This window comes from Camellia sinensis, chromosome 3, assembly GCF_055761805.1.
Source record: "Camellia sinensis isolate YWXY chromosome 3, ASM5576180v1, whole genome shotgun sequence".
Classification (NCBI taxonomy): Eukaryota; Viridiplantae; Streptophyta; class Magnoliopsida; order Ericales; family Theaceae; genus Camellia; species Camellia sinensis.
Window position 1 is genome coordinate 188,953,238 of NC_138963.1, and position 72,089 is coordinate 189,025,326.

The following is a 72,089-nucleotide window of genomic DNA, read 5'->3' on the forward strand; positions in this document are numbered from 1 at the left end:
ATCCACGTTCTAGGTAAAATAAGTGTGGACACCTGGGGAGGATATTTGGTTGGTCTCTGGAGAGGATATTTTGGTTTTCTGCGTGTTGAATCTGTTGATTGGTTCCAAGTTTAGTACTGGGCTTTGTGGACCCTCCAAACTGTCGAATCCTTATCCCCTGCAAGTTTCTATGCTTTTGTGCTTGTCTCGAGGACTTTTGATTGGTTTGAATTCTTAAACAAACTGACTAAATGCTCAAAGCTGTGCCTGGAAAAACAGTTTGATTAGTTTGCATGTTAAATTGTAAAATTGCAAGTTCTGCTTTTTTTTTTTTTTTCCTTCTTTCTTTCTTTTCTTTCCAAAATGTTCTGCTGCATATTACATGAAAATTGAAACTATATACTTTTAGGTAGTTGTGACATTTTACTGGTTTTTCAAAGAAATAGTTTCTTATTTTTTTGGATTATCACAAGTACTTGCATATTTTCATCACTTGGCCATTGCTACTTTGACCATTGCATCTAGCTGCCTTTAACTGTTAATTAGAACCTTCCTCGTCGAACCTACATTTCATTGATTTTATCGTTGACCGTCAAATCTGATTCTGATAAAATATAAAAAAAATTGTGGATTTCATTAGATTAAATTGAACAGATGGGACTGATCTAGGACCCAATGTTAGAATTTATGCATTGAATGTTTTCTGGCCGTAAATGCATGTGTTATAGAACAAGCAAATCATGCTCGCGTTTTCTTTCTCATTGTTTCTATAATTCATAATCCATTGTTTCTCTGTTTTTCTTTACCCGTGCAGAGAACAAGTACACGGAACAATGGCTCTCCTCTCTCAGGAGCAGCTGACATTCCATGAATGGCTCTCCTATCTTCGTCATGCCATTCCGGCTTCTTCTTCGCCTTCTGTATGAACTTCCTACTATTATAACCAACCCGGGAAAAAAATTCAAAAAAGAAAGAAGAGAAGAAACCAAAACTATAGCTCAAGGAAAAGAGGCAAAAAAAAAATAAACTAAAAAAACCCGGCTTTATTGGAATCTTGCTAGCTAGTAGAATAGGATTGGCTTATGTTGGGGTTTGAACTGATACCAGTTTATGAGGCAGAGAGGTTAGTAGCGGATCATATGATTCTCTATTTCTTTGGTACAGAGTTGACCCGGAAAGAACGAAAGAGTGGTTTGTCGTCTGCTTGCTGAGCAAGGATGGACGGTCTTGATGTGAATTTTGTGGAACAAAAATGGAACCAAAAACAAAATAAAATGAAAGAAGAAGGAAAGTGTGTTGTGTTCTGTGAATGGATATTCTTTGATGTAAATATGACTAACTGTGAATGGATTTGACTCCCTGAGTAAAAAGGATACCAAAAAAAATTAAAATTAAAAGATTGTATTGATGTAAATATTTGGAATATAGTATGTATTGCTGTAAATAGTTGGAATTTTTTTTTGTTTGTTTTGATATACAGTTGGAATAAAAATATGTTTTGATTATCTAGTAAAGTTAAAATCACAAACTTCTCTCTCTCTCATACACAAAATAAAAACTATGCATAGAGGTTATAAAGTAATGTTTTGAAAATTGGACCGGTGAGCGTATCGAAAAAGTAGCTAGGTGAATGGGTCACTGGTTCAACCGCGGGTGAACTGGAATTAAATCGTGATGTCATAATTATGTCATAAATATATTAAAATTTATTAGTATAAAAAAATATAGGTATTAAAATTACAAAAATTAATAAATAATAAATATTTACAAAAAAAAAATATTTCTTAAAATTTATTTTACGTTTTTTATACATTGATTTTTAGTAAAAATAATTAAGATAATATTGAATATATCATATATATATTTATTACATTGTCAATAATTGAATTGATGGCTTAATGGTTTGAGTGCTTGCTTTTTATGCACTTGGTTCCATGTTCAAGCTCTCTCCACAGTATATTTTTGGAAGAAATTTCACGGTTGAACCGATAGTTCTTTCAATTTTATTCTAAAAGTCAATTTTGAGGATAGTTCAAGTTTGGAGAGTCATTCAGACCAAAACTCGATCTGGTCATCGATTTGACCGGTCCGATCTAAGTTTGAAAACATTGTTATAAACAATATCATCATTGTCTTACTCCTTCTTCAAAGATGGAAAAAATCTAAGAAGTTGACAGACCGGTCCGATATGAGTTTGAAAACATTGTTATAAACAATATCATTATTGTCTTACCCCTTCTTCAAAGATGGAAAAAATCTAGGAAGTTGTTATATGGCAGGAGTTTAGGTTGCCTTTGAATCTTAAATTTCTGAACGAACTTAAGGGGAAAAAAAAGAAGAGAAAAATTAAGTTTTTACTTCATCTCTCTTCTTTGTTTTTGTTTTATATTTTGTTCTCTCCATTCATAATCTAAAAACAGTTTTAAGAGATGTTGAAAGAGAAGGCAAAAGATAAAAAGATAAGGGGGTGTTTGGGAAGAATGTTGGGTTAATATAATTTACAAAAAGATAAGATAGGCTAAAATAACTAATAAAATAAAATATCACATTTAATCCATAATCATTTCACTTTTTCTTTCATAACCATTAAATTAATTACAAAAAAAAAAGTCAACCAACTTTTCAAACATAACTATTTTAATCAGATTAAAATAATTAAGGAATTAAGCAACCAATTAAAATAGCAAAATTTCTAAATAAAGCCAAAATCGATTAGGGGTGATTCTACTTACACCACTACTTCACCTCTTTACAGACTCTATATGAACTTTTTTTTTTCTTCTTCCAGTTTTATCCATGTGTGAAATTACTTTTAAAAACAAAATACTCAAATTAAATATATTTTATTATCTCCTTACACCCCTTAGTCTTCAATTCTTACTCTTCTTTTTACTTTCTCAATTTTTCTTTTCTCTTACACATCTCTTTTCAAAAAGTGAGAATCATAGTGTTTTGATCATCAAAGAAAGCAACGGATGAAGAAATGGTGGTGAAGAACCATCAAAAAAGTGAAATTGTGAGTTTTTTTATTTGTTTGGTAAGTTTTTGTTTCGTTGTTCTAGACTGTTCTTCGACTTTTATTCAGTGTTTCGAAATTGAACAAAATAAAATAATCCGACATCACATTGCCGAACAAAAAATATAAGTCTGATAGCCTAATGTCGAATAAAAGATACATTTCCAGTAACATAAGACCGAATTTTTTAAATTTATTCGGCTACTCATTATCATGTATTTTCAATTTTATTTTTTTTTATATTTTATATTTCTTTACTTTGAAGGATTATACTTAAACTCATTGCAACAACGCAAGTATTACATTATTAGTGGACTCCAGTCACAAATTCATTACGATGAGATTTGTTAAGTGTTTTTATGAATACAATTTTTTCTTATTTTTAATTTGTATTAAGTTTTATTAATAATTTGACGTATAAATGTATTGATCAAGATTTTCAAAATTTTGATGAAAACGATGAGGAATGAATTTCTCTGGTTTTGAAAATTTTGATTAATCGAGAGGATGAGAGGTTTTTCATATTTGTTTGCGAAAAGGGTTTGATTTTGCCACTTCAAGTGGGCTTAAAGTTTGCAAATTTGCTACTAAACATAATGGGCTTAAAATTGATTTGCCACTCAACAAAGTGGGCTTAAAACATACATTCGTTGAATCGTTCTAATTCAAACAACAAGCCTTCATCCACAGGCATTCAAGCAGTTATAGCAAGTAAGCATTTAGCCTTATGGCAAGCATGCTAGACATGACAACATTCACACTCTTGCAAAGATGCTAAAACACTAAAAACTCACCTAGTACTCCAAGCTAAGAAGATATGAGTTAGAAAAATATGCATGATTCCTAACTATGCAAGATGAGTAATGCAACACACACAAAGAATGCAATTAATAGGCTCGGCTATTAATATGGCATATGAATTGATTTGATAACATGCGATCTAAGCACGCATTCAAAGAAGTAATGAAATGACAATGCAGTTTGAATGATGCGCTGAGTCTCGTGCATGCAATACAAATGAATGGACGCAAGCATAAAGCATAAGATATGCTAATTGAAATATGTCCCTGATCTAACCATCAAAAGCGGGTAAATAAAAGGGAGAAAGATGTGGGGTTGGAAAACATATACATTATTACATTACGCTCTCACGAAGAAGAGCCTGAATGAATAAAGTTAACTAACTAATTAAGCTAAGCTAAACTAAGCTAATTAGGCTAATTATTACAACATTTGAAATGAATAATTAACTAACTATTACAACACTTGAAATGAATAATTAACTAACCATCTAAGCTAATTAATTAAGAATTTAACTAGGCTAAGCTAATTAAATACTACAAAACCGAATAATTAGCTACAACTAATTAAACTAATTAAATATTATAATTCAATTCATTATGCTAATGAAACAATTAAACGATCAAACGCATTCGGTATGAGCACCAAGGAAGATGGATAGAGGTTGTATGCGCATCGCTTGAAAGCTACTCTGTTTGCCTGAGCCATCTCTGTTTCACCTTTAGCCACTGCCTTTGTTTCTGCAAAATTGCATTGATGGCCACACACCAAGGGCCGACCGTGCATTATTGATGGCCGGTTGAGCCCACAGAGGGTCGGTCGTGCATTGATTTGGTTTGTGGTCTGAGGTGAAATCAGTGTAGATAGAGCATTTTCAAGCTCTGTTTGTCCTTCCTTCCTTCTCTGTTATACGAAAGCCTCAAAAGAAAGTTAGGATTGACTCCAAAACCATCAACGAGCGATATGATCACTTGATGATCTCGGATATCATTTTGGACCGAAAATCAATGAATGTAATACAAATGGACTACCCCTCCCTTTTTGTCATGGAATGAACTCAAAAAAGGAAGTTGAGATGCTTCAAGGACATCAAAAACACCATAAATTGATGCTTGATGACCCTTGACACAAGAAACTTGGCATAACGTCAGGCCAAGTTCAAGCTATTAAGCCGTTTTCTTTAAGTGTGTTAAACCAAGTTTTAAGCCAATTGTTTTAGTCATTGCCATTCATTAGCCCATTTGTCTATGGTGATATTAAAGTCCTCTAAACAAGAAGTGATGTTAAACAAGAGGTCCTTCTAAAATATGAGAAGGAGACTGCACCATTGACAATGAATCTCCAAAGAGATTAAGCCATTAAGTGTAGGTCTCCTTTACATGCATTGAACAACCTCAATTGGTTGAAACCAGTCTCAAGAATGAAAGATATGAAATGATTGACTGATTAATAAACTTAGGCTTCAAACATGGAAAATGAACAAAGAAAGCATATCAAACAAGATGTATGTCAACTTATGAGACCACAAGTTTATTAAACAAGGCATGAACCAATTGAAAAGACCTAGAGAACCTCAAAACAGCCCTAAATGCATGAAAATCAGAGGTAAAACATGTATGAAAAAAGGTTGAAAAGCTAGACAATAAAGATGAGAATTAAGGCTAGTAAACAAGAATAAGGAGGGGTGGCTAACCCCTCTACTTTTGAAGCTTCAAAACATGGTTTTTAACCTTTCAAAACCTCTGAAAATCAGTGTAGATACCAAAGGAAATGAGTGAAAATGAGAAGGTTTGAGTTATAAGTAAAGGTATAGAAAGAGCAAGCTCTCTCTACCCTTTTGGTAACTCTTTAAACTCAACTCCAATCACTTTAAACAAGCTCAAAAAAATCCAAAACAGCAAGAAGTATGAAGTAAATGATAGAAATGAAGGCAAGAGAAAAAAAGACAAGCTTATACCTTTCAAGAAGTAAGCTTGTTATGGATGCTTTGAACTTAGTTTCAATGCATTCTTAAGCTTGAATTACATTTCTCCAAGATTAACCAAGGCTTTAGGATGGTAAGACAAGGTTGTATATGGTGTATATAGGTGGTGTAAGCAAGCTAGGTTAGCTCAAAGATGCCTTGCAATGGAAGAAGAAGGAGTCAAGGGCTCTCAAGGTGTATATATCACTTCTAGAATTTTGTTGAACCCTCAAAACAATCCCAGAGCTTCGGTTTTATAGAATTCGTGCTCAAAAGGTGATAAATATCTTCAAAAATAGACAGCTGGCGGCCTCCTGCCTAGAACAGTGTTTATCGCCATTGAAGGCCAACCAACCATTCATAGCCACAGCCGGCCATCACTGATACAAGGCCAGACCTTGATGGCCTCCCCTATTTTTTCGGTTCAAACTCAGCTCAGGGCAAGAAATGGTCCAAAAATGAAACCCGTGAGTTCAAACAAGGTAAATATTGAAGATGTGAGGCTATTTTGGAAGCCTGTTTGATTCCGAATGGCTGCGAATTCATAATTCAACTTTCATCATTGAGTGCATTGAACTAAGCGTTTGAGTCTTGCGGGTGGTCAAAAATTGGGTATCTACAGTTACCGCTCTTTGACAGAGCTCGAAGTCATAAAATGATGTGAGTGAATGTCAAAGCCCAGAGACGACCCATTTTGACAAGGCCGTAAGACTTGGACAAGAAAGGAAGACATAAATTGAAATGGTTGCACCTGCAGACTGCCTACGTATCCCTTTGTAAGGAATCAAACTAGCGTAGTTCTGAGACAGGATGCAAATGATACGTATGATGCAAGAATATAACTTATGATCATGCAATGAGGCTGCGTAATAAAACATTTGAATGCAAATACAATGCAAAGAAAATTTCACAGTTAAACAAACTAAAATAAGGCACAACAATTCCAAACATGAAAAGAAGTAAGTAAATGAACACGCCGTGCGTGAGAATCACGAGCCAAACCATATTTCATGCAGAAATGATGTAAGAAAATTAAAGCTCAACTACGCGACGCGCAGGAAAGGCGAAGAGTGACATAACCGTCAAGCGCGCACGAGGTCTCAATTGAGATCCTAACACGTTGCACGCGGAAGGAGAAAGAGGACTGTGTGAGCACCGGGCGCACCCAAATGTTTTTAATCGAAGTGAACAATCCTAACGCGTCTCTCGTGAGAGGAGAAGAGGTGGTGTGAACACCGGGACGCACCCGAATGTTTTTAACTGAAGCAATCAATCCTAACGCATCTCACGCGAGAGGAGAAGAGGTGGTGTGAACACCGGGACGCACCCGAATGTTTTTAACCAAAGCAATCAATCCTAACGCGTCTCACGCGAGAAGAGAAGAGGTGGTGTGAACACTAGGACGCACCCGAATGTTTTTAACCAAAGCGAACAATCCTAACGCGTCTTACGCGAGAGGAAATGAGGTGGTGTGAACACCGGGATGCACCCGAATGTTTTTAACCGAAGCAATCAATCCTAATGCGTCTCATGTGAGGGGAGAAGAGGTGGTGTGAACACCAGGATGCACCTGGATGTTTTTAACCGAAGCAATCAATCCTAATACGTCTCATATGAGGGGAGAAGAGGTAAAAGGATACAATTCGAAAAGCACAAATGATTTTACCTGGAACCCCTCTGAATGAATCGTACATACAATATTGTCTGGTAAGAAACGATGAAATGAATTACGAATTGATCATGACAAGTCATCAATGACCAGTATAGCTTAAACAAGATAAATCATAAAGTTAAACAAATGAAATAAAATCAAATTATGCACTCACACAACAAAACAAAACAAAATGGATATCGCATTCCTTCTTTTCTCCTTTCGCTTTACTTTCTTTTTGTTGTTATTATTTTGTTGTTTTCAACACTCATTTTCTTTGTGGTTAACACATAACTCCTTATGCCCTGTAAATCAAAACCCACAATCAAAAAACTCAAAAAAAAAAAAGAAAGAAAAAGAACCGAAACTTAAAACTCAAAATTAAAACCCGAGACTAAAACTCAGAAATTAAAATAATGATGAAACAAAATAAAATAAATCAACAACACACAAATCAACACAAAACAGAAAAGAAAATAAAAATAATAAATAATAAATAATAATAAAAAAATGAAATCACAGAAGGCCGGCCAAGCCTCGGTGATGCATGGCCGGGCTTCGATAGCGCCAGCCAGCCTTCGACAGCAACGAAGGACAGTTCGGAAAAAAAGCCACACCCGTGACTCTTTAAAACACAAAAGACTCCCATTTTGATCACCATCTAGGTCGAAAATCCCCTCTCTTTCTCTTTAAACCTCCCTCCTCTATAGATTTCCTCTTTTCTTGAATTTACCAAACAATCCTCACAAAAATTTTCTAAAACAACTTGTTTTCCTCTTCCTTTTGAACCGATTGAAAATTGTTTTGGTTGAGGTTTGGGTTTTCTCTTTGTTTTTTCCTCATTTTCTCACATTTTTGCCCAAACTTTTCTTATTCTCTTTTGATTTTTCATCCCTCTTCACTTTCTCTCTCTTAGGGTTTGAAACTTAGGATTCTACCTATTTTCACTCACCCCCTTCACTTTTTCCATGGCTAATGACGAGGTTCCCATTCCAAAGCCTGTCATAGGTATTGGTGCTACCCTTGGTGCAGACATGGAGACGGAGGAAGCCGCTGCATTGCTTTCCTTCGCCAAGAGGCCTTTTGATACGGCCACATACCAGCCGTGTACACATGTGCCACCTCCTGGTGGCGTCTTGAGATTCGAGGGCTTCATTCCCAGATTGGATGAGAATACTCTACTGCGAGAGCCCATGGAGCATATCTCTGTCGACACTTCCACGGTACACAACTCTTTCCCCATTTTACTTTGCAATTTACTTTGGACACATGTTGAAATGTTGAACTTAATGAACAAATCACGTATTCCTGCTGCACATATACTGATAAAACTCCTAACTGATAGGTGATCGCCAGGAGGATAGGTGGCTATGGCTCTATTTTCGATCCCCGGCGTTGGTATGAGCGATTTCCCATAGAGGTTCGCACTTTGGTAGATGCTGCTGGCTTTGGGCCCTTTTGCACTGGGCTTATACAGATGAGGGCCGAGTCTTGGCTTTACAGGGCCCTAGTGGAGAGATAGTGGGACACCACCAACTCATTTCACTTCTCTTCTACCAGGGAGATAACATTAACCCCGTATGACTTCTCGATGTTGACCAGCTTGCGGGTTGGGGTCGGCGGCCCAGTCCTTTTCAATCCAGATATGACTCAGTGGAGAGATGCACAACTCTAGCTTCTCGGGGCGATCCCGGACATTACCAGCCATGGGATGGTGTGCTACAGCTGGTTCTTGGAGCACTTCTCCAGCACACAGCTAGCTATTACAGACAAGGTTGCCTAGTACACTCGTGGCTTCCTTATATATCTTCTTGGTATCACTCTGTTTGCAAATAGGAAAAATACTATGGGATTATACATTCTCGGGGCACTGGTACATCTTCCCCGGGTAGCGGATTACGACTGGGGTGGTGCAGGTTTGGCCACTCTATACTGCTATATGAGCTCTGTCTCCCACCGCAAGGCGGATTTACTTGGCGGCTTCTGGAGGGTCTGGGAGGTACATCCTACACTCACCTTTCTGATACGCTTTACATTCTGTTCACTGTTGAATTTCTTGCTTATTTAACCCGTTTTCTCATGTCATCTATCTGCCTTTGGTTTGTAGCTTTGGGTCTACACATATTTCACTTTGTTGGCCCCGGGTCCAGTGAGGCCGATCGAGTTGTCTGTACCACACTCTTGGTACTACAACTCGCCATTCGAGCGCCGTCGGCATGTAGATTGCACCTTTCCATATTTCTGCCTTTTTTTGACACTATCACGACAGATCAAGTATTGCACTGTTTCTCACATTATATGATCACTCTTATACCGTTGTACTGTACCATATTGCCATTCTCATATTGCACTAACTTCTAACATTGCACTAATTCTGACATCGCACTGCCATTCTAACATCGCACTAATTTTCTAACACTGCACTGATTTTCTCAGGTTGACTAGCACCCTTAGGCAGACATTCCCCAAGTATCGAGGGCGACCTACACCGCTGCCCGGCATGCTTCCACAATGAGGATCCTGTTCAAGGGCCCTTTTGGTCGACGCATACTACCTGGAAGAGAGATTCATCCCGCTAGACTCGGGGCGTTGCTAACCCTGATATTCCACATCCTCCTCCCATTGGCATGAGGGTAGTTGATGATTTACAAGATGGTCCTGAGCTGGACCTCTTGATGATAGGTGAGGATGGCAATCGTCACCATGAGCCTGGCGACTTCATGACTTTCTTGCGCACTTGGGTGGTGGCACATCTTACTCCAGACGTGGCTTGAGTTGTACTAGAGGTTGCTGCTGTTCCTGCTATTGGGGCTGGCGATGCGCCCATTGGAGGTGCCCCTGCTGTTGCTCCCATTCCTGGATTGCCCATGCTTCTCACCGAGATTATGTACATGCGTCCAAATGAAGTGATTGAGCAAATCCCCACTTGAGCCTATGGCGTTGAGTAGGTACACTTTCTTTTTATGCTAGTCTATGCTGCACTTTAGCGTATTCTCAGCCATTACTGTTCATAGTTCAATTACTTCTATCTTCTTTTCTCAGTTTCTATTCTTTTACAGGTCCCCCGAGCATATAGTGACGAGCTCCTTGGGACGATCGACCGTCTACTCATCATGGTACGGAGGAGGCAAACTGTCTTAGTCACCCATGGGATTAAGGTACATTTTGTGTGTAACCTACTACCATTGCCATACTGTACACTTCTGATCACTCTATCTGATATCTGATATCTTTTTTAGCTTGAGCTAGCGCCAACAATGCCTGCAGAACCTTCCGCAGCCAGTAGACGGAGACGGGGCCCAGTGAGAGGCCGAGGAGGTGCTGATCAGGGGAGAGGTCGAGTGAGGCAGTGCTCGCCTTTTGAGGAGTCTTTTGATGGGTCCACGACCCCTGAGGATGAGGGAGAGGAAATGGACCTGCAGTTGAGCAGCCCTAGTGATGACAGCGATGCACCTTCTTCACAGCCGCGGAGGAATAGAGCGAGGATGGGCTACTGATGGCGATGATGATTTTGCTTTACTTTGCTTTTGTTTTTGTTTTGTTATGTAGTTATAAAACTAGCTTCGGATTGTCCTTTTGTTTTTCAAAACTTTCTTTTATTTTGGTTGTATAAAACGATGATCGAGGTTGGGTCTGCCAATTATAAAAAACAAGTTTTGTTGAATGATCTCTTTGTTGGATGATCTTTTTGCGCAATATGATAAACTGCATTACCTTTGTTTTTGTAATCTTCGGAACGGTAAATGCCTTGTTCTTGAATTGATTGATAAACCAGATAATGGCTTATAACCAATCAAAACATAAAATACAACTCGAAAATGAAAAAACGAAATAAAAACAGCTCGAAAAAGCTAACAAACACTTGGTACAAACAAAACAAAACTCAAGGGTGTAATTGAAATTCATTCAAACAAAGGTCAGTTTTCTCTGTAACAAATCTGCACTGGGCCAGCATCAAGACCCGGCCGGACTTCACTGATGCACAGCCGACTATCACTGATGCACGGCCGACCATTAGTGTGATGTCGGTCAGTGCTGTCCAGGTGTCATCCTCAGCTTTTTCTCAAGCTTTATAAATAATGCTCCCATGCTGTTTTTCTGGCAAACTCACAAATCCTTGATATTTTGCTCTCAAAATGGAGATGTTATTTGTCAACAGGCTTCGGGATTGGATAGTCTCTTTGGATGGCTCGGAAAAGATGAATTTTCATGGCTTCGGTCTAAATGCCCGATCATGCATGTCTTTAGCTTCGGGGGACAAGAGATATGCTCAACAATTGAGGAATTTCAGGTGCTAATGGAATCCCGGCTCGATGAGGAAATCATATCTCAGCCCCGTTTTGGCCATGTCCAAGCCTTGGGACGAATGTGCAAACTTACTCTACACGAGGCTTGATCTTTGGTTCACAATAAAGAGCTGGATATTCCTAGCCTGATTCATCGATTTTCTTCGGCTGGCGACTGAGGTAATCTTCTTTGGCGGTGTTTTCGACAACACGCCCTTTGCTTGTGTATACTAGCACACTTCCTTGTTGCCCCTAGTTTTGGTGGGTCTAGCATTCGGCTAATTGAGGTGGTACAAGGCCTGAAAGAGGGCAAGAGTTGCATTGGCTTGGTATTGGCCGAGACTTTGATGGGCTTAGATACCTTCCATCGGCGAGAGACAAACAAATTCGCAGGGAGTCCACTACTTCTTCAGGTAATGTTTCCCACCCTTTCTTATATGTGTTTCTCACATTACTCGACATTCATGCTCTGTTTTTCTCTCAAAGCCCTTTTCTCACTTTTCTCTCAACATACATCTCTCTATTCTTTAATCTCTCTTTTCTTTCATCCCTCCCCAGGTGTGGCTAATGGACAAGCTGAGGGTAGTGGACTCTTACCTCACATACTCAGCCCGAGCATACTTTTTCTGCTAACAGCTAGTGGATTTCCCGAATGAAGGATGGTGGTGCCATTGGATGTGCAATAGGTCTACTGCTAACATTGTTTGGCGTTGCCTTTGGCTTAATTTGACCAAAATGAGCTACAGCATGACTCGGCAACCTGGCATTAAGTTGATTGGCCTTACATACTGTGTATTCTATTTTCCGTTCTGGTTCAGACGTTAATTTGGACATGATCAGATTTGCCCAGAGGAGGGGGTAGAGTACCTGGTTTCATTTTCCATCCGAGGTTCATATTTGGCTAGATACCTCACTGCTTGGAGGACGAGAGAGCTTCTAGCCCCTGCCCCTAGTTTCAACTGCACACTTTCTGGTGAGTGCCTGACTTGGCTCGAAGATGAGGAACAAATCGGGCCTACTTTGGCATCAGAAGCTTCCACAAACACGAGTGGGGGACGTAGGAACACCTGACTCATCTATGTCCCTAATTTGTTGTTTGATCCTACTTTTCAAGTTTTATGAATGTAATAAAAGCAACTTTGATTTGTATCGAGAGTTGGAGAACTTTGTATTGAAATCAATGAAATTAAAGTTGTGAGCACTGAAAATTTTCCTTTTAGTCCAAAAATGATCTAAGTTGTAAAAGGCAAAATTTGAACAAAGTCAACTTTTATCAAAACTTTTCAAAACCATTTTCGATAAGGATCACCACTTGACATGCACGGAATCAATCCTCGAGATATACAACCCCGAATCCAAAGATCACAAATTGCCCCTTGACTGAATAACACTGCTCAACACTGCAACCAACTTTTAGAAAAAAGATCACAACCGAACTCTCAGATGAAGAATAGGCAAAGAATGGACAAAGATGACCTAATCAACACATGGACAGGACAGTTGATCTAGAGACGTTTACGGCCGAACTTTAGGGTGAAGTTGCTACGTATCTCGAAGATGGGAATCAGGCCTTACGTAGTTCGATTTGGGTTCACTCGAGTATTAACGCTCTCCTTTTGCGCTCTAACTTTTGCCAAGGCCACCCTTTAGGGTTTTCGACCTTGCGAGCTTAGTTTTTCTTTGTTTCCATTCTTTGCGCTCTAACTTTTGCCTAGGTCGCCCTTCTGGGTTTTCGGCCTAGTGAGCCTCTTAGGGATAGTATTTCTTCAACTTGTCCATGTTGATCGGTTGGGAAAATTCTAGGCTATCCAGGTCCATGAGAATAATAGTGCCACCTGACCAGATAGTTTTGATGATGTAAGTCCAATTAGGTCTGAACTTGCCCCTAGGATCATGGATGGGAGCTCGGTTGTCTTTCAGCACCAAATCCCCTTCTTTGAGATTCCTAGACTTAACTTTCTTGTTAAAAGCCCTGGCAATCCTGCGTTGATAACCCTGAACATGGTATAATGCTTTTAGCCTTCTCTCATCAAACAACATGAGTTCTTCAAACCTGTTCTGCTGCCAATCTGCTTTTGCTATTTGACACTCGGCCATAACCCGCAGCGACAACACTTTTATTTCGATTGGCAGAATAACTTCCATATCATAAACAAAAGAGTAAGGAGCTGCCCTAGTAGATGTCCGGATTGAAGTTTTATAGCCCCAGAGTGCGATGGCAATTTGTCTGGCCAATTACTATAGGTCTCAACCATTTTCTGCAAAATATGCTTGATGTTCTTGTTGGCGGCCTCAATTGGTTTGCGGCCAGTATGTGAATGACTTACGAAAAGCCATGTTGTATTTCTCCAACAAGTCGATCACTTCTTTTTTTAAATGGAAGCCATTATCTGAAATGATCTCGTTTGGGACTCCATATTGGCAAATGATGTTGTTTCGGATGAACTTAGCCACATGCACTGCTTTCAACACTACGTAGGACTGAGCTTCCACCTATTTCGTGAAGTAATCAATTGCCACCAGAATGTATTCATGCCCATTTGACCCTTTCGGTGTGACTGCGCCGATGACGTCGATTCCCCAGACTGAGAAAAGCCATGGTGAAGTCATGTTGTACAGCTTCGACGGCAGGATATTCATGCGATTTGCATGAATTTGGCATTTGTGGCATCACCAAACAAAATCGATACAATCCTCCTCCATGGTAGACCAGTAGTAATCTTACCTGAGAATCTTTTGGGCTAACATTACTTCATTCATGTGCACTCCACACTCCCCTCTATGGATGGCCTCCATTAGGCCCTTTGATTCCTTTGCGTTGACACACAACTTGTGCATTCCCAGATGACCCCTCTTGTACAGTTTACCTCCGCAGATGATAAATTGAACGGACATTTACCGTATTGCCCTTTTGTCTTTGGCATTTGCCCCTGGCGGATAAACCTCATTTTCCAAGAAGTTCCAGATATCATAGAACCAAGGGTTTTGATCTTGCGCTTCATCTATTGCGGCGATATCTTCGTAAGCTGGCATATACCTCTGCTCAATGATGATTGAACGCATCCAGACTTCAAGCGAGATATCTATCATGGATGATAGAGTTGATAAAGCATCAGTGAACCTGTTGTTCTCTCTTAGTAGATGTGTAAAAGTCAGCTTTTCAAACCTAGGAATCAAAACGTTCAAGGTCTGGTGATAGATCTTCATCTTTTCTTCTTTAACCTTCCAGTCTCCTTTTGCTTGAGACATAACTAGGTTCGAGTCCCCGATGATGTCCAACCTTTTTGTCCCTAGTTCTAGGGCGGCTTCCAAACTAGCGATACACACCTCGTATTCTACCTCGTTATTAGATACCTTGAACAGGAGTTTGAAGGCTAAAGGTATGTGGGAATTGTCGGGCGCTATGAGCAACACCCTTATCCCATAACCATACTAGTTAGATGCTCCGTCAAAGTACATTGTCCAAATCTCTTCCTCGACTTGCAGAATTGCTTTATTTGAGAACAAGTATTCTACCGCTTCATCCCTTTCTGTTGGGTGATCTGCCAGGAACCCGCTACAGCTCTTCCCTTGACTGACTTGCGAGTAACATACTTTAGATCAAATTCGGAAAGGAGAAGCAGCCAACGGGCTAGCCTACCCGTAAGTGCTGGTTTCTCGAAGAGATATTTGATGGGATCTAATCTCGATACTAGAATTACGGAGTGAGCTAACAAGTAGTGCCTCAACTTCCTGGTAGCCCATACCGAGGCTAAGCAAGCTTTCTCCAGTGGGGTGTAACGGGTCTCATAATCCATCATTTTCTTGCTCAAGTAGTAGATGGCTTTCTCTACCTTATCCTTAGATTCCTGAGCAAGCATACATCCCATAGTCGTGTCCGTTACTGATAGATAAAGATTCAAGGCTTCCCTGGCTCTGGTAGTGACAACACGGGTGGGTTCTGAAGGTACTGTTTGATCTGCTTAAAAGCAAACTGACATCGATTATCCCATCAGAACTTCTTTCCTTTCTTTAGGAGACCAAATAGTGGTTCACAAGTCAAGGTTAATTTAGAAATAAACCGTCTTATGAATTTCACTTTACCCAGAAAGCCTCGCACCTCATTTTTAGTCCTCCGTGGTGGTATTTCTAGGATGGCCTTGATTTTGGAAGGATTTACTTCGATGCCCCTCTGTGTAATCAAGAAACCTAGCATTTTCTCTACTGTTACGCCGAAAGTACATTTCTGTGGATTCAACCTCAGTTTGTATTCTCTGATCCATTGAAAGAATTTCTTTAAGGCAGTGTAGTGGCTCTCTCTTTCTTTGGACTGGACAATCATGTCGTCTATGTACATCTCGACCTCTTTATGGATCATATCATGCAGAATTGTGGTTGTAGCCCTTTGATTGGTAGCCCCGGCATTCTTCAGTCCAAACAGCATCACTCTGTAGCAGTAGGTTCCCCATGGCATAGTGAAAGCAGTTTTCTCTCTGTCCTCGGGTGCCATCAGAATCTGGTTATACTCAAAAAATTCATCCATGAAGGAGAGCAATACATGACCTGCGGTGAAGTCCACTAAGTCATCGATGTGCGATAGAGGAAAGTCGTCCTTCGGACTGGCTCTGTTCAGATCCCTGAAGTCCATACACACCCGAATTCTGTCATCTTTCTTTGGCACTGGGACAATGTTGGTCAACCAAGTCGAATACTCAGATACTAGCAAGAACCCTGCATCTATCTGCTTAGTGACCTCCTCCTTGATTTTCAGTGCCCAATCCAGACGTATTCTTCGCAATTTTTGTTTGATGGGTCGGGCCTCGGGGTCAAGAGGGATCCAATGTTGTACAATCTCAGGATCGATTCTAGGCATGTCTTCGTAAGACCACGCGAAAATATCTTTGAAATCTTTTAATAAAGCGACTAAGCGCTCGCACTCTTTCGAAGACAACGTAGACCCGATCTGGACCAGACGCAGATCTTTCTCAATACCCACATTAATAGCAATGATTTCATCAGCTTCCAATTCAAGCAAACTAGTCTATACTTACTTGTGCGCATCACATAGTAAAGCTAGCCTAATAACTAGAACAACAACACATAATGTTGATAAAAGTCCTATCATGATTAGTAGAGGCCGATCTTTGATCGGGCGAGAGGGGGTGCTCAATTCATGACCTTCTCTTTTCATACCTAAGTTCCCGAGCTGAGGCAACTTTGGTGATGACAGACACGTGGCCTTTGGCACGAGTCATGGGTTCTTAGATTTTCTCAAAAATAAAATATTTAGGTGACGGCTCTGTATCTGGTAAACCAGTCCAATTTTAACGTTTTTTATTCAAAATCAATTTTCCAAAACAATTTGTTAGATTTGGACTCTTTGGTGTTTATCAATTTCACATTGCACTTGTGAGATTAGATTCAAAACTGCGGGAGTCTGAACTGTAGGGCTTCTTTTCGAGTTTCTGAAAAGGGGCGCGAAAAAGCCGAGCTACAGTTTCTGGCGACTCTGCTGGAGATTTAGAGAACTTGACTCGAACTTATGATATGACATTTTATCTACACTTATGTGTTTCTTTGCATTTGTATTTGCATTGATGTGTCTAAGTCACAGTGTTTACCATCTGCTATTCCTGAACGGTTTGCTGGAGGCTTGCTTGGAAAAGCTCGCCAAAAGGCTAACCGATTACGGGCTCTACCATGATGGGAACACAACCCTTGGATCTGGACTACTGTTGTACGGTTTGATCCTTCTTTCACTTCTCGGTGTTAGGTGTGACAGGTATATTAGGTAGTCTTACTGAGGTACCCTTTTTGACCAATTGACCTAATTGCATGTCAAAAACCATAGAGACTGCTCCAAACTAGGACATGTTGCTTACCCGAATGCAGGATTGCGTGAAACCGCATTGCTTGAATAGTTAACCCTAGTTCTTGACGAAACTAGGACAGGGTAACCCTACCCCATCATAGGGGTGTTTTGGCTTTAACTTAGCTGGTTTGTGCTTTTAGAGTGAAACTCTACAGGAATGTATGTATTAGTTGCCAATTCGGGCATCATTTTTTGGGGGCAGAAATCAGTGTTGAGTACAGTTCTACAGCGTCTGTTTGCAACTGTGTCTTGTTCATATCTGAGCTGAGGTGCTGTGCGGTTTCTAATTTTTGTTTTCTTTTGCTTTATTTCTTTTTGCAAGGTAGTTAATCACAATTGCTTCAGATAGTCCTGTTACCCCCCAAACACTCTGGACCCGTGTGAGAAGACTTCACAGATCCGGGGATCTTGTCAAGGAACAGCCAGTGTTTGCTTCACTCCCGCCAATTATGAGACGAATGAGGGTTAGGCATAACTCACTAGTCCAACAGTCACCTTTTACTTCACCGATGCCCAATCAAGCTCAGTCTCTTACTTCCACTCTAGGCAGAGATTATTCGCCAGTTCTGATGGCTCAACATCCCCCAGTTGCCATGGAGGACATGCTTCGTCATCTCCAACAGACCATAAAAACCATGCAGCTAGATACTGCCCGCCAAGCTGAGGTCACAGCCCGCCAAGCGGAAGTGGTAAATAGGCTCCAACAACAGCAACCACCGCAGGCAGTGGCTTCTGTTTCCTATGCACCTCCAGCGGGTATTCCAACACCCGGAGTCACTATCAATGTCCAAGAGAATCTGGGCATTCAGGTAGATCCGATCCCACCGCAAACCTCCAAGGCACCAGTATACCAAATGGAGGCGCCATTTGAATTCAAGGTTAACCCCACTGCACTGAAGGTCAACAAGCTAGAAAATCTCTTTAAACGGGCACAGGGCGTGAATTCAATCTCTAACATCGAGGATGGATACACAGACTCTGCAGTAACTCTGCCGGACAGATTCAAAATGCCACACATAGATCGGTTCAATGTTTCCAAGGATTCTATGGTCCATCTGCGGTTATTCTCTAATATACTGCGGCCAATGGGCCTTACTAGACTTCAAAAGCTGCCGCTTTTTGGCTAGACCCTGTTGGGTATAGCAGCCATCTGGTATGTAAAATTGGAAGATTCTGTGAAACGGAGCTGGGAGGAAATAGCTGAGGCCTTCATCACGTAGTACTTCTACAATACCCATATTGAGGTCACTACCCGTGATCTCGAAGTGACCCGTCAGGAGCCAAATGAGGGCTTCTCAGACTTTGTGACTCGATAGAGGGCTAAGGCCTCGATGATGACTATCAGGCCATCCGAGAAGGATCAAATCAGAATGGTGGTCCGTAATCTGCAAGGGAGATTATTGCAAAAGATGATAGTCTTGCCGTTGTTTACATTCGCTAAGCTCTACGAGATAAGGGTTCAGATTGAAGATGCAATGAAATAGGGGTTGATAGCCGATGAGAAAGAACAACCTAAGAGGCCCTTTACACGTAGTTCCAATGCAACCACGAGTGGTAGCACCTCCGCATGACCTTCGGATATGAGTATGGTCACCACCACACCTAAGACCGACAACCCTTTTGCAAATACATCCAACACAACTCCACAAACCTCAACCAACCAGGCCCGATCTCAAAAGGTCTTTACCCCGCTCTACATGCCTTTATCTAAAGCCCTAGGGGTCCTGATCAAAAAGGGGTATCTTAAACCACTAGAGCCTTGCCCTCTACCCGATCCTCTTCCCCCGAGACACAACCCGGCCAAATACTGTGTTTTTCACCAGCAGTACGGTCATGACACTGATCAATGCTATAGGCTACGTCATGAGATTTAAGATTCGTCAACAATAAGGTGATAGCACCTCCCCAAAAACCCAATGTCACTACAAATCCTCTCCCACTACATAATCAAGTCCCTCAACCCCGGCATATAAACCTCATCCACACACTAGTCATCCCTTATGACTCCAGTATATATATCACCCCTTCCCACCTACCCAAATCGGCGTTGTTCATTCTTGAGAGCACAGACTTGTGCATGATAAACGTGTCTACATTCCAAATTGAACCCGTGGTGGTGATAGTGGTAGATGAAGAGAGGTTGACTTTGGTGGAAAATGTCAGTCCGTTGCCCGAGGGCTCTGAGGACTTATCTGAAAGGGGTGTACAACCCATACTGCTATATTGTGTCAATCAATCAAGCTAAACCGGAAGTGGTGTTTCCAGCTGGGATGGAGGTCAATGTAGTTCGAGAGGATGAGCCAAGTCAGGGATTAGATGATCTGGCCGACCTAGAGGAGGACATAAACAATTTGCAGTTCTTTGAGGAGCAAGATCAAGGAGACGTGCATATTGATTGGTTTGATCTGAATAGGTCAACAGACAATTTTAAGTGGTTAAGTAATGAACCCGACAGAGATGAGGGGACTGAATTGAAGTCAGAAGAATAGAAAGCAGGAACCACTGCAATAGCTGGAATGGCCGATAGGAAGAGTAAGCTGTCGAAAAACACAAGTTTAGAACAATTAGCTTAGGAACTGGGTATTGTTAGTATTGTGCATACAAAGCAAGAAGCCGCAGTGAAGCGTCTTGAGCAAGAAATGGGTGAAAACAATTAGAGAGCTAGAAAAACACAACACCCTGCGGGGGAGATTTGTGACGAGAAGATGATCCGAGCGGAGCCAAACAAATGCTTGTCGGTTGCCAAAAGAATCTGGTGGGATGATGACGACCTACACCTGGCTCATACTGATGAGGATTAGGGTGGAGACCTTCCTGACAACACTTGGCATGTGGAAGAAATCGACCATATGACAAGAAGTGGCCGATATTTCAAACCACCGCATCTGGACCAACCCGAGGCATCGGGGAAGGATAAAGAAGTTGAAAGGCAGAAGGAAAAACAGTTAGAAGAAGAGGCTGTGTTGAAACAGTTGAAGAAGATTCAAGCTGATATATTTATCTAGGATTTGCTTATGGCTTCACAAGTGCACAGACAAGCTGTACTGTCAGCAATGAATAAAGCTAAGTTGTCCATCGACACTACCTAGGAACAACTGGTGGGGTTAGTCTTCTCGAGAGGTGCTGCGCCAACTATAACCTTCTCGGACAAGGAACTGTCGCCGGAAAGCTCTGCACACAACAAGCCTCTTTACATATGAGTGGAGTGCCGAGAAAAGTGGATACCAGTGATATTGGTCGACACCGGGTCAACAATTAACGTCTGTCCATTTTGTACGGCCTATACCATTGGTCTGAAACCGGTGGATTTCGTACCCACAGTCCAGGTGATTCCGGCGTATGACAATACAAGCAAAGAGGTGATGGGAACAATATAGATCAGAGTACAGGTCGGCCCAGCTCAACAGGATATTGAGTTCCATGTCCTAGATGTTCTGGCCACTTTTAACTTACTACTTGGGCGACCCTAGCTGCACCAAGTGAAAACTATCTCTTCCACCTTCTACTAAATGTTGAAGTACCCCATGGGAAAGGGGTGGCCATAGTCTTCGGGAATTCATCTATTTATCTTCCACCAGAGGTCACTACACCTGTACTGGAGATTGTGCATGGCGAAGATGATGTTTTCCTTTCGAGGTTTACCTTGGCTGAGGCTCGGGTAGTGCAAAATATCTTGGGTATTGATGAGGGCTTGTATGTTAGCGCCTAATCTGTATACTTCATGAACAAGCTCCAACACATGCTAGGAATGGGGTTGGGAAAGAGCATGGGGTTGGGAAAAAGCAGCCGGAAGGGCGTTACTGCATTGGCCGATGTGCCATATAACCCGCATGCCTTTGGTCTTGGCTATACGCCTACCAAAGAGGATTCGGTTAGGAAAGGTAAAGAAATGGCCGGCAGAGCCAGAGCTAAGCAGACCGGCAAGCGCTGTGCAAAGACCAATCCGGGGAACCCTGAATGGTTATTTTGTTTAAGAGGGTGAAGACTTCCTATTCTGTGGTTTCCCCGAGCCTTGGTTCAACTATGAGAGGCAGCAAGTTCTTGGTTTTGAAATCTTCTTTAATTTACAGCTGCAAGACAGTGATGCAAAAGAAATGTCTGAATCTACTGCTGAAGCTGTGAAGAGCACAGAAAGTGATTCCAATAGCAGCAAGCTTGAAGTAGGAGCAGCACTGGCATGTCTCATTTCGGATCCTCCGATCGACTTAGAGAGTTTGGGGGATAACCTGGCCGTTTCCATGATCGTGGACCAACCGGGTGTGAATCCTTCTAGTAGCATCTTGAATGCATCTGACGCACCATTCCTCGTTTGGCAGCTGGAGGAGGGCTACCTATTTAGTAGTTCTGAGTCGGGTAGTGAGCCAAAATCTGATTCCACAGAGTCTGTGGAGTCAGAATCAAATTCCGGTTCTTCTGAGTCTAGGTTCGGTATTCTTGGGGTGATAACCCGGATGCTGAGGTTTTGTCTAGGCCATCCTTTTATTTTTCCTTTGAGTCAGTTGTAACTTGTAACCGAAGAACTGGATGAGCTTGACCTTGTGAATGAGAATGACACTGCAGATTTTGAGTATTTCTCTGTGTCTCTTGTTTATTGCATTGATCATAATTTTCAAAATTTTAATGAAAACGATGATTTTGAAATTCCTCTGATTTTGAAATTTTTGATTAATCAAGAGGAGGAGAGGTTTTTCATGTTTGTTTACGAAAATGGTTTGATTTTGTCACCTCAAGTGGGCTTAAAATTTGCGAATTTGCACTAAACATAATGGTCTTAAAATTGATTTGCCACTCAACAAAGTGGGCTTAAAACATACATTCGTTGAATCGTTCCAATTCAAACAGCAAGCCTTCATCCACAAGCATTCAAACAGTTATAGCAAGTAAGCATTTAGCCTCATGGCAAGCATGCTAGACATGATAACATTCGCACTCATGCAAAGATGCTAAAGCACTAAAAACTCACCTAGCACTCCAAGCTAAGAAGATGTGAGTTAGAAAAATATGCATGATTCATAACTATGCAAGATGACTAATACAATACATACAAAGAATGCATTTAATAGGCTTGGCTACTAATATGACATATGAATTGATTTGATAACATGCGATCTAAGCACGTATTCAAAGAAGTAATGAAATGACAATGCAGTTTGAATGATGCGTTGAGCCTCGGTGCATGTAATACAAATGAATCGATGCAAGCATAAAGCATAAGGTATGCTAATTGAAACATGTCCCTAGTCTAACCATCAAAAGCGGGTAAATAAAAGGGAGAAAGACGTGGGGTTGGAAAACATACACATTATTACATTACGCTCTCACGAAGGAGAGTCCGAATGAATAAAATTAACTAACTAATTAAGCTAAGCTAATTAGGCTAATTATTACAACATTTGAAATGAATAATTAACTAACTATTACAACACTTGAAATGAATAATTAACTAACCATCTAAGCTAATTAATTAAGAATTTAACTAGACTAAGCTAATTAAATAATACAACACCGAATAATTAGCTACAACTAATTAAACTAATTAAATATTACAATTCAATTCATTATGCTAATGAAACAATTAAACGATCAAACGCATTCGGTATGAGCACCAAGGAAGATGGATGGAGGTTGCATGCGCATCGCCTGAAAGCTACTCTGTCTGCCCAAGCCATCTCTGTTTCACCTTCAGCCACTGCCTCTGTTTTTGCAAAATTGCACTGCTGGCCACACACCAAGGGCCGACCGTGCATTACTGATGGTCGGTCAAGCCTACAGAGGGCCGGCCGTGCATGATTTGGTTTGTGCTCTGAGGTGAAATCAGTATAGATAGATCATTTTCAAGCTCTGTTTGTCCTTCCTTCCTTCTTTGTCATAAGAAAGCCTCAAGAGAATGTTGGGATTGACTCTAAAACTATCAATGAGCGATATGATGGCTTGATGATCTTGGATATCATTTTGGACCAAAAATCAAGGAATGTAATGCAAATGGACCACCCCTCCCTTTTTGTCATGGAATAAACTCAAAAAAAGAAGTTGAGACGCTTCAAGGACGTCAAAAACACCATGAATTGATGCTTGATGACCATTGACACAACAAACTTGGCTTAACATCTGGCCAAGTTCAAGCTATTAAGTCGTTTTCTTTAAGTGTGTTAAACCAAGTTTTAAGCCAATTGTTTTAGTCATTGCCATTCATTAGTCCATTTGTCCATAGTGATATTAAAGTCCTCTAAACAATAAGTGATGTCAAACAAGAGGTCCTTCTAAAACATGAGAATGAGACTACACCGTTGACGATGAATCTTCGAAAAGATTAAGCCATTAAGTATAGGTCTCCTTTACATGCATTGAACAACCTCAATTGGTTGAAACCATTCTCAAGAATGAAAGATATGGAATGATTGATTAATTAATAAACTTAGGCTTCAAACATGGAAAATGAACAAAGAAAGCATATCAAACAAGATGTATGTCAACTTATGAGACCACAATGTATTAAACAAGGCATAAACCAATTGAAAAGACCTAAACAACCTCAAAACAACCCTAAATGCATGAAAATCAGAGGTAAAACATACATGAAAAGGGGTTGAAAAACTAGACAATAAAGATGAGAATTAGGGCTAGTAAACAAGGATAAGGAGGGGTAACCCCTCCACTTTTGAAGCTTCAAAACATGGTTTTTAGCCTTTCAAAACCTCTGAAAATCAGTGTAGATATCAAAGGAAATGAGTGAAATAAGAAGGTTTGAATTATAAATAAAGGTATAGAAAGAGCAAACTTTTTTTACCCTTTTGGTAACTCTTCAAAGTCAACTCCAATCACTTCAAACAAGCTCAAAACAATCCAAAACAGCAAGAAGTATGAAGTAAATGATAGAAATGAAGGCAAGAGAAGAGAAGACAAGCTTATACCTTTCAAGAAGTAAGCTTGTTATGGATGCTTCAAACTTAGTTTCAATGTATTTTCAAGCTTGAATTACACTTCTCCAAGATCAACCAAGGCTTTAGGGTGGTAAAACAAGGTTGTATATAGTGTATATAGGTTGATTTTGAGAAGCTGCTCACCCCTTACTTCTGGTTATCAGCTTCTGCTGTGGACATGTTAATATATGGTTATACTCTTAGATTTTTTTATTTTTTATTTTTTTAAAAATAGAAAAAGACCCAAATGGACTATAGATTATTATTATTATTTTTTATGAGAAATGTAGACAAGTAGTAAATAACAAAAAATAAAAATTAATTGAAAAAGTTATTTCACAGCTTATTTAACAAACACTACTCAACAACTTAAATCTATAATCTAACAGTTACACCAAACAGATTAACAACTTCTGATTAAAGTCATAATCTATAATCTATAAGCTGTTTTAACAGCTACACCAAACGGGGCCAAGGGCTCTCAAGGTGTATATGTCACTTCTGGAATTTTGTTCAACCCTCAAAACAATCCCAGAGCTTCGATTTTATAGAATTCGAGCTCAAAAGGTGATAAATATCTTCAAAAATGGATAGATGGCAACCTCCCGCCCAGAACAGTGTTTATCGCCATTAAAGGACGGTCGGCCATCACTGATGCACGGCCGGGCCTTGATGGCCTCCCCTGTTTTTTTGGTTCAAACTCAGCTCAAGGTGAGAAATGGTCCAAAAATGAAAACCCATGAGTTCAAACAAAGTAAATATTGAAGATGTGTGGCTATTTCGGAAGCCTGATTGATTCCGAATCGCTGCGAATTCATAATTCAAATTTCATCATTGAGTGCATTGAACCAAGCGTCTAAGTCTTGCAGGCGGTCAAAAATAGGGTGTCTACACATATCTCTTACTTCGAATCACATAAAAGATGTACAAGCATATGACAATTGTGATTTCAGGGCAATAACTGGATCAATTGGTTTAGGTGAAGATGATTGGCAATAAATTAGGCGAAACTTGTTGACTGAGCTGCATTTGAATGTAGTGCACTACGTGCAACTATTTGGTTCACAAGAAAGGGTTGACGACTTTACCTCTATCTTATCCTACTTTGAAGCTGGCCCTGCATTTAATCATTGGATGACTATGCCCGACATGGGCCATTTGATAGCATCATACTACCGAGTCATTCTTTATCATTTATCCATACAACAATGCTTGACATTTCTACCACTTAGAGTAGTACCGATTGCAACACTTGATCGAAGAGATATCTGCATAGGATTTGTAAATGGAAACCATTTCGTGTAGGTAACTACCGAGCCTCCTTTGATCATTACCATGTCTTATTTTGTAATTTTATTTATTGATTTCTTTGTTATATGTTTATTTGCAACCTGGTTATCCAATACCTCCGATAGCAAATAATTGGATTCGTTTTCATCACCCATGTGCTAGTGGATGGGAAAAAGCATATACTATCCATATTCATCAATTTCGTACTATTGTCAGCCCTGATGTAGTAACTACCGAAACTATCTATATAAACGAATTGTGATAACATGTGATGCAAACAATGACAAATTTTATAGATGCTTTTATGGATATTCGTACACTAATTTTTTAATGAATAATTTTATGGATACTTTTTATCTATGATTTTATAGATACGTGTTTGATTTTATGGATATTTGAAGGAAAAAGTAAATCTTTCAATGTACAACGACAAGTGCCTAGACAAATCTATTATAGTTTGGCAACATGACACTAGAGTAATCCCAATTTGTATAGCAATGTATCACTGAATAGGCACTTCACAACTATCTGGAATTAATTTTTTATTATCATCCAATTGAACGGCAACGTATTGCTAGGAAAAAAAAAAGTTTGTCTAGTAACATGGCACTGGATGAATTCAAATTTGTTAGCATTGTATTACCGAACAAGTCCAAATTATTGTTTGGAAGAAAGTAACTCTGTAATTGTATAGCAACAAAACACTAGACAAACATATTTTTGCTGGCAACATAACACCGAAAGAATGTAAATTGTCTGGTACTGTGTAACCGAACAAACACCTCACTATGGGCTCCACCGAACCCCTCATCTTCCCTATTTTCTCTTTTCCTCTGCTACTTCTCTTTTTTTCCTCAAAAAATTAGTGGCGTAAAGAGATGAAATAATTAATTTAAAGTTAGTTTTAGTAATATATTAGGGGTGTAATGAGAATTACATTTTTTTTAGTGGTGCAATGAGATAGAAGGTATAAAGAAATAAAAAAATGATATAAGTAGAATCACTCATCAATTGGTTTTCATATAGCAAATGCAGCAAAGGATTGGACACATCAAACCCCTCACCCCACGGGTTGTCAAACATGGTTTTTTTTCATGTTTCAAAATTTTTGTCCCAATTATGTTTTCTTATTTTATTTTTATTTTTTAACAAAAAATAAACATAAAATATGTTTCCTGATTTCTAATTTTGAAAACGTGTATTAAATACGTTTTTTTTTTTTTAATTTTCATTTTTAACAAAAAATAAATATAAACATTTATGCTGTGTTTGGTTGGGGGATTTGTGAATGGATTTGAAAAGGGAAAGGGAAAATGTGTGTGAAACTAGGTGAAATGTAGGTACATTTTATTCACATTTCACCTAACTTTTCCCTTTTCCTTTCCAAATTCCTCGTCAAATCCTTCAACCAAACACAGCGTTAATATTTTTATAAATAAAAAATTGTAAACGCTCAATCAATGATTAATAACTCATTTGTTACCGCACTACACTACAACGTATATGTGATGCATACTGTACATAGGGCCTTTTGAGGTAACTTTTCCTAAAGCTTAAAGTTGATGGTAAAAAAATAAATAAAAAAGCCTAAGAACACTTCTCTAATTTTAATATAATCAACTTTTCAAAAAAATATTAGAGTTACTCTTAAGTTATTTATGTACGAAAGTTGCACCAAACCCTTCAACACAAATTCTCATAATAAGAATAATAATAATTACAAACAATTCAATAAATTGCACCAAACACGATGATATTTCATTATCATGCACATGGCAATGCAAAAACACAGCTAGCACCTGCATCAAACAAAAGATGACCCAATCACAACAATTGATTCATGGTGTAACCAAATTGTAACTTTGCTGTTCTATTTTCATGCGGATCTCAAACATGAATAAATACTAGTTTATTCTACCTTAATTTCATTTCTTTTTAACTTATTATCCTTACAAGACCCCTTCAAACAAACCTACAACAACCCAGTATATGATTCGACACCGTTGCAATTACTATGATGTTTTCTATGTAAATTATAAAGTAAAAAATTAACTGAAATGGAAAATAAAATAGAAGAACAAACAAGCATCTAGCAGATCAAAATTAAAAAAAGTCAGGAAACCAGGTTCTGTTTTCAACAGCCGGTCATGGTTTGAAAGGATCCAGTAACGGGAGAGAGAAACTTGGCGAATAAGGTTGAGATAGAACAGAAAAACGAATCCACCTCAATGCCTGCCAAAGATTTTGCAACCAACTATTGACAGGAAAGCTTTGAAATCGATTCATCACCATACATCCCTAAGATATCGTCCTTCCATTTGAAGTTTCTTCACAATAACCTCGGCCTTTCTTGAGTCCACATTTTCCTGAAATTCATCCCCATACAAAGAGTAAGTACAAATTATCTCGTTTTACCAAATGCCGTCCTATTCTACTAAGAGAGTTGAACATGGGAGTCCTACTATTGGACAATTTTTGGAGGTTTCTGTTTGGCTCACACGTAAGAGTACTTGGGCTTAATTGATACACATCATTCGTGGATGATTGTGCATATTTAAAGTTTTACTCGTAAGGCCTTGTATTGGATGATTGAGTGTTTGGAGTTCACCGTCATTGAAAACTCAAAAATCCTATTCTACTTATTAATGATGCTTCAGGCTAGCCCGCTTCTATAATATTGATACCAAGAATTGAACGACGACTCTAACCTAATTAGTATCCTAGATTTTTATTTGAGTGAACTTTCATCATGCAATAAGTGAAAAACAAACCATAATAATCAAGTACTAGAATAACAAGTACAATGACATCAACACATTTTCTTGCATAAATATTGAAAGACAAAAACCAAAAAAGAACATGATTATGGGTTCCCACAAAAAAAAAAAGAAAAAGCCACTATCCACCAGTGAAGGCAACAAACTCAAACATCTATAGCCAGGAAAAATGAAAAGGATTCGGCTAATGGATTAGATCCATTCAGATAATTACAAGAATGTCCACAAGATTGACCATGACATGGGATTGACCAAAAGAGTGCAATGCACCATCAACCCTCCCTCCCTCATATATGGGTGGTTGCCCCCTAGGCACCTTCTTAATACAATATCCTCTTATTACTTATTAGAGTCGTCGTTCAATTCTTGATATCAATGTTACACCCCCTAGGCACCTTCTCTTTGCAAAGAAAGTGCATTGTTATCTTAGTCTCTCTAGTCCGTCTTTATGAGAGTAGAAATTCCAATAAAGCCGACTGACGACTAGGGGTTTGTTCCCACACGCCCCAAATTTAAAATTAAAAAAAAAATTTTAAGTCATTGTTTACTGATTGACACGTAGGAGTTTGTTCCATAACTTGTACACTAATTAAAAAAAAAGGTAGATTACACTGACAGCCTGAGGGTTTTGTTTATTACAGTTTCTCCCCTCACCTTTTAAAAATTACATCCCCTTCTTGAGATCTAAAGTTTCATTACAAATTGCTCCCTCAATTAGTTGACTGTTAAGTCAACTAATAGATTTTGTTGATGTTAGCAATTTAATTTTTTTAAATACCATTTTTGGCCTCACTTGGTAAATTATAGTGACACCCCTCACATTTTAGATATTACAATCTCCTCCCCAAGGTTTAAAGTAGCATTACCAATTGCCCCCCTCAGTTAGTATTAATTGGGAAAAAAAAATCATTGAAAAAAAAAAATTAATTGAAAAAAAAATTTGTTAGTTAAATTTTTAAATTTCTATTTAAAAACCAACGTAAACTCATTTTTTGAATTTACGTTTTTTCCTCAAATTTACAAACTGAGACAACCATTTATAAACAAAAAAAATTGTCAAACAAGTTTTTATGACAGTTTTTAAAATTTTTGTAAATATAAATTGAAAAATGAAAACGAAAGATTACCAAACAGGTCTCAAATGGTAAAAATGTCGTAAAATTAACAAATAATTAAATAAGTTACCAACGTAAGAAATAACTTATCAAAAGATTCTTAAGCTATGTATGGCTTAATTTTTAGAAATTTTTTTAAAAAATTTAAAATTAATTTAGTTAAGAAATAAAAAAATAAAAAATAATTATCATTTTTATATAATTTTTATCTTTCAAGTGATTAGAAATAATTTTTTACAAATTAAATATATTTCTTCATATTTATTTTTATTAAATTAAATTTTTTTTTTAAATGTTGGGGGAAATCCGTATTAAATTGAAATCTCAGGGGGTGTCAATGTAATTTACCCTTTAAAGTATATGCAAAGTTAAGGGTAAATATGTCATTTTAACTTAAAAGTTAACACCATCAAATAATTACACTGACAAGAGGAACAGTATAATTTTCCAAATGTGAAGGGAGAAACTGTAATAAACATAAACCTCAGGGGGTGTCAGTGTAATTTATCCTAAAAACAGATGCTTCTGGAAAGATTTAATGATGAGACAGAGAGAGAGAGAGAGAGAGCTCCATACCTGCTGTTCAACAATGGTATGCAACATGCGATGGACATCTCTGGCCATACCCTTCGCGTCACCACAAACATAAAGATATCCCCCCTGGGAGATCAAACCCCAAACTTGTGCTGCCTGCACATCAACAAAATTAATGAACAATGAATCTTATAATTTATCTCATGAACGTGAAGCTAAGCTTTTGACTTCCTAAGACTTACTTTTGCATTCAACTTATGTTGAACATACTCCTTCTCTGGTCCCTCTCGTGAGAATGCAACAACCAGCTCAGATACTGCACCTTGATCGACAAAATTATTGAGCTCATCCTCATAAATGAAATCCTACAAATAAAAATCAAGTCAGAAAATCTTGCACCAGCTCAGTTAGAAAATCCTCAAGAGTGTATGTAGCAAATATTCCTACCATTTTGCGATTTCTACATCCAAAGAACAGCATAGCATGACCAAGTTGAACACCATCCTCTTTCAGGGCCAACCTTTCCTGCAATACTTATCTGTAAGCTGATAGCTTCTCCTATTAATAAAAGAAAGCCACAAATCATAGAGTCGATCTAAACCTGTAGAAACCCTCTGAAAGGTGCCAAGCCAGTACCAGGTCCCACCATGATTATCGGAATTGAAGGGTCGGTTGGTAACTTAAAGTTGGATGTCCTGGTAAAAATAGGAGCTGAGCTGCAGTCACGACTTTTCTCTAGAGGAACCGCATTCTGAATTAGTTTAAGACAACAATAAAACCAAACCAGTTTAGAGGGTGAAAATTGTGGGCATTACACAGACAAAGCACATTGCAATACCAATAATGCACAAATAACATGAAGGTTGGTTCATACCTTCATCCAGGTAGAACACACCCCTTTGTGAATTCGTCCTGTGGGACTTGGTCCATAAACTAACGCACAGGTCACATGAACTCGATTTGGAACAAATCTGCCATAAAAACAAGGAATAAAATTCCCAGGATCTACATACTAGGTAAAACTCTGGTCAAATACCATAAATGGGATAAAAACACACCTAGGAGAGGACGAGATAGAATAGTAACGTGGTTGCAAGCGAGGGGCCACTGCTGCGAAAAATACACCAAGGGGAGGTTTTGCCGATGGAAACTCAGCCATTATCTCAAGAAGGGTTCTTTGACTTGCAACAACCCATTGTGAGTAATCCTCCTGGACAATGAGAAAGAAACACAAACATAAATGGATAAAAAAAATTTAAGTGTTGAGTAGAGAACCAGATGAGTTTCCAATTATTGTCAATCATGCAAACACAATATCAACTTTAAAAATAATTTTTTTTTTTTAAAAAAAAAAAAAAAAGAAGAAAGAAAGAAAGAAGGGGAAAAAAAGGGGGAAGGGGAGTGAAAAGCAACTTGCTACCTTTCCCTGAGGGGATGACAAGAACTTGAGCCTTTCTGCTTCACTAGGTTCAACTGCATGAGCAGCCAAAGCACTTAAAGCAGCCTGAAAATACAACCATTGGAGTGTGACATACCATTATCATGAGTCAAGGATCTCAATTGGAAAGGAAGAAAGGTCAGAAACTCGAGAATTGAAAATAAACCACCTTTCGAGGAGGATTCAGTAGGTCTGCATAATGTGCAAGTGCATCGCGAAGGGTGCAAGGGCCAGGAAAAGGAGGCGGTAATGAGCCTCCAAGAGATGTGCCATCATCTTTGTCAGCATGAACAGAAAAGAGCAATTCTAGAGGCTGACCCAACACGTTTGCTGCTTCTTCAACAACTTCATCAAAGTTATCAGCATAAACACCCACATGGTCACCGGTTTCATATCTGGGCAGTCAAGAAAGAAATTAAATACTTTATTTATTCATTTCATTCTTATGGATAGGGCTGCCTTCTATCATACAATGGGGCTGACAATGAAGTTAGATCTGTGCTCACTACCCAGCAACCATAAAGAAAACAATTCCTTAGTTTAAGATGCAATGTAGTGCCAATCTAATTTTTCATTTTGTCACTACTTTTTTCCTTTTGCATATATAAATAAATATAAAAGAAAAGATAGATTTTAAATGGCAGTAGTACAGATATTTGCTGACAGAAAAGCTGCAAAAATCAAGCATGAGTAAACATTTTTTTTCCATAGCCAACAAATAAATCAAAGGGGACTAAAGATAACAATTTAAATGGCAGTAGTACAGATATTTGCTGACAGAAAAGCTGCAAAAATCAAGCATGAGTCAACATTTTTTTCCATAGCCAACAAATAAATCAAAGGGGACTAAAGATAACAAAGGAAAAAGACTCAGTGCCGCATAAAAATTAGCATGGAAATAAACATTACATTAGAAAAATATAGATTCGAGAGTAATTGTTAGTTAAGATAAACATCATACTACAATTTCAACTTATAGGTAAAATGTTAAACCTCATTTGAACCACAGATATCTCTCATCAAAGTCATTTATACTATTATATATGTGAGCACATGACTTGGTGTCTAATAGTGTAGTGGCTTCTTTTTCTGCCCCGTGACAAATTTTCCTATCTTAAAATAAAAAAATATTTTTTAAAGGCATGAGCAAGATTTGAACCCAAAACCTTGTGTTTCATTAAGAACACTCTTACCATTTAGACAACATACATACTATGATATTAATTTCTTTATTATTTGTTTTTATGCTTACTTATCTGAATTGCACACACATTGCGTGTGCCACCCACTAGTATAACTAAAATTAGTGCCAATGAGCTACATTGCTAAAGCTTAGATGAGATAAGACTAGCAGAACCTTCCTAGACTTTAAGGATATGGTGGCAAGGAAAAATAATGAAGGTCCAGTAGCCACATAAATACATAATGAAAGCAAGGCAATTGAAATTCAATTTTAACCAGCACAGACCAACATCCACATTAATGCCAGACATGCAAAATATACATGTATTGCACAGTTGCACGCAAGACAGTCAGTCAACTACTAAAACCTAGCTATTCCCGAACTAATATGGATCTTAATGCGGAACATAATTTATTAGCACGGAATTCCTCCACATTTTAATTTTACCTTGCACATAAAAAGCTACATAATCCAATACATATAAAACAATTAAATCTGAACCTCGATTAGATGAATTAGGCAGCCATAAACATACATAATACCAGTTCCTGATATATCGAACTCCAGATGTATGCAAGAGCGATCAGACTCGGGTTTGTGAAGTTCTCTCTGAACAGCAACATTAACTCTTCAGGCAATTCAAAACACTTAAAGGTCAGTAAAAAAAATAAACAATAATAATAATGACAAAAAAAAAAAAAAAAAAAAAAGACATGAAAGAGAACCAAACATGCATGTATCGAAGTACCTGCATGGATGGTGAATATCATATGAAGCATTTCCATTTGCCATATTCAAGTTCTTGTCCTCGTAAGATGTAGTAGTAGGATCATGAATAACTACCCGGTACTCAGGAATAGCAGCTGTATATGGGGTAGACACTGTGTTTGCATCATCCTCATCTCGAAGTAATTGATCTAATTCAGGCCACAGTGTTTCCCGCCTAAAACAGAAGAATCATATCATTACCGTTAACATGATAGAAAAACTGAACTGATACTTCACGCTGCCATCTTCTCTGACTTATGAATAAAGATCAGCTCTTTATCACAACATTAGAATTAATCGAAAAACATATAATAATAATAATAATAACTACATACCAAGCAGCAAAATCATCTTCAATGCACTGATCATCATCCCCAAGACCAACTGGAATAAGACGTTTTGCACCTGACACATAAAGAAGATGTGCAACGGGAGATTATTCAGCCAAATGTAAGTGTTTCCTCTTTCAGTAATAGTTCTTGTCATCCTATCAGTAAGAACCAAATCCTAAGTGTGCCATCCAACAGAATGCTAGCATAACAAACTTTTAGGTTTTCATCAGTCTCACCAACTATTCCGATCATTCTCAAAATAAACCTTGTTTCTGAGGATTAATTTGTCCAAATTTGTTAATAATCTAGAACAATATCTGTATAGTTGAAGCTGGAGATAAAATGACTAATCAAAATAAGGGAGATGTAACCTCAGATAAGCATATTACCATCTAAAAGTGGGGAAGGGAATATAAAAAAAAGTTCAGAGAATTGCAACAGGCCAGTGGACACCCTCAATGTCAAGATAATTGAATAACTCTACCCTTCTATATCAGTTACAATATTATGGTGTGCTAAGAATCTTCCAAAATATGCTCAGTGATAGAGACTAACTTTATACCTTGTTTGCTAAGTTGTTCATCTACCACCTTTCCAATCTGTTTGAAAAAGTTGCAGTCAGAAAAAAAAATTGGACAAAAAAGACAAGAAAGAAAGAATCACAGAACGAGAAGTAATGGTTTGATATGAATATATAACGAATTTACCTTGTTGAAATGTTCATATTGACGATTACCCAGACTAAAGACACCATATGTAAGCTGTTGAAGCCAGGCTCCCCTTTCATTTTCCTGAAAACATTTCCAATACCTCTTCACACAAATTTCTAAAAACAATGCACTACTAAAGTTAGTTCGACAGTGACAAAACTATCCACCTCAGTAAACCATTTGTAGAATCTTGCAGCATTATCAGTTGGCTCTCCATCTCCATAACTACAATGATCAGCTCAAATGTAGATTAAATAAGCGCCTCACCTCCGAAAAGTTCAATTTGTTAAAAAAATGTCATGCATTTCCAGATAAGCAAATTTACAAGTCTATCTTACGTTGCCAACATGAAAAATACCAAAGTCTCTTTCTTCAGTTTTTGTTCATATTGATCATCATCAGCAGCATAATCATCCTAACTCCAGGGGGAAAAAAAGAGATATCAAATAATCTAGTATTAGTAAATCCTCATGAAAGATCAAATGAGAAGTTTTCCTTTCACCATACCAGGTCAACAACTTTCACAATAGCCTTTTCGTATCTAGCCTTGATCTCTTCTGCTAAAGACTGTCAAAAGAGAATCATCACAAAAGGGAGCATAATAGTCAAAACATTAAAATTAATTTGCCCAACGTAAACTGCTTATTAACCCAAAAAGTAAATTTTGCCACGAAAAATCAAATTGTTCATTTTTTTGACAAATGAAAATTACCATGAAACTGCAAAATTCAGGGTTGTAGCTGTTTTGGACGAGTGGGGATGCACAATATTTGCTTAGACTCACCTCTTTTTGAATAAAGTATTGGGTTAGTCAAACCTTGTCATGTCATCATAACAATATATGAAAAGCGCAAGTGAACGTATTTGGTTAGATACACCTTTTCCAACATTCAACATAAATGAAAAGTGCAAATGAACACTTTTTTGACTCACAAAGCTTTACCAATCTTTCCATTTTGTGATTTTAACCTAAATTTCAGGTTATAGCTCAGAAAGATGCATAAAGAAACAACAAAAGAAAATCTTAGCTTGTTCTGACTTATTTATTTCAACCACATTTTATCGTCATTGTTAATACGGTTGACTGAAATTTCGTAACTCATTTTGTCGTCATTGTTAATAGATGACACATAAAGAAACAAAAAAAAAAAAAAAAATCTTGGCTCATTCCGACTTACTTCAACCACATTTTGTCATCATCGCTAATATGGTTGACAGGAATTTCATAACTCATTTTGTCATCATCATTAATAGTCATATGATGCAGGAAAAATGAAAACTTTCCATCATTGTTAATACTGTTGACTGAAATTCCGTAACTACTTTTGTCGTCATCCTTAATAGAAGACACATAAAGAAACAAAAAAAAAAAGAAGAAAATCTTCGCTCGTTCCAACTTATTTACTTCAACCATATTTTGCCACAATTGTTAACACGGTTGACTGAAAATTCATAACTCATATAGTCGTCATCATTAATAGTTGAACGACGCAGGACAAATGAAAACTATTCATTCTTTTTGTGTGCAAATGTGCTTGTCTGTGTGGGTGCATGGGGCTCATGTTAAATCCTTAGTCAAGATTATGATTAACATTACACAATAAACAAGGCAATTAGGGGTAAACAGCGATAAGAGATTCTGCAATTAAAACAAAAGTAGTGGAATAATCCTTATTCTACATTCTTAGCCTAAAATTTTGGATTAAGCAAGCAAAAAGTCCACAAAAGGGTATGGGGCTGATACTTTTCAGATTCCCAGTTTCAAATCCACACACACAGCAAAAGTATTATACGTTTGATCCTTTTTCGAGATTCCCCATTTTCAATTTCACCAAAGGAAGGGAAAGAGAAAATCATTAAGCAAATTGCAATGGTTCTTGACAATTCAGCTGAATTTCGGGGGACAGACAATTACGTCCCATCTCACAACATTTCCCCCCAAATTCAATCACCTCACTAAACTCCAATCTCAACAGTACCTAAAAAAACCCTGAAAATCTCATTTCAAAAAATAAAAAATAAAAAAAAATCAAACACAAAGTAAAATCCAAAACTATCAGAAACAAACAACAATGCACAAAGGAAATACAGAAAACTTCACCTTGGCGAAACCCTCGGCAGTGCCAGTCTGAGTACCATAGAACAAAGTCACCTTCGTCTTCCCCGAACCGGCCTCAACCTCATCTTCCTCTTCCTCAACCAGCAATGGCTTCGAAATCACAACAGGCTTCGATTCTTTACTCCGATCAGACGATCTCTTCAACAGAAAGAACAACAATCCGATGATCACAGCAACAGAAGTCGTCACAACCACAATCGCCGTATCAGACACCGATTCCGAACCAAACGAAACTCCCAACGCCGATTCGATCGATCTGATCAAATTTGAGTTCGAAGCCATGGTTTTCAGCGAATTCGAAGTCCAAAAATACTCCGAAATCTGCTGATTTGATCCCTCTCTACTCGTACTCCAGATTTCACAGATAGTCAAGTGCGAATCGATCGAGAACGATGGTCAACTGCTTTGAATTTGATGATATCCTTCTGGGACTCTCTAGGGGTTGTGGGGGTGAGAGAGAGTATTGCTCTTTCTCTCTCTCTCTCTCTCTCTAGCGCTTCTCAAAGCCACCTAGAGCGACAGCTAGGAGAGAGAGACAGACAGACAGAGAGAGAAGCGGTGCAGACAAAAGACAATTGACGATTGGATACTTGGTTGTGCGTCTCTGCTGCTGCTTGCCAACCTCGAGGCTTTCTTTTTGGGTCTAAAAGGGGGAAAAATTATTAGTCGGTCTAAAAGTACTACGTAACTATGTGACTGACCAATCACATATCATTATTTTTTTATATATATATATTTTCTAATTACTCAATGCACTATTATAATTTATTCTAATTTTGGAATCTGTATTAGATTATTTGGTATAATTTTTATCTATAATTTATTAGTAAAAATAACTTAATTAAATTAAAAAAATTAATTATTGAAAAACTGAGATAAGAGTACTTTTAATTTTTACTTTATGATTATTAATTTTTAATTAAAAAAAATCTCCACTAAACAAGGTCGAAATAAAATGAGTTATATTTTTTTCACCAATCACAATACACATTAGGAGTTGTTTGAGATGACCTAAATAAGTGCACTTTTTGTCTTTTTACGAAAAGATTTACAGAAAAGTAGAGAGGTGATGTGATGGATAAAAGTTAAAAAGATAAAAAGATGGATTATTTTTGGTTGCCAAACTTGGCCCAAGAATTAGGGGTTATTTGGAGTGTCCTAAATAAGTAAACTTTTTTGACTTTTTTGACTAAAGAGTTAAGAAAAAAAAAATGATTGTTTGGGATAACTTTTTGACTTTTTACGAAAAAATGTGTATTAAAAAACTGTATAAATTACTCACCCAAAATTTTTTTTAACTCACCCAAAAAAAATTTGTATAAATTAGTGTATAAGAGAAGATGAGATGGAATAGGTTGTAGGATAGGCTGAATTTATGGACAAAGTTGGCAGTGGAAAATGATTCCCTGCTTTTCAGGTATTGAATTGGAGGTGTTGTTCGGCTTGTGGGGGCCTACCACGGGTCTCGTTTTGCTAATCGAAACCGTTCAATGTGTAGAACTCGTTGAGAACTATATTTTTGTAAAAAATCACGTTAATCGGATATCGATAGTTATCTGATCGGATTAGTTTGTTTTCAACCGTTAACTATAACACCATCCATTTTATAAATTTTAACTAATTTGATCATATAGTTACCGATATCTGATCAATATAATTTTTTCTAATCTTATAGTACTCGACGAGTTCTACACATTAAACGGTTCATATTATTAAAAAAGGACCCGTGATGGGCCCCCACGGGCCGAACAGTACAGTGTTATATGTACACCTAATTTTTTCTAAGCTTATAGTACTCGACGAGTTCTACACATTAAACGGTTCAGATTATTAAAAAGGGACCCGTGATGGGCCCCCACGGGCCGAACAGTACAGTGTTATATGTACACCTAAATAAGTGCAATTTTTCCCAAATGTTACCTCCGCTGCTCTGCCGTCAGAGTTGTTTGAAAAAGAAAATTGTGTAAATTTAATTTTTTAATATTTTTTTAGATAAATAGTGATAACTTTTTAACTTTTTTTTTGAGTACCCAAACCAGGCCTTACTTGACGCTACTCTTGGACCAACTATGGCATTGTTTGAGAAGTGAATTTGGGTGGGTTTGCAGTTAAAATAGTCACAAAAAAAATAAAATAGGCTTGTTAATTTTAATAAGACAAAATATTATATTCAACGTATAATTATTAGATTATTTCTCTAAAAAAAAAACAAAAAACTCTTCTTAAATTAAATTTTTTAACTCCAAATTAAAATAATTCAAAAAAACAAAATTCAAAAAGTCAACTCACTCCATAAACCAAGCCCAATGATTATTGTTAAAAGTCCCACATTTTGGTTGTGACGTGGCCTTAACAAACACGTGTGTTTTTTTCTTTTTTCTTTTTAATTATCTATTTCATTGACATATACTTGTGGTCTAAAAATCAGGAGGAAAAAAAAAGGACACGGGAGTTTGTGGTGGATAGGGCTGTGCAGCGGATCCACCGACCCGCCACACCCGACCCGACCCCCAATGGATGGATGCGTGCCACGTGGCGGGCGGATGCGGGCCTAGTTTATGGCAAATTTCGGGTTCGGGTTGGGTGGCGGGTAATCTGCCATTTTAGTCACCAGACCCGACCCGACCACCTTGGCTATTTTTTTATTTATTTTTGGCTGATATCCTCATTTTCCCCCCTTTTCCTTTCTGCCATCTATCCGCCTCTTGTCATTTTGCCCTAATTTTCGATAAAGACAGACAGACATTCTCACTCTCTCTCTCTCTCTCTACCCTACCCATCGTCGGACGATCTACACGGCGTCGCCGATCGATACACTACTGACTGTATCTCTCTCTCTCTCTCTCTCTCTGCTTTCCTCTTCTTCTCTTTTCTTCTCTTCTTCTGATCTGAGTCTAATCTGTTTTTTTTTTTTTTTTGTTCCAGTTCTAAAACGAAATAGATGGTTAGATTGATCGATATACAGTCTACTACACTGTCATTGACTGTAACTGAGGTACCTCTCTCTCTCTCTCTCTCTCTCTCTCTCTCCTTCTTCTTCTTCTTCTTCTTCTTCTTCTTCTTCTTTTTCTCTTCTTCTGAATCTTAACTGGTTTTATTTTTATTTTTATTTTTATTTTTTGGTTCTAGTTCTAAACTTCTAATCGTTTAGATTCTAATCTATTATTATTATTTTGTTTTGTTCCAGTTCTAAAACTAGAGACGTGGTTAGATTGATTGATACAGAGAGAACCACAGAGAGGTTTGGTTTATTTTTTGAATAATCTGTTTTGTTAATCAGCTTTTATTTTATTCTTACTTCTAATTTGAACTTTTATTCAGCTTTTATTCTTACTTATTATTTTATTTTTTTTGAACAATCTGTTTTGTCTACTACACTGTCATTGACTGTAATTTCCTAATTTTGTGCAACATTTTCCTTTTCAAAATTAGTGTAGCAATTTGTTCTGTAAATAAAAGATTGTGGGTAGAGAATCCTAATAAGGAAGAAGCATGATGAACCCAGTGACTTTTCAAAATTAGTGTAGCAAGTTGTTCTCAATGACTTTTTATTGTTGGCACATCTGGTGTCACATTATTCTAATTGATCAACTACAACACATATTCACACATTATTTTGTGTAATGCTCTTTTTTTTTTTATCATTTAACTACACATATTCCATCAATCAGAATGATGTGTAATGTGTAATGTGATCAAAATTATTTTAACGGTTAACTTATCATCAGAATATTGACTTTTTTTTGTAGTTGGATTTTATTTCTCTTTCTATTGAATGATTTGTTTCACATTTACAATGTTTTGATTTGGTTAACTGTTAAAAAATTATTTTGGTTAACTGTTTGAATAACTTATCATCAGAATTGGTTAAATTATTTGGTTAACTGTTTGAATAACTTATCATCAGAATAATGATTTGTTTCTCATTTACAAAATTATTTTGGATTTTATTTCTCTTTCTATTTGAATAATGTTTCTCATTTCTCTACATCATGGATTTAAACTCTATCCATTTAACTCTGTCTAGTGAACATTAAACTCTGTCCATTTAATATCCTTCTTAGTTTAAACTAATCTCTTAGGTTTTCAAAAAGAGCATGGATTTGAAAAGCATATTTTGAATGATTTTTATTGGTTGTTGGCAGTTTATTTGATAATCTTTTGGCCATGGATCCTCCAAGTGAAGAAACTTTTTTTGTGAGTCCTAATGTTGAGTCTGAATCATCTTCTATTGACCCATCTACCCAATCTAATGCTCCCCCTCGTAGACCACCCTTGGCCAAAACTAGTAGTAATGGGAGAACAACATCAAAGGCTTGGGATCATTTTGAAAAGATTAAGGGCATTGATGGGAAAGATAGGGCTATGTGCAAGTATTGTAAGAAAGAATATATGGCAGGCTCTAAGAGTCATGGAACAAGTAATTTGTTAAGTCATTTGAAAAATTGTACAAAGTATCCATATAGGGATACTCATGGGCAACAATCATTGGGATTTAAACCTAGAGAAGTTGGTGGAGAGGATGTTGTTGATGTTGTAGCTACGTCATTTTCTGTAGAAATTGCTAGAAGGCATCTTGCGGAAGTGATAGTAATAGATGAATTGCCCTTTAGATTTGTGGACGGGGTTGGTTTTAAGAGGTTTTGTAATGTCATGCAACCCAAGTTCAAGATTCCATCTCGATATACCGTTGCTAGGGACATTCTAGACATATACACCAATGAAAGGGAAAGGTTGAAAAAAATTGTGAAGGGGCGTAGAATTTGTTTTACCACGGACACATAGACTTCCATACAAAATTTGTGTTATATGTGTCTAACTGCACATTTCATTGATGATGATTGGAAGTTACAAAAGAGGATCGTAAATTTTTGTCAAGTTGAAGACCACAAAGGAAAAACTCTTGGTAAAAAAATTGAGGCACTTTTAAAGGAGTGGGAAATTGATGGCCTTTTTACCTTAACTGTGGATAATGCGAGTTCCAATAATCTAACCATTAGATTCTTGAAACGAACAACAAAATTGTGGAAGGGAACTATCTTGGGCCATGAATTTTTACACATGCGTTGTTGTGCGCATATTCTAAATCTTATTGTTAGTGATGGATTGAAGGATCTTGAGTCTTGTATAGCGAATGTGAGGCATGCAGTGAGGTATGTGAGGTCTTTTCCAAACCGCCTTGATACTTTTAAAAAGTATGTGAAAAGTTTGAAAATTGAGAGTAAGAGCCTCTTGTGCCTAGATGTGCCAACACGGTGGAATTCAACATATCTTATGTTAGAGGCAGCAAAAAAAATTGAGAGTGCTTTTCAAAGAATGGGTGAGGAGGACTACAATTACAAACACTACTTTTTGGATAATGAAGGGGGTGAGAGGAGAGAGATGCCTACAGCCGAGGATTGAGATAATTGTAGGGTGTTTTTGAAATTTCTTAGAATGTCCTACAATGCCACAAAGAGATTTTCTGGGTCTTTATTTGTTACTTCAAACACATTCTACACAGAAATTTTTGTCATTGAAAATATGATTGGACAATTAATCAAAGACAATGATCCTATTTTGTCTTCAATGGCAAAGAAAATGAAAGAGAAGTTTGACAAGTATTGGGAAAATGGGGATAAAATCAATCTACTTTTGTATGTTGCGGTTGTGCTTGATCCTAGAAGAAAAATGACATACTTGCAATTTTGTTTTTCAACAATTTTTGGTAGAGATATGGTGAAAGTGAAAGAAATATTAAACAAGGTCAAAAAATTGTTTGGGCAAATTTTATGATCATTATGCCACACTTGAGCCAACAAATGTGCATGCCTCCAATGTAAATGAAAGAGTAGATATGGTGATAGATGAAAATGACCCACACTGTATTGTGAACTCTCAATTTAACTCATTTTTGGAAGGGCAATTTTGTAGTAATGGGAGTATGTCGGAATTGGACAAGTACTTGGGTGATATTGAGAAAGGTGGGAATAATTCTCAATTTGATATCTTGGAGTGGTGGAAGGTTAATGCAACAAAGTATAGAGTATTATCACTTATAGCACGAGATCTGTTGGCAATGCCTATTTCCACTGTTGCTTTTGAGTCGGCTTTTAGTACAGGAGGTCGTATACTTGATCCATTTCGTAGTTCACTTGCTCCCAAGATGGTGAAGGTTCTTGTTTGTGCACAAAATTGGCTTCGAAGTAACATTCCAATATGCCTTAGACAAGCAATGAATGATATTGAAGAATTTGAACAACAATATGATTCGGGTAATACATTCAATGATTTATTTTGTTTTAAATTTCATTTATTTTGTATTATTCAAAATTCATTATTTTCACTTTACATGTTTTTCTTGTGTTATGTTTTATGTGTAGTTGTTTCAGAATCAAGTTATTGTTCAAGCCCAAGTCCGGAACCTAATTTTATTGAAGTTTAATATCATGGTAAAATACCCCTTCTCTTTGCTAAATGTTGTTAACATATGTTTATTTGTTTTAAGTTTAAGACTTTTTAGTATTTTCCTTATTAAATAATTTCATTTTTTTTGTTATGCAGGTTTAGATGGTTCATTTCATGGTTCGGCTCAAGGAAATTAATGACTTTTTGCTTCTTTTTGGATGACTGTATTATTGTTTGGATGACTGTATTATTATTATTATTTTTTAAACTTTGGATGATTTTCAACTTCAACTTTGAATGACTATAATGAATTATGTTTTTGCATTGCCCACTAGAACATTGAACTTTGGATGCCCAGGAGAAGATAATGGAAATTGATAACATGTCATGTCTTATGAGGTTTGTTAAGTTGATGCTTTTTTGGAATTGTTGAAGTTTTCTTTGTGCTTATGGTTTTATTTATGTGAGCAAGGGATTTTTGTTTTACTCATGTTCTGTTATTGACATCTCTTGTGAATAGATAAATAATTTTTTTTTTCCCTTCTTTTTCTGGTGCATTTGAGAATAATTTTCTTAGATAATATATGCACTTTGGCCAGAGATTGGTTTTTGGCACTTGGTTTGGGCAATCTTGAATTTCCAATAGAATCACTTTTATTTGGAGAAGAAAAAGAAGCAATATTAACTATTGTAGGTGGGAGAGAATTGGAGAGCACTTGTGTTAACAGTTATATGTTACACTGCCAAGATGACATATAAAATAAAATAAATGTGGAGTTCAATAATATTACCCTCTGCTTATTATTTAGTGAATGGTATTGGATATCTTCTTCTTTTTCAAGATTCAATTGACAGTTTTAGACCTATCAAATTTATGTATGTTTGTGCAATGTTTTTTGGTCTCACATCACATGTGAAGAAGATGAATGGCAGATTTGATGCATATTGTTTTTGGCTCAAAGAAAACAGTCCTTTGGAAATTGATTTGTGTGTGGATTGCTAAAAGGTTTTGAGGTTATTTGTTTTAAGGAAAATGATGTTCAAATTTAAACCAAATCAATTTGAATAGTGAAAAAGATAACGTGTCACTTTAACATTACAGAGTGTTATAGGCCCACACAATTCACTTTTTTTTATGAGAGTTTTAGTAATAGTCTATAAATAATTAATTAAGGCCCATAGAAATTTTGTCAAAAAATAAAATTTTGTTAAAGCAGTCTACCCATTCATTTTAAAATTTTGTTAAAAGAACACTTCCACTCAAACTCAAAGCATAGCGTATCTATCTAATCTATCTACCACTGAATATGATATTGCATATTCAATATACACACAAAAAAGTGGGGTATATCAGTGATGTTTGTTAATTGAATTTTTTCCTTGGTTTTTTTTTTAATTTTAGTGATATTAATTGAATTTTTTCTTGGGTTTTTTTTTTTTTTTTTGTATGTTGAAAATTTATATAATTTCAAACCGCTAAACCGATTCGCATCCATCCGCCAATCTGCCAATCCGCCAAATCCGCATCCGCCGGATTGGCGGACGGATGCAGATTGATTTTCACCAATCCACCAATTTGGCGGATGGATGGCGGATTGGAGGTTTCGTGGCCGCAACCAATCCGCACCCACCCCTAGTGGTGGATTACAAGCTGTTGTTGGATTCTGTACGTCCATATTAATAATTTAAATTGTTTGGAAAAGTGTTTGAAATCTTTTTTTTTTTTTTAAAGAAACTCCACAATTTCCTTTGAATTTTAATTATTAATATATGTGTGAGATCCATTTATATATGTGTAAGGCCTATACTATTAATGATTGAGATCGAAAGAGACTGTGGGATCTCCAAAAAAAAAAGATCTCAATCATTGTTGAATTAATGTGTGACATTTATTTATTATTTTGTTTTTATAAAAAATTATTTTGATTAGGTATCAGTACAACAAAATTGACTTTTTACGACACCACATCAACGGCATACAATAAACGCATACCGTAGTTTCTTACTCTTATGACTTGCTTTTTTTGCCCGTCGTAAATACTTTTCCAACCACGGCGCGTTTATTGCGTAGGCCGTGAATGGTAATAACGATGATTTTTTTACGGTTTGCAATGCACGTCGTAAATAATAATAAAACTTTCTACGATATGCATATGGCATGCCGTTAATATATCAATTATACACGACGTACATACGCCAGCCGTGGCGCACACAACACCCGTTGTTAAAAGTATTGCACTTTTTACGACGCATACATCGCATGACGTTAAAAATATTGCCTTTTTACGACACACAATGCATGTCATGAATTGTATGATTAAAAAAAAAGAGTGCCAAAATGATATTTGGGGCACCAATCACTAATATATATATATATATATATCAGAGAGAATCAAGGTGATATTTACCGTCTAATTTTATTTTATGTTTACTTTTATTATTTCTCTGTATGTATCGAATGATACATACACCAAAAGGAAATATCAATCAACACTGTTTTCCCCTCTTTTCCACTCTCTCATTGTCTTGAACCCTAACCCGTCAAACAGAGAGCGGCGAAGGTTGAGCGAAATCAGAGGGCAATGGCGAACAGAGGTTGACAACGAACTGGCGGGGGCCGCGACGACGAGAGGAGGCGGCTGTGAAATCTGGGTGCCTGCAACGAGGTTTGATAAATTAGCCTCTAACCTTCTCTTTCCCCCTCCCTCCCTCCCTCATATATCCTTTGGATCCCACGTTTCTGAACATGCGCTCCTCTTCGCGAACACCTTCTGCTTCACTCTCTGGATTTCTAAGGTACTTTCACATCTAGGTTTCTCTTAATTTTGTTTGGTTTACTTTCAATCTCTTATATTGAAGGTGATGATCAATGGTCCTAAAGCAATCCGCTTATTGGTTATACAAGATGGTAGTTAGCTGGCAAAGGTCTTGATGGTTATCTCTCTCTCTATTTTGGACATACAAAGTATCCTTTTTGCAAAAATGGGTTTGAATAATTGTTCTAAAATTTCATTCCATTGATGAACCTAGAAGACCTAGTGTTGAAGATATAAACAATTAAGTCACTCTTATATTAGAATAAAATTGAAATGGATAATTTTTGTTTGTAACGTTGAAATTTTCACCGCCTTTTTTTTTTTAAAAGGGGATGGGCAATCTGTTCAAATTAAAGTGTTTGTATACTTGTATTGTATCTATGCCAAATTTGGAATTTTTAGAATGTGCAAGGACAACTAGATTAGTAACTCTTTGATTGTGTAATCAAAATATGAAAATTGAAATTGATCTGTTTGTGGCATGCTGTGAATTTCTGCGAAACTAATTGGTGAAAGGTTTGTTTAGATTACAAATAGTTTGCTAAATTTGTTTTTTAAATTGTAATTTCAAGAAGTAGATCGTAGTTTAGCAAATCCTGGTCTCACTCTTCCAAAAGTAGTAGGGTTTTGTCCTTAGCTTACTTTCTCGATCTTTAGATTCTTTCTCAGGACTTTGTCTAATTAGGCCATTTATCGATCTAGAATTGCATAAAAAACTCGTGATTATCATTTTAATGTGCCATGGTTCAGTTTAGGCTGTTTGTTAATTAACTCTCAGTGAATATTTAATGTCTCCTTTTCGGGAAGAACCTAAATTTTGTTGCATTAAATCCAGCCTATAGAGGACTCAATGAAGAATGTAAAATCGCACTTTAGCAGCACATAATATGTCTCATTTTGAACCATGGATGTGAATCACATGATAATTATTCCTATAGATAAATGAGAGGTGAAGAAAAGTAATTATTATGGATAATATATAAAGTTATTAGGTTTCACCAATTTCATTGATTTCTCGTGTTTACAAGTACATGAAACAATATCACGATTTAAAAGCGTTCCGTCTACACAAGTATTATAGGCTTTTTCAATTGCGAGCTTAGTACAAACCCAATTTTGGGAGGATTTTCAATTTGCAAAAGTGACTTCCAAGTTGGTGTTGAGAGTGATGGGCGTAAAGGGCTTGACGTTGTACCATTTAAAGGCCCCATTTGGTAGAGTTGTGGAAAAGCGATTATAGCTTATAGTTTAACAACTTATAGCTTATAACTGTGAACATAAGTTGATTTTTGACTTATAAATTAAGCTTCTCCTCTCCCACTCAAAGGATCATGAATAACTACTCGGTACTCAGGAATAGCAGCTGCATATGGGGTAGACACTGTGTTTGCATCATCCTCATCTCGAAGTAATTGATCTAATTCAGGCCACAATGTTTCCCGCCTAAAACAGAAGAATCATATCATTACCATTAACATGATAGAAAAACTGAACTGATACTTCACGCTGCCATCTTCCCTGACTTATGAATAAAGATCAGCTCTTTACCACAACATTAGAATTAATCCAAAAACATATAATAATAATAATAATAATAATAATAATAATAACTACATACCAAGCAGCAAAATCATCTTCAATGCACTGATCATCATCCCCAAGACCAACTGGAATAAGACGTTTTGCACCTGACACATAAAGAAGATGTGCAATGGGAGATTATTCAGCCAAATGTAAGTGTTTCCTCTTCAGTAATAGTTCTTGTCATCCTATCAATAAGAACCAAATCCTAAGTGTGCCATCCAACAGAATGCTAGCATAACAAACTTTTAGGTTTTCATCAGTCTCACCAACTATTCCGATCACTCTCAAAATAAACCTTGTTTCTGAGGATTAATTTGTCCAAATTTGTTAATAATCTAGAACAATAGCTGTATAGTTGAAGCTGGAGATAAAATGACTAATCAAAATAAGGGAGATGTAACCTCAGATAAGCATATTACCATCTAAGAGTGGGGAAGGGAATATAAAAAAAAAGTTCAGAGAATTGCAACAAGCCAGTGGACACCCTCAATGTCAAGATAATTGAATAACTCTACCCTTCTATATCAGTAACAATATTATGGTGTGCTAAGAATCTTCCAAAATATGCTCAGTGATAGAGAATAACTTTATACCTTGTTTGCTAAGCTGTTCATCTACCACCTTTCCAATCTGTTTGAAAAAGTTGCAGTCAGATAAAAAAATTGGACAAAAAAGACAAGAAAGAAAGAATCACAGAACGAGAAGTAATGGTTTGATATGAATATATAACGAATTTACCTTATTGAAATGTTCATATTGACGATTACCCAGACTAAAGACACCATATGTAAGCTGTTGAAGCCAGGCTCCCCTTTCATTTTCCTGAAAACATTTCCAATACCTCTTCACACAAATTTCTAAAAACAATGCACTACTAAAGTTAGTTCGACAGTGACAAAACTATCCACCTCAGTAAACCATTTGTAGAATCTTGCAGCATCATCAGTTGGCTCTCCATCTCCATAACTACAATGACCAGCTCAAATGTAGATTAAATAAGCGCCTCACCTCCGAAAAGTTCAATTTGTTAAAAAAATGTCATGCATTTCCAGATAAGCAAATTTACAAGTCTATCTTACGTTGCCAACATGAAAAATACCAGAGTCTCTTTCTTCAGTTTTTGTTCATATTGATCATCATCAGCAGCATAATCATCCTAACTCAAGGGGGAAAAAAAGAGATATCAAATAATCTAGTATTAGTAAATCCTCTTGAAAGATCAAATGAGAAGTTTTCCATTCACCATACCAGGTCAACAACTTTCACAATAGCCTTTTCGTATCTAGCCTTGATCTCTTTTGCTAAAGACTGTCAAAAGAGAATCATCACAAGGGAGCATAATAGTCAAAACATTAAAATTAATTTGCCCAACGTAAACTGCTTATTAACCCAAAAAGTAAATTTTGCCACGAAAAATCAAATTGTTCATTTTTTTGACAAATGAAAATTACCATGAAACTGCAAAATTAAGGGTTGTAGCTGTTTTGGACGAGTGGGGATGCACAATATTTGCTTAGACTCACCTCTTTTTGAATAAAGTATTGGGTTAGTCAAACCTTGTCATGTCATCATAACAATATATGAAAAGCGCAAGTGAACGTATTTGGTTAGATACACCTTTTCCAACATTCACCATAAATGAAAAGTGCAAATGAACACTTTTTTGACTCACAAAGCTTTACCAATCTTTCCATTTTGTGATTTTAACCTAAATTTCAGGTTATAGCTCGGAAAGATGCATAAAGAAACAACGAAAGAAAATCTTAGCTTGTTTTGACTTATTTATTTCAACCACATTTTATCGTCATTGTTAATACGGTTGACTGAAATTTCGTAACTCATTTTGTCGTCATTGTTAATAGATGACACATAAAGAAAAAAAAAAAAAAAAATCTTGGCTCATTCCGACTTACTTCAACTAGGGATGGCAATTTAAACCCGACCCAATGGGAACCCGATTCCTCGACCCCGATTGGAACGGTTTTTCCCCGAAAATTATCCCCATAGGGCCGGGGATGGTATTGAAAATTAAATCCCCGATAATTTTCGGGCCGGGGACGAGGATAGATTCCCCCACCCCGGCCCCGCCCCGTTTAATCCCCGATTGATCCCCGTATGCTATTATAATATATATATATATTATATTATATGTGTTAGGTACTGTATGTTATTATAATATCAACAATGATTCATCCCACTAAAAACATCACCACTAATAGCACTAATGCATTAAAAAAGTAAAAAAAAAAAAAAAAAAACAACTCAAAGACCAAAACATCACATCATTAATGGCGGGACCCACTGCCACCTAATTAGTGGGAGCACTAATTAGTGCTCCCAAACATTTTTCTTATAATATATATATATATATATATTATATTATATGTTTAGTTAAGGTTATTATAACATATACATATATTATATTATATGTTTGGCTGACCCTCACTCACATCACACACTCACTGTCTCTCATCTCTCTCTCTCTCAAACCTTCACAGAACAGACGCCGATCGAGCTCTCCCTCCTCCGCCGATGGCCCTCCTGTCCCTCCTCCACCGATCTCCCTCCTCTCCCTCGTCCGTCGATCGCCCTCCTCTCCGTCCTCCGCCGATCTCCGTCCTCCGCCGATTGAGCCACCACAACTCACCACTGTTTGCGGCAGTCTTCCTCTCTCTCTCGATCGATCGATTTGTTATATATATATTAGATTTGTTATATATATATGTTAGATCTGAATTTTTTTTTTTTTTTTTTTTGAGCTCATCAGATCTGTTATGGTGATGAACAAATCTATTAGATTTGAATTTTTTTTTTTATTTACATTTGAGCATCAGATTTCTCTCTCTACGTTGTTGTTGTTGATGATGAATGAATTTGTTATATCTAAACCCGATCCCCGTTAGGGGGCGGGTGTGGGGGCGGATATAGGTTCCCCGTCGGGGATCGGGGCCGGGGACGGGGGGATTTCTACCATCGGGGATCGGGGACGGGGAGGGTGATCCCCGGCCCCGCCCCGCCCCGCCCCGTTGCCATTCCTAACTTCAACCACATTTTGTCATCATCGGTAATATGGTTGACAGTAATTTCATAACTCATTTTGTCATCATCATTAATAGTCATATGATGCAGGAAAAATGAAAACTTTCCATCATTGTTAATACTGTTGACTGAAATTCCGTAACTACTTTTGTCGTCATCCTTAATAGAAGACACATAAAGAAACCAAAAAAAAAAGAGAAAAAGAAAATCTTCGCTCGTTCCAACTTATTTACTTCAACCATATTTTGCCACAATTGTTAACACGATTGACTGAAAATTCATAACTCATTTAGTCGTCATCATTAATAGTTGAACGACGCAGGACAAATGAAAACTATTCATTCTTTTTGTGTGCAAATGTGCTTGTCTGTGTGGGTGCATGGGGCTCATGTTAAATCCTTAGTCAAGATTATGATTAACATTACACAATAAACAAGGCAATTAGGGGTAAACAGAGATAAGAGATTCCCCATCTTCAATTTCACCAAAGGAAGGGAAAGAGAAAATCATTCAGCAAATTGCAATGGTTCTTGACAATTCAGCTGAATTTCGGGGGACAGACAATTACTTCCCATCTCACAACATTTCCCCCCAAATTCAATCACCTCACTAAACTCCAAACTCAACAGTACCTAAAAAAACCCTGAAAATCTCATTTCAAAAAATAAAAAATAAAAAAAAAATCAAACACAAAGTCAAATCCAAAACTATCAGAAACAAACAAGAATGCACAAAGGAAATACAGAAAACTTCACCTTGGCGAAACCCTCGGCAGCGCCAGTCTGAGTACCATAGAACATAGTCACCTTCGTCTTCCCCGAACCGGCCTCAACCTCATCTTCCTCTTCCTCTTCCTCTTCCTCTTCCTCTTCCTCAACCAGCAATGGCTTCGAAATCACAACAGGCTTCGATTCTTTACTCCGATCAGACGATCTCTTCAACAGAAAGAACAACAATCCGATGATCACAGCAACAGAAGTCGTCACAACCACAATCGCAGTATCAGACACCAATTCCGAACCAAACGAAACTCCCAACGCCGATTCGATCGCTCTGATCAAATTTGAGTTCGAAGCCATGGTTTTCAGCGAATTCGAAGTCCAAAAATACCCCGAAATCTGCTGATTTGATCCCTTTCTACTCTTACTCCAGATTTCACAGATAGTCAAGTGCGAATCGATCGAGAACGCTGGTCAACTGCTTTGAATTTGATGATATCCTTCTGGGACTCTCTAGGGGTTGTGTCGGTGAGAGAGAGTGTCGCTCTTTCACTCTCCCTCTAGCGCTTCTCGAAGCCACCTAGAGCGACAGCTAGGAGAGAGAGAAGCGGTGCAGACAAAAGACAGTTGACGATTGGATACTTGGTTGTGTGTCTCTGCTGCTGCTTGCCAACCTCGAGGCTTTCTTTTTGGGTCTAAAAGGGGGGAAAAATTATTAGTCGGTTTAAAAGTACTACGTAATTATGTGACTGACCAATCACATATCATTATTTTTTTATATATATACATTTTCTAATTACTCAATGAACTATTTATTACTCCCTCCGTTCCAAAATAATAGTCCCTTTTGGGGAATTTAACTTTTTTTGGTAGTACAATTATTGTACTTTAAAAAAGTTAATTTTCCAAAATTACCCTTTGATAGTACATTTTTTTGGGAATATCAATGTCATAATTGTACTTTTTATATTATTTATGAATTTAAAAGAATGGCAAAATAGAAAATTTATATTATTTTTGTACTTGATTTTTGAAGAGGGACTAATATTTTAGGACAATGAAAAATGGAATAAGGAACTAATATTATGGGACGGAGGGAGTATAATTTTTTAAGGTGGTTATAGTTTATTCTAATTTGAGAGTCTGTGGTAGATTGTTTGGTATGATTTTTATCTATAATTTATTAGTAAAAATAACTTAATTAAGTTAAATAAAATTAATTATTGAAAAATTGAGATTAGAATACTTTTAACTTTTACTTTTTGATTATTAATTTTTAATTAAAAAAAATCTCTACTAAACAAGGTCGAAATAAAATGAGTTATATTCTTTTCACCAATCACAACACACATTAGGAGTTGTTTGGGATGACTTAAATAAGCGTACTTTTTGTCTTTTTACGAAAAGATGTACAGAAAAGTAGAGAGGTGATGTGATGGATAAAAGTTAAAAAGATAAAAAGATGGATTATTTTTGGGTTGCCAAACTTGGCCTAAGAATTAGGGGTCGTTTGAGGTGTCCTAAATAAGTACACTTTTTGACTTTTTGGACTAAAAAGTTAAGAAAAAAAGATGATTGTTTGGGATAACTTTTTGACTTTTTACGAAAAAATGTGTATTAAAAAACTGTATAAATTACTCACCCAAATTTTTTTTTATTCACCAAAAAAAAAATTTGTATAAATTAGTGTATAAGGGAAGATGAGATTGAATAGGTTGTAGGATAGGCTGAATTTCGGGACAAAGTTGGCAATGTAAAGGCTGGAAAATGATTCTCTGCTTTTCAGGTATTGAATTGGAGGTGTTGTTCGGCCTGTGGGGGCCCACCACGTGTCTTGTTTTGCTAATCGAAACCGTTCAATATGTAGAACTCGTTGAGAACTATATTTTTGTAAAAAATCACGTTAATCGGATATCGATAGCTCTCTGATCGAATTAGTTTGTTTTCAACCGTTAACTATAACACCATCCATTTTATAAATTTTAACTGATTTGATCATATAGTTACCGATATCTAATCAATATGATTTTTTACAAGCATATAGTACTTGATGAGTTCTACACATTCAACGGTTCAGATTATTAAAAAGGGACCCGTGATGGGCCCCCACGGGCCGAACAGTACAGTGTTATTTGTACACCTAAATAAGTGTAATTTTTCCCAAATGTTACCTCCACTGCTCTGCCGTCAGAGTTGTTTGAAAAAGAAAATTGTGTAAATATAATTTTTTAATATTTTTTTTAGATAAATAGTGATAACTTTTTTAATTTTTTTTTAGTACCCAAATCCGGCCTTACGTTGACGCTACTCTTGGACCAACTATGGCATTGTTTGAGAAGTGGATTTGGGTGAGTTTGCAATTAAAATAGTCACAAAAAAATAAAATAGGCTTGTTAATTTTAATAAGATAAAACATTATATTCAACCTATAATTATTAAATTATTTCTCAAAAAGAAAATAAAAAACTTTTCTTAAATTAAATTTTTTAACTCTAAATTAAAATAATTAAAAAAAATTAAAATTCAAAAATTCAACTCACTCCATAAACCAAGCCTAATAATTACTGGTTAAAAGTCCTCCATTTTGGTTGTGACGTGGCCTTAACAAACACGTGTGTTTTTTTCTTTTTCTTTTTAATTATCTATTTCATTGACATATACTTGTGGTCTAAAAATCAGGTGGAAAAAAAAAGGACACGGGAGTTTGTGGTGGATTACAAGCTGTTGTTGGATTCTGTACGTCCATATTAATAACTTAAATTGTTTGGAAAAGTGTTTGAAATCTTTTTTTTTTTTTTAAAAAAAAGAAACTCCACAATTTCCTTTGAATTTTAATTATTAATATATATGTGAGATCCATTTATATATGTATAAGGCCTATACTATTAATGATTGAGATCGAAAGAGACTGTAAGATCTCCAAAAAAAAAAAAGGTCTCAATTATTGTTGAATTAATGTGTGACATTTATTTATTATTTTGTTTTTATAAAAAATTATTTTGATTAGGTATCAGTACAACAAAATTGACTTTTTACGACACCACATCAACGGCATACAATAAATGCATAACGTAGTTTCTCACTCTTATGACTTGCTTTTTTTGCACGTCGTAAATACTTTTCCAACCATGGCGCGTTTATTGCGTAGGCCGTGAATGGTAATAACGATAATTTTTTTACAACTTGCAATGCACGTCGTAAATAATAATAAAACTTTCTACGATATGCATATGGCATGCCGTTAATATATCAATTATACACGACGTACATACGAATACTTTTCACGGCGCACACAACACCCGTTGTTAAAAGTATTACACTTTTTACGATGCATACATAGTATGCCGTTAAAAATATTGCCTTTTTACGACACACAATATATGTCATGAATTGTATGATTAAAAAAAAAAACGTCAAAATGATATTTGGGGCGCCAATCACTAAAATATATATATCTATCAGAGGGAATCAATGTGATCAAAAAAAATTGAGGGAATATTTACCGCCTAATTTTATTTTATGTTTACTTTTATTATTTCTCTGTATGTATCGAATGATACATACACCAAAAGGAAATACCAATCAACACTGTTTTCCCCTCTTTTCCACTCTCTCATTGTCTTGAACCCTAACCCGTCAAACAGAGAGCGGCGAAGGTTGAGCGAAATCAGAGGGCAATGGCGAACAGAAGTTGACAACGAACTGGCGAGGGCTGCGACGACGAGAGGAGGCGGCTGTGAAATCTGGGTGCCTGCGACGAGGTTTGATAAATTAGCCTATAACCTTCTCTTTCCCCCTCTCTCCCTCCCTCATATATCCTTTGGATCCCACGTTTCTGAACATGCGCTCCTCTTCGCGAACACCTTCTACTTCATTCTCTGGATTTCTGAGGTACTTTCACATCTAGGTTTCTCTTAATTTTGTTTGGTTTACTTTCAATCTCTTAAATTGAAGGTGATGATCAATGGTCCTAAAGCAATCCGCTTATTAGTTATACAAGATGGTAGTTAGCTGGCAAAGGTCTTGATGGTTATCTCTCTTTCTATTTTGGACATACAAAGTATCCTTTTTGCAAAAATGGGTTTGACTAATTGTTCTAAAATTTCATTCCATTGATGAACCTAGAAGACCTAGTGTTGAAGATATAAACAATTAAGTCACTCTTATATTAGAATAAAATTGAAATGGATAATTTTTGTTTGTAACATTGAAATTTTCACACCTTCCCCCCCTCCCTTTTTTTAAAAGGGGATGGGCAATCTGTTCAAATTAAAGTGTTTGTATACTTGTATTGTATCTATGCCAAATTTGGAATTTTTAGAATGTGCAAGGACAACTGGATGAGCAACTCTTTGATTGTGTAATCAAAATATGAAAATTGAAATTGATCTGTTTGTGGCATGCTGTGAATTTCTGCGAAACTAATTGGTGAAAGGTTTGTTTAGATTACAAATAGTTTTGCTAAATTTGTGTTTTAAATTGTAATTTCAAGAAGTAGATCGTAATTTAGCAAATCCTGGTCTCACTCTTCCAAAAGTAGTAGGGTTTTGTCCTTAGCTTACTTTCTCGATCTTTAGATTCTTTCTCAGGACTTTGTCTAATTAGGCCATTTATCGATCTAGAATTGCATAAAAAACTCGTGATTATCATTTTAATGTGCCATGGTTCAGTTTAGGCTGTTTGTTAATTAACTCTCAGTGAATATTTAATGTCTCCTTTTCGGGAAGAACCTAAATTTTGTTGCATTAAATCCAACCCATAGAGGACTCAATGAAGAATGTAAAATCGCACTTTAGCAGCACATAATATGTCTCATTTTGAACCATGGATGTGAATCACATGATAATTATTCCTATAGATAAATCGGAGGTGAAAAAAAGTAATTATTATGAATAATATATAAAGTTATTAGGTTTCACCCATTTCATTGATTTCTCGTGTTTACAAGTAGATAAAACAATATCACGATTTAAAAGCGTTCTGTCTACACAAGTATTATAGACTTTTTCAATTGCGAGCTGAGTACAAACCCAATTTTGGGAGGATTTTCAATTTGCAAAAGTGACTCCCAAGTTGGTGTTGAGAGTGATGGGCGTAAAGGGCTTGACATTGTACCATTTAAAGGCGCCGTTTGGTAGAGCTGTAGAAAAGTGATTATAACTTATAGTTTAACAACTTATAACTTATAACTGTGGACATAAGTTGATTTTTGACTTATAAATTAAGCTTCTCCTCTCCCACTCAAAGAATAAGTTGATTTTTGACTTACAAAAAGTTATAAGCTGTATTGTTAAGCTGAACCAAATACATCAAAATAGCTTAAATTAAGCTAAAAACAGAAATAAGCTGGAAATAAGCTCTACCAAACAGAGCCAAAGAGTCATTTACAGGTGTGCTTTTTGTTTCTAGCACTCCTTCCCCTCTATGCTGCTTTCTATGAATTGCTAATTTAAGGTTCTTCCAAATTTTGATGTGCAGAAGTATAGACTTCGGCAGTAGGCCAAGAAACACAACACTGTAGAACAAAACTCTTGACATGCTTAAAGTGTGTACATATAGAGAACCCACTTTGAATATTCATTAGTTTATTTTATTTTATTTCTAATGAGTGCAACTTTTGGTTTTATTCATTAGTTTATTTTATTTTATTTTCTTATGTTATACATTTTATGTATGATTTCATTTGTGGCTAGTGAATTCTATCTAATTTTTTTTTTTTTTTTTTGGTTGAATTAGTTTTTGTTTTTTTTCTTTCCTTGTATCAACACATTTTCTTTTCGCTATGGTGATACAGACTGTAATGGTTTGGCTTTGGGGAGTAAATTTATGGGTCTTTGCCCTGGCTAGCGTCCCTCATTCTAAAATTTTTGACCTTGATGAAAATCATCTTATTCACATAGAAATATGGAAGGTATCTATATTTACAGCTATGGCAATGACTTGCCAATCATGTAATACTTATAACATATGAATACTCTCCCTGTCCCTCTCATATATATATATGTTCTTTTTGTTTTTTTTGTTGGGTGATTTTGTGTTAGTTTGGCTGTTAAACCAATTATGAGGTCAATTTGGTAGTTCTCCACTATTTGAACTTATCTCTTGTTATTTTCTTATTTCCTATTTTACTTTTTTTTGGTAAATTTGTTTCTTCATTCCTTATATTTTGAATTTTACTTTGAGTTAATTGTTCACCTGTCCGAATATTTATCTTTTGGTTTTATTCTTCCTCGTCTATTTTACAAAGTTCTAACCTTTTGAGTTTGAACTGTATTTAACCTTATTCCAGTCCTGGTTTTAGGATCTCTTGCTACTTAGTTCATATTTGTAAGAAAATTGTGTCTAGAATTTTGTTAAACCTCGGATTGCCTGATTTTCTCCTTAAAAACTTTCCACTTTCTCTTTGGAAAATGTCTTGAATGTCTCTAACATCTAGGCTCATCTTCCTTCTAATTTGCATCAAGGTTTTCTATGACTCTAAATTTTGATTATCTCCTTTTTTGTGATGGAAGGTTGGGATGCAGCAACTTATGTATGTTTATTAACTTTGCATGCTGTTTTTTCTTCTATGTGCTTTTTATGTTGCTTACTAATGCAAATGAATCAAATCTACTATTTTTTTATCATTTCAATCAAAAAGAAAAACTACTAAAGTTTTAAGTTCTACAGTCAGTAAATAAGAGAGCTTATCTATGAGAGATGATTTGTTTCCCCTTCTAAAGTCTATTATTGGGGCTGGCTCTGATACTTTCATCTATGAGAGATTTAGAGCTATGGCTCTATCATATGTGAAAAAAATCCAATAATGATGAGTGGTTTTGTATTATCTGGATATGATGCCTACTTATGTGGAGTGTCATTCTTAGGTTTGCTAAAATCAATCGTGATAGAGGGGAGGTTGCAGACATGAAGACCAGGCTGGTTAGGCTACACTCTGGAGTCTGGTGGTTTGTCTAGAGCTATGGCTCTATCACATGTGAAAAAAATCCAATAATGATGAGTGGTTTTGTATTATTTGGACATGATGCCTACTTATGTGGAGTGTCATTCTTAGGTTTGCTAAAATCAATAGTGATAGAGGGGAGGTTGCAGACATGAAGACCAGGCTGGTTAGGCTACACTCTGGAGTCTGGTGGTTTGTCTACACATTCTGCTGGAGTGTGATGTGTTCTGCTATGTATAACTGTCCAGGTGTCATGTCAGCCTACTGCTACTGTCTATAAGTTCTGCAAGTTTGTGTTGTGTTTGCTTTAGTTTAGCTGCTATGAATAGTTGTCCAGGTGCTGTGTGTGAGAGTGTCTCTGCCTTGCTTCTGCTAGCTTTGTTTGCTGGCTGTTTAGCAACTGCCCAAGTGTTGTGTGTGAGTGTGCATCGCTATTTCTGGCTGGTAGATACTGTGTTTTTTTTATTTTATTAGAATGGTTTAAAGTTATACGATGTGCATGCTATATTATGTTTGTGAAATACTTGTTCTCAAGACTAATTCTCATGATTTTCTATTAATGCAAGTGTTCTTAGTTTTTCATTTGTGATTTTAACTTAACTTGATTTTCTAGTGGCATTGCACCTGATAAAGCTAAATTTAACTCATGATTTTCTATTATTACTTACCTAAATTTTTGTTATATCAGAACTTTGTCCATTTCTTGCCTTCTCCCTCATCCTTTGTTAAAGAATGGATGGCAGACGGGGAACTGAAGTTGCCTTGTATTGAAGAGCTTTTGCCGAAGAAGGGCCGCGAGGGCCCTAATTATTGTGTTTTCCACTGATCACTAGGACATCCTACAGAAAAGTGCCGGACACTTAAGAAAATATTTGGAAAGAAAGTCGAAGCAGATGAGCTAGAGTTCAAAGAACAGGGGCCCCAGGATATCTTAGAAGACGTGGTTATGATGGCGTATGACGGCCATAACCCGAGCAGTTGGTGAAAGCTTTCCAAATGACCTCGCAACTCTAGGGGTAAATGTTAACATTCCACAAAAGAAGTCTATCTATAACATTTACAATTTGCATTTACTGCATTGTCCAAGAAGTTTTTATCTTTCTTTCTTATTTTATGAAGAAATTTTTTTCTTCATATTGTGTATCTCCATTAGAAGTTATTTTCTATGTATTGTGTATCTTCATTGTGTTATGTTGCTTGAAATAGTTTTTAATTTTTTGTTGCCCCTCGAAAAAGAAAGAGGAATAGTGGACTCAAGCCCCGTTTGGGGACTTACTTTTTTAGCCAATTAGCCAAAAAGTTACTAAAAATTAGCCAAAAAGCCAACAACTCATACCAAAAAGTTAAAGATTCTCTTTTCTCTCTATTTTTTGCACATCTTTTCGTAACTAGCTAAAAAGTCATCCCAAACATACAAGTTTTTTTTACGTACCTTTTTAGCCAAATAGCCAAAAAGTTACTAAATTAGCCTGTTCCCAAACGATGCCTCAGTTACCAACCTGAAGGGACTTTTCTTGACGCAGTAAAAGTGTACTTCCACTCGAAGAGGGACAACCTTTGCTTCTATTAGTTGCCGAAATAGTGTGTGCTTCCACTCGGACCTTCGAAGAGCAGCCATTGCTTCCATCAATGCAAGCTTCGAAAGTTTTTCTTACTAAAGTAGAGTGTGTGCTCTCACTCGAACGTCCAAAGAGTAGCCTTTACTTCCATCAGTGCAAGCTTCGAGGGTCTTTCTTGTTGAAGCAGAGTGTGTGTTCCCACTTGAACTTTCGAAGAATAGCCCTTGCTGCAATCAGTGCAAGCTTTAAGGATCTTTCTTGTCGAAGTAGAGTGTACTCCTACTCAGACATTCGAGGGATAGCCTTTGCTTCCATTGATTGCCAAAGAAAGGAGTGTGCTTCACCCGAGCTTCCGAGGGACAACCCTTGCTTTCATTTTGACTTCCAAGGAACAACCCTTGTTTCTATTAGTGCGAGCTTCGATGATCTTTCTTGTTGAAGCAGAGTGTGTACTCACACTCAGACTTTTGAAGAACAGATCTCGTTTCCATCAGTGCAAGCTTCAAGGATCTTTCTTACTAAAGTAGAGTGTGTGCTTGTCACGACCCAAACCCGGCCCTATGGGTTTAGCACCGTAACCGGCCAGTAATCCGAGATTACCGAAGGCCTGCTTAACAGTAATACAGTAAAACAGAGTACAGGGCCTGGCGGAAGCCAATACAGTAATTAAACAATGTCCAATGAGCTGTGACAGTCTGTATGCCAAAAAGATTTTTCATGCATTCATACATACACAAACAGTACAGTCTATACAAAATTTACAGTCACACAGTACAGGGACCTAATCCCTTGATAACAGTACAGTTAGTAACTGACAGTCTATACAGTAATCCAAACAGTATGGAGACAGACGGGGGAAAACAAACAAAACACCCCAAAGCCATAGCATGGCAACTCGGAACCTCGCAGTGAGGCACAAAGGCTGGCTTGACAAAACTGGAGTCTAACCTACGCTCCTAGCTCCGATCTGGTGGCTGAGCACCTACATATATATATAAACAGTGAGCTAAAGCCCAGTGAATAACATAATGCGTAAAGAAGTTTAGAATGAATGTCCTTACGGTAATGAAAACAGTTCAATTCAATCAGTATTTCAGTTGTTCAGTACAGTAAACAGTCATATATGGTACATCCATTAGCATAACAGTAACAGTAGGTCTTAAAAGACCGAACAGTAATGATGGCCATCAGTCAGTAAACAGTAGTGGCTCCACGAGGGAACCGACAGAGAATTCTGTCGCAGTAACAGTAACAGTAAACAGTAGGTACTAAGGATGCCACAGTACAGTTCAAAAATAAAGGACATACATTCATTCAGTAAATAATACCAGTTCAGTAAACAGTTCAGTTCAGTATTCAAAAGATAATCAGTTGAACATATCTTTACACAATTGTTACTCACAGAGTTTGGGCTACGGTATGCTAGAGCGTGTCTCCCCAGTCGCCAACCCTACACAGTTCACAGGTTGAACACACTAAGCTACACAGTTGGGAAATATTATAACTTAATCCCTAATTTGCCTTGGTGTGTTCTACAACGATATCCTCATCAAGATGTCTTAAACTAGGCCTAAGAATGCCTAGGATGGGATGAGGATGCAAAAATACACTTAGAAAACATTTTGCAAACTTTGCTGAAAATAGGAGCCTCGCTCGAACGAGACTTTCTTAGCTCGAGCGGAAGTCCAAAATCAAAGGCTTCGCTCGAGCGAGGAATCCTTCGCTCGAGCGGTCTGTCGAAACAGTAAAAAAAATACTGGATGCTGTGATTTTGCGCGCGATGGTCGCTCGATGGTCGCTCGAGCGGAACCCTGGACAAAGGTTCTCGCTCGAGCGGGGAATCCTTCGCTCGAGCGAGGAAGCTAAATCTGGAATTTCCAGATTTGCCTCCCAAGCTCAAACCAAGCATTCTACCACTCCAAACTCGACCTCTTGGGCCCAAATTCTGGAAAACATAACTAAATTCAATGTATAACAAGTTTCAAAGCTCAATTTATGAATTCAAGCCCCAAAGGTGAGTCAATTAAAACCATATTCAAACCCATTTTCAAACCATTTCCAAGAACAATCCTCAAACATGACATGCATGATCTTAAATCATTTTCAAAGCTTTAATATTGTTTCAAAAGAGTTTAAACCTTCAAAAACAAGATGAACTCATGGGGTACCACAAAATTATGAACATGCATGCACCATTATACCATGAATTCAACTCAAAACTCATTAATTCAAACATGCATGCATGAAATGAGCTTCAATTCACCATTAATGACCCAAAACATGACTTAGCTCTACAATCTAACATGGACCATGCAACAATCAACTCAAAACATGAACAAGAAGACAATGGAGCTACCTTTAGTCTTGTAGTTCAAGAAGGGAGCTCAAATATGCAATCTCCTTAACAATTTCTTCAATTTCCAAACAATTCTACAAGTGAACTCAAGACTCTCACTTTCTCTCTCTCTAAATTCGGCTAGAACAAGAAGAAATGGCTGATGAAATGTTTTGATAAAGCATACACAAGGCTTCAAATATGAGTAAACAAAGGCCCCACTAGATGGCAAAAGTGTAATTACGTCAAACTCTTTAATTAGCTTATTTTAATCTAATTTAATCATACCTAATCAGTTTTCAGGTAAATACACCATAAAATCACATTAATTACGAGGGTCAAGGAACATCAATCGGTTTCTAATTCGGCCGCCGATATGGCCTTCAATTAGCAGTTTAAACATATAAGCATGAACAGATAATCATACAGTCAAACAGATAAAATGCAATTTAACTAACATATACTCAATCAATTCGGTTTCCAATTTCAGTCAGTCAGTTCAGTACTTTAATCAGTTCAATTATCAGTCATAATCAATTCAGTTTAACGATAATCGATGGTTATCGGTAATCAATCAGTCATAAGTCGGTAAACAATATGAGGGTTGTTACAGTCTCCCCTCCTTATAAAGAGTTTAGTCCTCTAAACTCGAGTTACCTTCGTTCTGGAAGAAAACAGGATTCAGTGGAAACAGTTCAGGATATCGTTTGGCCATGTCATCTTCCCTTTCCCAAGTGGCATACACGCCACCGTGGTTTTGCCAGTCAACTTTCACTAACGAGATCTCTTTGTTCCTCAGTTTCTTGATTCGTCTGTTTACAATCTGTATGGGTCGTTCCTCGTAAGTGTAGTCATCACTCAACACTACACGAGTAGGCTCTATTACATGGAAAGGATCCCGAAGGTAGTCTCTCAACATAGAGATGTGGAAGACGTTATGCATGTGCTCCATTTCAGGAGGAAGCGCAACTTGATACGCCACCGGATTGATTTTCTCAATGATCTCGTATGGTCCGACGTATCTCGGTGCTAACTTGCCTTTGACTCCAAAACGAGTCTGGCCCTTCATTGGTGTCACTTTCACAAAAACGTGATCACCCACTTCATACTCTCTGTCCCGTCTTCTGACATCTGCATAACTTTTCTGTCTACTCTGTGCAGTTTTCAGTCTTTGCTGTATCAGTTTCACTTTTTCAGTTGTTTCATACACAATCTCAGGCCCAAGCAAAGGCCCATCTCCAACTTCTGCCCAGCAAATCGGAGATCTACATTTTCTGCCATACAATGCCTCGAAGGGCGCCATACCAATACTCGAATGGTAGCTGTTATTGTAGGCGAATTCAACTAATGGCAGATGACTTTCCCAGTCTCCCTGAAAATCAAGGACACACATTCTCAGTAAATCCTCCAGAGTTTGGATGGTCCTTTCTGATTGGCCATCTGTCTGAGGATGATAGGCACTACTCAGTCTCAGTTCAGTACCCAGTGCAGTTTGTAGGCTTTGCCAAAACCTAGATGTAAACTTCGAATCCCTGTCAGAAACAATAGACACAGGCACTCCATGCAGTCTTACAATCTCATCAATATAGATAACAGCCAATTTGTCCGCATTATAGATTGTCTTGACAGGTAAGAAGTGAGCAGATTTGGTTAATCTATCAACAATAACCCAAATTGAATCCATACCTTTTCTGGAGCGAGGTAACCCAACGATAAAATCCATCGTGATATGCTCCCATTTCCACTCTGGTATGGGTAAGGGTTGCAATAGTCCGCAGGTCGTTGATGTTCAGCTTTGACCTGTTGGCAATGAAGACATTTGGATACAAAATCAGCAATTTCTTTCTTCATTCCCGGCCACCAGAAATTCTGTTTCAGATCTTGGTACATTTTCGTATTCCCCGGATGGATAGACAATTTCGAATTGTGGCCTTATTGCAGAACTCTTTTTTTCAGTTCAGTATCATTTGGTACATTCAGTCTTTCTTGAAATTTCAGTACATTATTCTCAAATTTGAATCCCGGTCTCGGTTTAGATTCTCTTTCTTCGATGATCTTTTTCAAGAAGTCATCCAGTTGCTGTTTCTCTTTAATCTCCTCAATCAGCGCCGGTTGAGCAGAAATAGCAGCTAAGATTCCACCCTGTTCTCGTAAAACAATTTCGATTTCAGATTTTTCAAGGTCACAAAGCAACTCTTTCTGTCATGTAAGCAAACAGGCTAAGTTTCCAATCGATTTCCGGCTCAATGCATCGGCAACGGTATTGGCTTTTCCCGGATGGTACAATATCTGTAGGTCATAATCTTTAATCAGTTCTAGCCATCTCCGCTGTCTCATGTTCAGTTCTTTCTGTGTGAAGAAATATTTTAAACTCTTGTGGTCGGTGTATACTTCACATGTCACCCCGTACAGATAGTGACGCCAGATTTTCAGTGCAAATACTACTGCAGCAAGTTCCAGATCATGGGTCGGGTAGTTCTTTTCATGCGGTCTCAGTTGACGGGAAGCATAAGCAATTACTCTCCCATTCTGCATTAAAACACATCCCAAACCCTTATGAGAAGCATCACTAAATACAGTATAACCATCCGTACCTGAAGGTAAGGTAAGAACCGGTGCAGTCACTAATCGAGTTTTCAACTCCTGAAAAGCAGATTCTCTTTGGTCAGTCCAGTCAAATGATGTCCCCTTCTGAGTTAACTGAGTCAATGGTAGGGCAATTTTGGAGAAATCTTTGACAAATCTTCTGTAATATCCAGCCAGTCCCAAAAAGCTTCGGACTTCAGTCACAATTGTCGGTCTAGGCCAGTTCACTACAGCTTCAATTTTCTGCGGATCAACAGAAATTCCATTTTTGCTAACAACATGCCCCAGAAACATAACATGGTCAAGCCAAAATTCACATTTAGACAGTTTAGCATACAGTTTCTGTTCTCTTAAGGTTTGTAGGGCAAGTCCCAGATGATGTTCATGCTGTTCTATACTTTTGGAGTAAATCAATATGTCATCGATAAATACAACAATAAAGTCATCAAGGTATGGTTTAAAAATTCTGTTCATGAGGTCCATAAAAGCAGCAGGGGCATTCGTGACTCCGAATGGCATAACTAAAAATTCATAATGGCCATACCTCGTTCTAAAAGCAGTTTTATCAATGTCTTCTGGTTTAACCTTCAGTTGATGATACCCCGATCTGAGATCGATTTTGGAAAACACTTGTGCACCCTGTAACTGATCAAATAAATCATCAATACGCGGTAATGGGTATTTATTCTTTACAGTTACCTTATTCAGTTCACGATAGTCAATGCACAGTCTCAGTGAGCCATCTTTTTTCTTGACAAACAAAACAGGAGCACCCCATGGCAAAGTGCTAGGTCTGATGAACTTTTTGTCTAACAGTTCTTGCAATTGCACTTTCAGTTCTTTCAGTTCAGTTGGAGCCATTCGGTAAGGAGCTTTAGAAACTGGTTGTGTTCCGGAAATCACATCAACGGTAAATTCAATCTCCCTGTCAGTCAAATCTCCTGGAAGATTATCTGGAAAAACATCTGGAAATTCTCTGACTATAGGAACACAATTCACATCAATTTTAACACTATCATCAGTAGACGCAGTCAGTACAGAACACAGATACCCTTTACACCCCTTCCTAATTAATTTAACAGCTTTCACTGACGAAATCAAATATGGAGGAGGTACTACTTCACTCCCATTAAACACAAATTCAGGCAAACCAGGTGGACGGAAAACAACTTGCTTGGTCACACAGTCAATAGTGGCATGATATTTTTGTAACCAATCCATCCCCAATATTACGTCAAAATGATCAATGTTTAATGGCAGTAAATCAATAAACAGATGCATATCCCCAACAATGATTTCACATGCGGGGTATATGTAAGCACATGTCATGGACCCTCCTACGGGTGATGATACGGCTAGCAGATAGTTCATAGGTTCTAAGGGTCTATTCAATTTCCGTGAGAAAGCATGCGATACATAAGAATGTGTAGACCCCGAATCAATCAATACATATGCATTTTGTGTACAAATAGAGAGAATACCTGACACAACGGTCTCAGTATTTTGCACGTCTCCCGGTACTAGGGCGAACACTCGGCCCTGCCTCATGGGCTCTTTCCCGGTAGCTCTGGGGTTAGGCTTTGGTGCTACAGTTGATGCTGCTGCGCTTGGTGCAGCTTTACTACTGGCTTGTGGAGCAGAGGGGCAGTCTTTAACCATGTGGCCCACCTTGCCACACCTGTAACAGGCTCCAGATATTCTGTAGCAGACCCCCTTGTGCTTCTTGCCACTCTCAGAACACGGTGGTATGAACCCACTCCCTTGGCTGGGGCTAGTTGTCGACCCCGTATTCTGTTTCTTGTTGGCTGGGTTGTGCTTGCCTTTCTTGAATTTGAAACCCTGCCTTTTACCATGCCATTCGATTGTTGGTGTTTCAGATTGTTTCACTGCTGCAATGTTCGACTCGGCCATCAATGCCCGGTCGAGAACACCCACAAAAGTTGGTAGTTTCAACACATTTATTCGGTCAAGAATTGCAACATTAAGGCCACCTTCAAATTTCCTAGCCTTCTTATACTCAGTATCCACCATATGCGGTGCATAACGGGCAAGTTCAGTAAATTTCGTTTCATATTCGGCAACCGACGTGGTGCCCTGTTTCAGTTGTTCAAACTCAGTTACTTTCCTATCCCTGACACATTGTGGGAAGTACTTTTCAAAGAAGGACTCCTTGAACTGAGCCCAAGTCATAACAGTATTTGTATCACGGGTCAACATCCACCACCTTCTAGCCTCTTCTTGTAGGGTGAAGGTAGCTAACAATACTTTGTTCGCTTCTGAGCACGGAAACACTTCAAATAATTTTTCTGTTTCCAGAACCCAAGCTTCAGCTTTTAACGGTTCAAGGCCTCCCTGAAAGGATGGAGGTTTCATTTTGCTGAACTTCTGGGTTAGAGCAATTATATCCCCATCATTCACATTCACATTAGGTTCCGGCTGTACCGGAGGAGGAGGAGGCTGTTGGTTCTGTTGTTCAAGTCTAGCAGTTATCAGTTCCATCATTCTTTCCATTCTTTCCATTCTTGCCTCAGTAGATGAAGACTCAGGTTCATTTGCATTGTACATTTCACTATAAGCAGTTATAACAGTTTTAAACATAAGCAGTCATTTGTTTAACAATTTACCACATTAGCATGTATTCAGTCATAGCATAACCACACACTTATCATGCTCATGAGATGTCCTAATAACTTTTCTAGGACACCCTATAGCTCATTTGGACACGTGTGTGCGGTATAACTCGTGGTAAGTATCGCTCTGATACCACGCTGTCACGACCCAAACCCGGCCCTATGGGTTTAGCACCGTAACCGGCCAGTAATCCGAGATTACCGAAGGCCTGCTTAACAGTAATACAGTAAAACAGAGTACAGGGCCTGGTGGAAGCCAATACAGTAATTAAACAATGTCCAATGAGCTGTGACAGTCTGTATGCCAAAAAGATTTTTCATGCATTCATACATACACAAACAGTACAGTCTATACAAAATTTACAGTCACACAGTACAGGGACCTAATCCCTTGATAACAGTACAGTTAGTAACTGACAGTCTATACAGTAATCCAAACAGTATGGAGACAGACGGGGGAAAACAAACAAAACACCCCAAAGCCATAGCATGGCAACTCGGAACCTCGCAGTGAGGCACAAAGGCTGGCTTGACAAAACTGGAGTCTAACCCACGCTCCTAGCTCCGATCTGGTGGCTGAGCACCTACATATATATATAAACAGTGAGCTAAAGCCCAGTGAATAACATAATCCGTAAAGAGGTTTAGAATGAATGTCCTTACGGTAATGAAAATAGTTCAATTCAATCAGTATTTCAGTTGCTCAGTACAGTAAACAGTCATATGTGGTACATCCATTAGCATAACAGTAACAGTAGGTCTTAAAAGACCGAACAGTAATGATGGCCATCAGTCAGTAAACAGTAGTGGCTCCACGAGGGAACCGACAGAGAATTCTGTCGCAGTAACAGTAACAGTAAACAGTAGGTACTAAGGATGCCACAGTACAGTTCAGAAATAAAGGACATACATTCATTCAGTAAATAATACCAGTTCAGTAAACAGTTCAGTTCAGTATTCAAAAGATAATCAGTTGAACATATCTTTACACAATTGTTACTCACAGAGTTTGGGCTACGGTATGCTAGAGCGTGTCTCCCCAGTCGCCAACCCTACACAGTTCACAGGTTGAACACACTAAGCCACACAGTTGGGAAATATCATAACTTAATCCCTAATTTGCCTTGGTGTGTTCTGCAACGATATCTTCATCAAGATGTCTTAAACTAGGCCTAAGAATGCCTAGGATGGGATGAGGATGCAAAAATACACTTAGAAAACATTTTGCAAACTTTGCTGAAAATAGGAGCCTCGCTCGAGCGAGACTTTCTTAGCTCGAGCGGAAGTCCAAAATCAAAGGCTTCGCTCGAGCGAGGAATCCTTCGCTCGAGCGGTCTGTCGAAACAGTAAAAAAAATATTGGATGCTGTGATTTTGCGCGCGATGGTCGCTCGAGCGGAGCCCTGGACAAAGGTTCTCGCTCGAGCGGGGAATCCTTCGCTCGAGCGAGGAAGCCAAATCTGGAATTTCCAGATTTGCCTCCCAAGCTCAAACCAAGCATTCTACCACTCCAAACTCGACCTCTTGGGCCCAAATTCTGGAAAACATAACTAAATTCAATGTATAACAAGTTTCAAAGCTCAATTTATGAATTCAAGCCCCAAAGGTGAGTCAATTAAAACCATATTCAAACCCATTTTCAAACCATTTCCAAGAACAATCCTCAAACATGACATGCATGATCTTAAATCATTTTCAAAGCTTAATGCTGTTTCAAAAGAGTTTAAACCTTCAAAAACAAGATTAACTCATGGGGTACCACAAAATTATGAACATGCATGCACCATTATACCATGAATTCAACTCAAAACTCATTAATTCAAACATGCATGCATGAAATGAGCTTTAATTCACCATTAATGACCCAAAACATGACTTAGCTCTACAATCTAACATGGACCATGCAACAATCAACTCAAAACATGAACAAGAAGACAATGGAGCTACCTTTAGTCTTGTAGTTCAAGAAGGGAGCTCAAATATGCAATCTCCTTAACAATTTCTTCAATTTCCAAACAATTCTACAAGTGAACTCAAGACTCTCACTTTCTCTCTCTCTAAATTCGGCTAGAACAAGAAGAAATGGCTGATGAAATGTTTTGATAAAGCATACACAAGGCTTCAAATATGAGTAAACAAAGGCCCCACTAGATGGCAAAAGTGTAATTACGTCAAACTCTTTAATTAGCTTATTTTAATCTAATTTAATCATACCTAATCAGTTTTCAGGTAAATACACCATAAAATCACATTAATTACGAGGGTCAAGGAACATCAATCGGTTTCTAATTCGGCCGCCGATATGGCCTTCAATTAGCAGTTTAAACATATAAGCATGAACAGATAATCATACAGTCAAACAGATAAAATGCAATTTAACTAACATATACTCAATCAATTCGGTTTCCAATTTCAGTCAGTCAGTTCAGTACTTTAATCAGTTCAATTATCAGTCATAATCAATTCAGTTTAACGGTAATCGATGGTTATCGGCAATCAATCAGTCATAAGTCGGTAAACAGTATGAGGGTTGTTACAGTGCTCCTACTTAGACTTTCGAAAAACAGACCTCATTTCCATCAGTGTGAACTTTGAGGATTTTTCTTATTAAAGTAGAGTGTGTGCTCCCACTCAAACTTTCGAAGAACATACGTCGCTTTCATTAGTATGAGCTTTGAGGATCTTTCTTGTTGAAGTAGACTGTGTGCTCCAACTCAGACTTTCGAAGAACAGACCTCACTTCCATCAATGCGAGTTTTGAGGATCTTTCTTATTGAAGTAGAGTATGTGCTCCTGCTTGGACTTTTGAAGAACAGCCGTTGAGACTCTGTTGCTTGTCAGAATGGATCTTTCTTGCCAAAGTAGGGTGTGTGCTACTATTCGGACTCTTAAGGGACAACCTCGGACTTCTAAAGGACAGCCTTGCTTTCGCTCGGACTTCCAAGAGACAACCTTTACTTTTGTTGGTGCAAGCTTGGTAGACTCGGTTACCTTCCAGAGGGATCTTTCTTGCCGAAGTAGGGTGTGTGCTACTTTCGGACTCCCGAGGGATAGTCTTGCTTCCGTTTGGACTTCCGAGGAATAGCCCTTGCTTTCATTAGTAGGGATTCTGAGGACCCCGAGGCCATGGAGTTCTTACAAGAATTCATTCATCTCAAATAGCAAAACCGACAAACAAGACAAGCAACATCAATCTCAGAGCATGATTCAGGCATTATTAGAATAGGGCAACATCAACAAATAATAATAGTCTATTTAAGTTACAACAATTCTATTCCTCCGAGCAAGTTCATGAGAATGCAACAATCAAGGTTTTGTCTCTTCGGGCCGGTTCCTCTCAAGCCAACGTATAGTAACAATGTTCAAATAAAATTTCAGCATCAATTATTTATTTCCTTGGATTTTCATCGACAACAACAACATTTATTTTGTTCATCCTATTCAAGCAAAGCTAGCAACAATACTCACTTCGATTACATGTTCTCTCTCTACATCAATAACTCAATGCAAGCATCAAGTATTCTATTAATATCATAATGGTCAACACAAGTGCTAAAAAAAAAATGAAGCTCAATATTCAACCTAGTCCCATCGTGCCTTCTCTCAATGATAAATGCCAGCAAGCCATATTCAAGTCAAGTTCATCAATGGAATTTCGGAGCTCAGACATAGGTTTGAAATCTGTTCTCTTCAAGAAGAAGTTATATAAATCAAGGCAGGGTCAACAGGTACTACCTATCTCAAAAAAAAAAAAAAAAAAAAAATTGCAAATTCGCAGAGTATCAAATCAAGTTGTACAAGGGCCAAAACTTACCCAGATTTTTGAAACCTGAAATCAAGAGAAAAAAGGTTTTGAAAAGGAATGAAATTAGTTGAGAGGAAGACCAAGGCCCACCAAAAAAAGGGTTTCAGAGCAGATCGGTGGCGGTGCGAGCAGCTTGCGTGAACAGTGGGCTAGAAGGATGCTGGGCAGGCCAACACTGCGCTGAGTGGGCGGCGTGGCCAGCGCTGGTCGGTCGCGGCTGGTAGTAACAGTGAGGTGGCAGATGTCGGACACAAGACACGCAGGTCGTGCGAGCTGGTGGTTGCGCGCGCAGGGCAGGTGCGAATTGAGCTGCAAGCGAGCAACAACCGTGATACCGCAGCAGAGCTGGTGTCGGAGCTGGCCAACCATAGCAGCAGCAGTGGTGTCGCAAACGAGTCGGCGTCGATGTTGGTCGGCGAAATCGAGCTCCGGTGAGCCTGGATCTCTGAGGAGTTGCGTCGCTGAGCCGAAGTAAAGCACCGATGGTGAAATAGAGCCTCTGGTTTGTTGAAGAATGAGAGCACAGCAGTAGCCTCTGATTTGTTGAAGAAAAAAAAATAGCCTGAGTTGGTCTCGGTTTAGAAGAGACAGCTGAAACAGTTATGGCAAAAAGTTCGGAAGGATTCAGGAATATCAGAGAGAAAAAAAAAAAAAAAAAACACACCCAGAGAGAGAGAGAGCCGAATGGCTGTGGGCAACAAAAATATAGCTATTGATTAGGCTTCTGTCCTTTTCTTTAAATAAGACAAAAAAAAAAAAAGAAGAAGGTGATTCTTTAATGGCGTGTTTAATTGAAAGATGATTTGGGAAGGAATTTAAAAAGAAAAATGAAAAAAATAAGTGAAATGTGAATAAAATATATTTATATTTCACATAATTTTATATAATTTTTTTCTTTTTATTTTTAATTTTTTTCCCAAATCTCTCGACCAAACGCAACATAAATATTTTCTC

At 37.5% G+C, this 72,089-nt stretch overlaps 2 protein-coding genes across 3 annotated transcripts in view; one reads left to right on the forward strand and one right to left on the reverse strand.

The window, feature by feature from the left end:
* LOC114285958 (uncharacterized) overlaps positions 1 to 1,484 on the forward strand; it is a 4,367-nt gene extending 2,883 nt beyond the window's left edge. For both annotated transcript variants that reach the window (XM_082921739.1, XM_082921740.1), the window contains exon 3: positions 794 to 1,484. In XM_082921739.1, the coding sequence (XP_082777865.1) occupies positions 794 to 840 (47 nt within the window). In that variant the 3' untranslated portion in view covers positions 841 to 1,484. The remainder of the gene's footprint in view (positions 1 to 793) is intronic.
* Positions 1,485 to 27,651: 26,167 nt separating this feature from the next.
* LOC114285976 (NADPH--cytochrome P450 reductase) lies at positions 27,652 to 51,975 on the reverse strand. Its single transcript, XM_082918702.1, has 26 exons — positions 51,315 to 51,975; positions 48,769 to 48,828; positions 48,600 to 48,676; positions 48,429 to 48,486; positions 48,259 to 48,342; positions 48,114 to 48,150; positions 47,555 to 47,624; positions 47,244 to 47,379; positions 36,716 to 37,129; positions 35,122 to 35,181; positions 34,953 to 35,029; positions 34,782 to 34,839; positions 34,612 to 34,695; positions 34,467 to 34,503; positions 33,908 to 33,977; positions 33,553 to 33,747; positions 33,340 to 33,432; positions 31,791 to 32,016; positions 31,604 to 31,687; positions 31,242 to 31,393; positions 31,058 to 31,154; positions 30,785 to 30,934; positions 30,631 to 30,708; positions 30,426 to 30,548; positions 30,226 to 30,339; positions 27,652 to 28,123 (listed from the first exon to the last, which is right to left on the reverse strand). Exons 1-26 carry the CDS (start codon positions 51,636 to 51,638, stop codon positions 28,043 to 28,045), a joined length of 3,039 nt encoding a protein of 1,012 aa, XP_082774828.1. The 5' UTR covers positions 51,639 to 51,975; the 3' UTR covers positions 27,652 to 28,042.
* Positions 51,976 to 72,089: the final 20,114 nt, after the last annotated feature.

Bases quoted from the DNA above. Each gene is read 5' to 3' on its own strand.
- LOC114285976 (XM_082918702.1), bottom strand. From the start codon at position 51,638: ATGGCTTCGAACTCAAATTTGATCAGAGCGATCGAATCGGCGTTGGGA. The intron at 34,504-34,611 runs GTAAATTCGTTA...TTTTTCAAACAG, and splicing joins AATATGAACATTTCAACAAG to ATTGGAAAGGTGGTAGATGA. The intron at 33,433-33,552 runs GTACTTCGATAC...AATTGCCTGAAG, and splicing joins GATATTCACCATCCATGCAG to AGTTAATGTTGCTGTTCAGA.